The sequence below is a fragment of the Trichosurus vulpecula genome, chromosome 6, assembly GCF_011100635.1.
Source record: "Trichosurus vulpecula isolate mTriVul1 chromosome 6, mTriVul1.pri, whole genome shotgun sequence".
NCBI lineage: Eukaryota > Metazoa > Chordata > Mammalia > Diprotodontia > Phalangeridae > Trichosurus > Trichosurus vulpecula.
Genome location: NC_050578.1, coordinates 282,977,104 through 283,032,825, shown reverse-complemented (window position 1 = coordinate 283,032,825; position 55,722 = coordinate 282,977,104). Strand labels below are relative to the sequence as shown.

General features: G+C 54.6%; 1 protein-coding gene across 2 annotated transcripts; it reads right to left on the bottom strand.

The window, feature by feature from the left end:
- Positions 1-6,523: 6,523 nt before the first annotated feature.
- On the bottom strand, positions 6,524-30,633 carry DUSP8 (dual specificity phosphatase 8). Of its 2 annotated transcripts, none has more exons than XM_036762230.1 (7): positions 30,569-30,633; positions 19,383-19,676; positions 17,371-17,509; positions 11,165-11,331; positions 10,287-10,446; positions 9,894-10,017; positions 6,524-9,470 (listed from the first exon to the last, which is right to left on the bottom strand). In XM_036762230.1, exons 2-7 carry the CDS (start codon positions 19,611-19,613, stop codon positions 8,453-8,455), a joined length of 1,839 nt encoding a protein of 612 aa, XP_036618125.1. In that variant the 5' UTR covers positions 19,614-19,676; positions 30,569-30,633; the 3' UTR covers positions 6,524-8,452. The 2 variants fall into 2 exon arrangements, with proteins under 2 accessions (XP_036618125.1, XP_036618126.1); XM_036762231.1 differs by lacking the exon at positions 30,569-30,633 and adding an exon at positions 30,224-30,403.
- Between the last annotated feature and the right edge of the window lie 25,089 nt (positions 30,634-55,722).

The window sequence follows — 55,722 nt, the reverse complement described above, 5'->3', positions numbered from 1 at the left end:
CTAGCCCTGGGCTTTCCTGACCTCCGGGTGCCCTGTGCCCACAGCTTCAGTCTGATCCTGCAGCCCACCTCCTCCACCTAGGACAGGAGTGAGGCCATGGCCCCCCTGGGCCAGGGAGTAGGAGAGCATCCCAAAGGTGGAGGGAGGCCCACGCCTTAGCCAGCCTGTGTGGAGGAGCCTGCCATCAGGAGGTACCAGCCTACATGGCTTCAACCCCTGCTAGGGAGTCCCCAGTGGTGCCTGTGGAGGGAAGGCCACAGGTGGGGGGCCTGGGCTCTCTCTCCCACTAATAAATGATGCTGTTACTGGATGTGGGGCCAGCTGGTGCTGTTTGCCTGGGGACAGAGACATGCTATCTGTCTCTGGGCTGGCATCTCCACCACCTCAAGTTCCAGCCTCCCTGAGAAGTCATGGCTGAGCTCAGGCCTCAGGGCTGGGTCTCCTTGGCTGGGAAGGGCACTGTCAGTGACTGCCAGGGAGTCACTTGGGGGTCCCAGAGTCTAGCCTCCTGTGGGAAGCCTTTCCTGAGTTTCCACAAGGGGGCCCTGGGTCCAGGTACAGCAGCCTCAGTGTCACTACCTTAGACCCAGGGAGCACCAGCTGATTGTTAGAACGTTCCTTCTTATGTCAAGCCCAGAACTGTGGCCCGAGGATTGCTACCCAGTACTCTTAGCTCTGTCCTATCTGACCCTGTGGCTCGGTCCCTTCCCCAAGAGAACCCTTCACATACACCTAAAAACCCACCACCAAAAAGACTGAGGTGGTGGCAGATGAAAAGAGGCCCTAAAGGCCAGGCTGAAGAGGCTAGTGTTAGCTGAGACATCATCCCCAAGGGCCCCTTTCCCTAGTCCTCACAAGATATCACCTCTGTTCTCCTGCACACCAGTCTGACTATGGCAGAGGACAGAGAGACTATCACCTCCCTAGTTCTGGACCCTTGGCCCCCTTAATGAGACCCCTCTTGGCTGCTACATCCCACAGATGACATACTGAGCTTGTGGCCCACCTAGATCTCTGGCTCTTTTTCAGATGAACTGACATCTAGCCACATGTCCCTATAAGGGGTTGGTGCTGACCCCGGGGTTGTTGGGACCACTAGCACTTGGCCTGTTTCCTGGGTAAACAAGACAGGCTTAGTAGGAGTGGAACAGCAGGCACCCGGAGGAAGGGCCTCCGCCCTTGGGAAGCCCCTGTAGTCGTCCTACACATGCAGGCAGAGCCTGTCCACGAGGGACACACAAGCCCAGAAGGAGAGTCCCAGATGGCCATTACCTCATGCTCTTGAACCCTTGCCTAACGCAGTGCTTTGTCGCTTTACTTACTGGAACATCTTTGATACTTTACGGGGACATCCTGCCTCGTGTCTCACGTAGCTCACGTAGCTCTGACACCATCTCGCAACATGCCCGAGCATTCCCATCCCTTCATAGATACTGTAGTGCAACATCCCCCCTCGTTCCCATACCCCTACAGATACCGCCTTGCAACAGTCCTGGTCCTTCCCATGCCCTTGCAGATCCGATAGTGCCACATTCCCGATTATTCCCGTGCCCACACTGAAACATTTCTGATCTTTCCCATGCCGTCGTCATCACACTCATTGGCCACTTGCTTATGCAGACCCTATAAAAATGGATAATTTCTCCCAATAAATTGGAGTTACTTCCAACTTGACTCCCGCCTCATTCATTGCGTGCCGAGACAAGTCCTTGGTGGACAAGGACCCTCAGAGGAGATTGTAACAGTCCCCATCATGTACTTGTGAAATTGAATCTTTGAGCCCAAGTGTAAGACTTGACATTTTCCCCATTAAGTGTCCTCTTGCTCAGCATAGCCCATCATTCTGGCCTGCTGAGACCTTGAGGGATCCCGACTTTGTCGTCCAGGGTGTCCATGTGACACCTCTACCTTTGGTCAGGTCACTGATAAAACTGAAGAGCAAAGAGGCTGGCAGACATGCCCAGGCATGTCCCTGGAAATGTCTTCTGCAGTGACATCACACCATCACTGACTGGCCACAAATGCGCCTCATGCTGCCTGGCACACCCATCGTCAATATATTATCACTAGGTGTTTGTTGACTGATTGGCTGTGGCCACTTCTGCCTGACAGTCCTCCGTTGGGTCTAGAAGGAAGCCTGCGATCTTTGTGAAGAGCTTTGTGAAGACCAAAGTTGGACATGGCCAGAGACTCAGGAGCTTCCCTGCTTATCAGGCATCCCCTCTGTCCGCAGCCCTGCCCTTGGGGAGCTCCCACTGGGTGAGCCAATAAATACAGGAGAATCTGAGAGAGGCAAGGGGCCTCTGGCCTGGGGGACCCAAGGCACAAGGCTGGAAGGCCAGGCCGACAGGATGTGCAGCTCTTCTGGAAGGGTCCTCTCTGTGACCATCTCCCCCCCCCCCACAGTGAAATGCCTTTGTATCGACCTGCCGGGAGGGAGGGGAGACTCCACAGCCTCCCCGATAGAGAGGGAGCTTCTGGAGGCTAAGGACATTCCTTTCTGTCTCTGTGTCCACAGTACACGGCGCAGAGTAGGTGATTCACAAATGCTTCTTGATTGTGTAACATTTGCCTAGGAATCTGCACGTGCCCTTGTGATCTGTGAGTGTGTCTGTGTATGTGACCCAAGCTGCCAGAGAGGAGGTATGGCCTTCACTGACTCTGAGGCGCTGCCAAGGCTATAAATAGATGTTCTCTGACGAAATGGAGCAGCCAAGCTACAGCACATGCCCCCCCCCCTCCCCCGCAAGCTGCCCTGGCCTAGTCCAGCCCAGGGTCCAGTCCAGCTCAACCTAGGGTCTAACCCAGCCCAGCCCAGCCCAGCCCAACCCAGCCCAGCCCTACCTAGCCCAGCCCAACTTAGTGTCTACCCCAACCTGGCCCAGCCCAGCCCAACCCAGCCCTGCCCTGCCCAGCCTAGCCCAGCCCTACCCAGCCCAGCTCAGCTCATGGTTTCTGGGGCAGTGTTCCCTGCCACAAGGTTGCCTGCTCCCTCAGGCCCCCACAGCTGCTAGGGATTGCAGCCTGGCTCAGCCCCTGACTCCCCTTGTACCTGGGCATGTCCCGGGGCTTTTCACCTCAGCTTTGTGAGGTATCTGTACTTCCTTCAACTATTCCCTCCCCTCTCTGACTCCATTATTCTGTGACCACATCTAGTGGTCTCTCCTCAGTGCTTGTTGTCCTTGACCCCTGTGGCCTGGGACACGGTGGCCATGCCTTTCCTGGATCCCCTCTTCCCTCTGGGTTTTCAGGACATTCTCTCCTGGTTCTCCTCCTCCCTCTCTGGCCGTTCCTTCTCCATCTCCTTGGCTGGAGCCTCCTTCAGATCCCACACAACCTTTGGGGTCCCTCAGGCTCTGTCCTGGGCCCTCTCCTCTCTCCTCACAATTTCACTTGGGGAGTGAATTCAAGGATCAGCTTTCCATCAATGGCTCTCTGAGCTACATGTCCAGCCCTAACGTCTCTCCTGACCTCCCAGGCTCCTAGTTCCCACTTCCTCCTGGACATCTCAAGTGGGATGTTGGCCTATCCACCATTGAATTCATGATCTTCCCTCCCCAGGCCTCTGTCTCCTCACTGCCCAGCCCCGCCAGGACACTGCATGCTCCCTGTCACCTAGGGGCAGCATCCTCAGCTCCATCCACACTGGATCTGGAGCCAAGGTCTCCCCACGTGTCTGTGTCTCCTCTGATGCAGTTCCCCTTGTCCCCCACCCCCCTGTAGGCCCTTGTCATCTGACACCCAGACCACTGTACTAGGGGCCCACTCCAGTCTGTCCTCCACTCAGCTGCCAAACAGTATATTCACTCTCAGTATATTCCAAAGCTCCCTATGACCTCTGGGAGCAAACCCAAACTGTCTGGCATTCAGAGCCCCACATAAGCAGGCCCCGCCTCCTCCCCTTCCAGTCTTCATCTGCCTTACACTGCCGCCTCCATTAAAATCCCTCCACAGCAAGCCTTCTTACCCCCGGGGCCTTTCCTCATTGACTTCCTATTTATTCTATATACAGCCTGATCGTACCTGCTTGCTTGTATGTTGTCCCCCCTATTACACTGTGAGCTTCTTGAGGGCAGACTTTTTGTCTCTTTATACGCCCAATGCTTATCACGGTGCTTGGCACATAGGAGGTGCCTGCCTGACTGCCTGGCAAGTAAGAGGTGGGGGTGGCCCAGGGGAGGAAAGCCAGGGCAGCACCTCCTTCCTCTCTTCTTCTTCCTTCCCAGAGGCTCATCTACAGGCAGTGCTGGAGCACGAGATGTACCTCCTTTACAGGTGGGGAAACTGAAGTCAACATTACTTGGGTGGCCCAGCGGGCTCTTCTCTCTCCATGAAACTGGGTGTCCAAGGAGAGGACCCCTCCTCACTGGAGGGAGGATGGTCTTTGGTTCCAGGAAGGAAGTGTGCAGGGTGGGGAGGGGCTGCCCACCCCAGCTCTCCAAGTTCCTCATCGTCAATGGGCCATCAACTTTATTCAGTCAGATGACCACAAAGGCAGGGGAAGGAAAGTGATACACTTTCAGTCTTAGGCATCCCCAGAGTGGAAGCTGGAGACCTCCGTAGGGATGGTAAGCCATGGCCCAGTGAGAGTCCTTACGGCCAGTTTGTTCCTAGAGGGCCCCATTGCCGCCAACCCCACCCTGGCAGGCTGCATGCAGACTCACTCTTCCAATGTAATAATATCTATGTTTTACTGTATTTTTATTTTTTGTGTTAAAGATTGGCCAAGTGCATTTGAATCTTGCTCTGGCCACCCTGGGCACTGCTATGGGCCTGTCGGGCCAGGTTTAGGCCTCTGCTCTGCCTTCCAGCCGCCAGCCCCTTCAAATCCACATGTATTGCTCTTCCTTGTCCCAAGTCCCAGCTGACCCTCTAGAGGTCAATCCTAGCCCTTTCCCTCCCCAGCTTTTGCAAAGCCACTGTAGACCCCAAATGCAGGAGAGCTAATGAAGAGTTTGAACCTCCACTGGACAAGACATGAGGTAGCGATGCTTAGCGTGAATGTACAGACCCTTCTGAATAGGCGCCCACAGGCTGGGAAGCCTTATTCTGGATCTGTACAGCCCCTACAAGGGGCCTGGAGAGGAAAAGCGATCTGCCCAGGGCTTCTGACCCTTAGTGTGTGAGCCTTGCCCACTCAGTACTAGACCAAACCTGCCTGTGGCCAGCCCCAAGCTTCCCCTGCCCCTCAGCACCTATATGGCCTCCTGAGGTAGGCCACCTGCACGTGAAGGAGACTGGGATCTGGACAGCCCCCCACCTGGCTGCCCTAGGGCCAGGTCTGAAAAGTGAGGCAGCCCCAGGAGATGGGCCACAAGGGCCCTGTGCTCTGTTCCTTAGGATCATATCATTTTTAGAGCAAGTGGGAAGTCAGCTCAGAGCTCCTTGTTTCTCTGACCCTGGGATTTCGTTTCCCTGAGGGCAGATCCTGGGTCTGCTCCCGCCCCCCCCAGCCCCGCCATCGCTCAGACCAGGAGCACCCAAAGGACAGATCCCAGGTCTGCTCCCCTCGCCCTGCCATTGCTCAGACTGGGAGCACCCCAAGGACAGATCCTGGGCCCGCTCTTCCTGTCTTCCCTCCAGGTCATGCTGATTTCAGTGACAATCTTTCTGAACCTATACTCCCCTGCCCTCCCCTTCTCAGCCACTGTCATCCACCCACAGAGAAAAGAGCCCAGGTGAGGCCACGAGGAAACATCTATAGGAGTCTTTATTACAACACGTTGTTTCCAAATACAAAAGAAAGGAAAAGAAAGTGGGGAGGGAAGGCCGGCCGCCGCCGGTCACTAATAAATAACTCCACCAGGTAGGGGGGCAGCCGGGCCCCTCCCAATCAGCTGTGACCTGGGGGGGAGAAAGAGCATGGGATGGGGGCCAGTAGGGGAGGCCTGGGCAGGCAGGAAGTGCTGTCCGACCCTTGGCCTAAGAGTATGGGGCCAAGCTGGACTGGCTATGGCAGGGAGGAGGGGGGCAGGGAGCAGAGTCTCCAGAGAGGGAGTCTAGAAGGGGATTTGCTGTGGCCTGGCTGGGGGGATGGTTCTGAGGAGGAGGGCCTAGCCCGGAGCCCCCCAGAACAACTCGATACAAACTGAACCAATCCATAGCCCCCTTCTCTCCCCACCACTGGTCTCATGGAGCGGGTGGATGCTACCTCTCACCACTAGGCCCCATGGGAGCCAAGGAGCCAGGATAAGTCAGGAGGCCTTACTCCTCACTTCCCTCTGCTCTGGGATTCCCCATGTATCCCCAAGTCCCCCTGCCCCTGCCAGGCAGGACTGCTTGGCCCTTAGGCTTGGCGGCCTCCTGATACTGGGAAGAAGGAACAACTTGGGATCTCAAAGCATGAGTCCAAGAGAGGATCCTGGGGACCCTAGTCACAAGTTAGTGAGTCAGTGACTCTGGTGGGGGAGGGGAGAAGGAAGAGGGAAGAAAGGAACCCCTATCCCCCGACACCCCCTTGTGTGACCCAAGGCAGAGGAAAGCCTCACTCAGCCATCTCCCAGATAACTGGGGGGGGGGGGGGGCAGGGGGTGGGGGAGGGCGACCAGCATGGAATTCACGCCAAGTCACTGAGAAACTCAAAGCAACAAAGACCAGGAGGCAAATTTACATCATAATTAATAATAATTAATAATAATAAATACTTAATTCTCTAATCCGTGGATTGCAAATACAACCCTGATAGCTTATCTTCTTACCTGGGAGCAAGAAAGAGGGGTGGGGGCAGGGCAGGGACAGTGACAAGGGGGAATGGAGGAAAGGAGGAGGATGGAGGGGAGGGATGAGCAGGAGAGCTGGGGCTGGCCCTCTGGGCTTCCCCACCCAACCTGACACTGCCCTCGCCACTGCCTGGGACCTAGGGAAGAAAGGGCTGGAGGAGGCCAGGCACTGGGAGCCTGGAGCCTGGCACCTCCGATGCCTCCTCAGCACAGCCCTGGCAATGAGAGAGCGAGGGAGGGAGGCAGGGTCGGGGGCCCAAGGCTGGAAGCCTCCTTGGAAGGGCACCATGAACCTTTGTTCCTTCCATGGTCTCAGGAGCCACCGAGGCCCCCAACCCCGAGGGACGCTGATTCAAACACAACAGCTGGAGAGGACACAGTTGGAGTTCAATCCACTCATTTTAGAGAGCAGGAAAACGGCTCGAGAGAGGAAGGGCCTTCCTTAAGGCCACACAGGGGGGTGGGGGCTGTCCCATACACTCCAATAGGGTGAGGGCAGATTTGGGGATGGGGCAAAGGCCAGAGCAGAGGGGACTGGAGAGGAGCAGAGAGACTGGGTGGGGAGATACAGACACCTACTGGCCCAGGAGGGAAGGAGGAATGGGTGAAACAGCCCAGAAGGCTGGGAAATTCCACAAGGGCTCCAGTCAGTGCGAGAACAGCTCTGCCCCCCAGCCCCGCCCCCCACTGTAACCCTGAGATCAGCCTTTCCTAAAGGCTGCTGGGGGGGGGGGGCAGCAGGGGCAGGGGGTGGGAGCTCACACACTCACCCCACACTCACTCATTCAGACAGATTCATTCACATTCACATACACACATACTAACAGCCCTGGTGACTCCAGGCTTCATGCAGGAAGGACCCTGGGGGGGCTCAGAAGTTACTCAATATGCTGGCTCTGTCTCTACCCCCCAAAGCCCTGTCACCTGGGCCCAGGGTTAATGCTCTGCCCAGGGCACCTGTGCGAGGGGATCAAGCCCCAGCACGCCGCCTTCCCACCCCAGAGCAAGAAGGGGTTGTGGCCCAGGGGCAGCCATCACCCCCTTCTCTTTCGTGCTGCCCCCTGGGACTCCTAAGAGCCCACTCGTCTCAGCCACAGGCCTTATCTCTGCTATAGCCTGACTGCAGAAAAGAAGAGGCCAGGAGGATTTAGGGGAGGGGGAGGGGGACCATAGGGGGAGGGCGGGAGGTTCCGCGGCTCAGTTTGTGGCAAAGATTTTTTTTCCTTTTTCCTTTTTTCTATGTAAAAAGTGCATGAAAGCAGTCTCTGTGGGTTGGGGGGGGCTGGGTCCCGTGTGCCTTCTGCCCCCAGGGTGCTACCAAAGGGAACCAGGTGGCGGCCTCATATTGCTTAGAAACGTGTGTTTCGATTTAAATACCGTATAGTAAAAACAGAGCTTCAAGAAGGCCCTGCGAGGGTGAGTCATTGCCAGAATGAACAGCTTCGATAAATAAAAAAGCCCCGGTTACACGTCCTGCCAGACTGGAGCAGGTGGCTGCTGTGGGGGAGGAGCAGCACAGCCAGGCCCCCTCCCACCCAGAGGCAGGGCACAGACACCTGACCAAGGGCGCCCAGGACCATCCAGGTGGGGGTTCAGGGGCCACAACAGAGGCTGTGACTCACTCCTCCAGGGGACGGGGTGCTCCGGGCACAGCCCGCCTGTCTCATAAATAACCCCTCCCCCCATGCCCACCCCCACCCCCTGGCTCCCCAGTCCCCCCCTGCCTGCAGCTGTCAGGACACCTCGATGATCTCCATGCTTCCCGAGAAGCTGGCCTGCTTGCTGATGTTGCCGAGCTCCTCCCTCGCCCGGCCCTCCACCATGCCCTCCTCAAACTCCATCTGACAGCTTCTCCGTTTAAAGGACTTCTCTGGCCCAGGGTCTTCATGCCAACTGTGCCTGGTGTCCCGGGGCTCTGCTCGGGGCTTGTTCCTCAGTCTCAGGTCCACACTGCCACTGCCCTGAAGGCCAGCCCGGCCAAAGGAGGCCGCTGGGAAGAGGGCCGGGGATGCCCCGCTGCCCCCAGCGCCCTCTGGGTTCAAGTACCAGGGCCCCTCGGGAGAAGGCGTCCCAGGGGAGTCCAGGGGCAAGGCCCAGCCTCCTGGACCAGGGCCAGGAAGGCCATGGACAGAGAGGCCCAGCCGGCTGTCCTCCCCTCCACTGGACACGGGCCCTGACTTAGGGGCAGCGCCAAAGTTCAGGCTGAGGCTGTGGCCTGGGGATGTGGCAGGATGCCTGTGTTTCCTCCTCAGCCGAGGCTTGACCTCGAGGGGCAGGTCGGCCCCGGGCCCCGGCCAGTCGGGACTCTCGGGGCTGGAGGACACTCCAGAGGGGCTGTCTAGCTTGCAGAGTTTGGGAGCCTCCCCAGGGTCGGGGGGGCCTGGGGCATCAGGCCGCCTGCTGGGGGCGTAAGCTGACTTAATGTCCAGGGAGAAGGAACGCTTGAGACGGTTGGTGTCCTGGATGCGCTCGGAGGACAAGTGGAGCCCGCGGAGGCCCTGTTGGAGGGCGCTGGCACACAGGGGCTTGGTGGGGGGTGCCAGGGGGCTGCCCTCCCCACCGGGCTCTGAGGTAGACGGTGGCGGCAGCAGCGGCTGGGTGGGGGGAGGCAGGGGCTCAGTCGGCCCCAGGGCTTCGGGCTCACCCTCAGCCTTCAGGGCCTTCAGCAGCTTCAGGCTGCGTTCATACTCCAGCAGCTGGCCCAGGAAGTTGAAGTTGGGTGAGATAGATGGGCGCCGATCCTTCACGAACCTGGGGAGGGCCATGCGGGATTGGCAAGGGCTTCCCCTGTGCTACACTGTGCCAGCCCCCCACCCCAGGGAGGTTCTGCAGGGCCCCTAAAGGAGCCCTGACCTCCCCCCCAGCCTGGGGCTGGATGGAGGAAGCTCAACTAAGCCAAGTCCACTTTACAGATAGAGAGACTGAGCCCCTGAAGGGATTCAGAACAGAGCCCAGATCTGAACCCTACCAGGGGCCCGGCTGGAGCAGATGTCCTGACTCCCAGCCACAAAGAAGGCTTATCGTCAGCATCAGGGTTAGGGCCGGGGCTCAAGTCAGGCCCTGGGGGGGTCAGCTGGGCACCAGGCCTCAGCCCTAGGAGGAACAGCGGCTCTGGGGCACCGACTACACTCCCCCCACCCAGTCCAGGTCCACTCGAGGAGCAGCAGGGGTCACCTGTAGGCGTCGTCCGAGGACATGCCCATGGTCTTCATGATGTAGGCAATGGCGATGGTGGCTGAACGGGAGATGCCCGCCAGGCAGTGTACGATCACTTGGCAGCTGGACAGCTTGGCCTTGTCTGGGGATGCCAGGGGAGAGAATGGCCCTCAGGGGGTGGGCCTAGAGCCCTCAGTCTCACCCTGGCCACCCCCCCCCGTCTCCCCCATCTCCCCTTCCTGTCCTGGATGTCCTGCCCCCCTCCTTTATCCCTCCCAGAGGCCCTGGCTGCCTCCCCTGCCCATTCCAGATGCCCTGCCCCCCCTCCCCACCCCCTTCCTGGACACCCTGGCCATCCCTCTCCCCTCCAAGCCCAAGCCCAGGATCCTCAGCCTCCCCCCACCCCCTTACCTATGAACTCAATGGACTTGTCCAGCCAAGGCAGCAGCTTTTCGCAGTAACTGTCATTCACAGGAATGCGCATGAAACGACTCTCACAGATGAAGTCTGGCTTCGGACAGGAGTTACTTGCATTAAGGACGTAGCTTATCCCATTTCGGGTCATCAGGTCCTGCACGGGCAGAGCTAAGGCTGAGGGGGGTCCAGAGACATCCCAGGAAGGGCTAGGGGAGAGGGCCCCTCGGAAGACCACAGCAACGCTCGGAGAGCATCGGCCCCTTGACTTACAGATGAGGAAACTGAGGCCCACAGTGGGGAATGGATGTGTCCAGTGCCATAGAGGAGGCACAAGGGGGTGGAAGCTGGGCTTCCTGGGAGCCAGGGCTCCAGAGGAACCCCCCCCCCCACCCCACCGCCCCCATCAGCAGGCAGCCTTGGAGGAGAGTGTGCCAGCTCCTCCTGGAGTCCCAGCAGCTGGCTTCAGCCCTCAATCACGCCACCCTGTGGGGGATAGGGGGGGACCTCACTGAATCCTCCCAGAAATGTCACTTTCCTGGGGCTGCTAGTCTGGGGGGCCAACACACCCCACTCTAATCCTGCTAGGGCACAGCACACAGATGACCAGGCTTGGAATCGAGCCTCAGGCACTGCATACTCTGGGCAAATTGCTCTGCCTCAGTTCATCGTCTGTAAAACGGGGATATTAATAGCACGCATCTCCCAGGGTTGTCATAAAAATCAGAGATAAACACGTCCACAGCTTCGAAAACCCCAAAGAGCTACAGGAATCCCAGCTATTGTTACTATCTATAACGATGATGACAGGCCACTGGCGGGCGGGGGTCCTGGCCTCTCTCCCACCCCCTGCAGTGGGAGGGGCCCATACCCACCTGGTTAAGAACATCCTTCTGGGAGCCCAGGTAAAGGTGAGGGAGGATTCGGGTCAGGGCCACACTGGCCACAGGCAGGCAGGGCTGGGAGAGGCTCATGGGCAGACTGGCTGCTGGTTTCCCCTCGCAGAGGCCAGGGAAGCAGGAGGAGAAGGTGGCAAAGCCTCCTGTGGATGGAAGGGCCGAGCAGTTAGTGGGGGTGGATGATGGGTGATGCCCTTTTCTGAGCCAGGGGCCCCTGTGCCAGTGGTGCCTGCCACTCTTCCCCCTAAGCTAACCCAGAACTTCCAGCTACTCTGGACAGGGCAGATTTATGGGCCTCACCCCACCCCGCCCACATCCCAGCCTGGCTAATTAGGGGGCAGCAGCATGCTTCAGAGTCTTGCCTAACAGAGCAGAAGTCACAGCAGCCAGGATGGCCAGGGCAGGATGAGGTACCGCTCACTAGCTAGTGCTGCTCTAGGGCTGGCTATGCCCTTGTCCCGGCCACCCCAGGGAGAAGGAATTGGGGGAGGCACAGAGAGAAACTCCTCCTCTCCCTTGCTCCCAGCCCTTTTCCCCGCCCCAATCTATTCTGGCTTTCCCTCCCTGTCTGAGGGCCTTTGCCAGGGCTGTGAGGGTCAGATGCCTAGGAGTACCCCCAGAGAATCACATCCCTGGCTGCAACTGGCCCTCCAGCACAGGTGTGTGTGGGCTCTGGTTACCCAGTCCCTGCCCCCCCATCCAGCCCTGGAGCCAGCTTAGGGCACGCAGCCCCGGGCCCAGGGAAGGGCATGCACACCAGGGTGACGAGGCCAGTCAGCATCTCCTTTCCATGTGTGTAGAGAGCACGTTAATGGAGACACCTCCTGAACTGGAAGCCCAGGGGGCTCTTCTCCTGGTCAGGTCCAGCCAACATTGAAGATAAGTCTGTGACCTGTCAGGGCCTCTGTGTGTGTGTGCACGTGCATGCGTGCATGCGCGCGTGTTGGGGGGGAGTCTGACAAGGGCACAAGGAGGGAGACACAAAGTCACAGACACAAAGTCTATAAAAATTCTGACCTAGCAGGCAGCCTCCTGCCCACTGTGGGCCTATTTCATTTTCTGTAAAAGGTCAGCCCACCCATCCCCAGGGGGCCCACAAACAACGGTGCACATGCCTGGCACCCCCCACATTGGAGCCTCACATCAGCCCGGAGGTGAGGGCACTGATGAGTCCCCATCCCACAGCCAAGGGCCTCCGACCGACAGAGTGAGAAGCCACAGCTAAGAGGCTGCTTGTGGGGCTGGGGGGACAGGGGGAGTCAAGGGCCTGAAGGGGCACATGGTTCTGTGCACAGCCAGTGTGGAAGTTTGCTTTGCCAGAGTTACGTACACTGGCTACAAGACTTTTCTTCTTTCTCTCTTTCTCTGGGGAGGATGAGAGGGAAAGAGAACAAACTCTTGTTCACTGAAAATGAATAAGGAAATGCATTGTATCGAAACACGGGCTGTAGAATAATTCTTTTCCTGGACCCCATCAAAAGAACCAGCACCCAAGCAGAGCAGGCCTTGGAGGAAGGAAGGGCAGGTAGGCTGTCCCAAGCCCAGGCTTTGTGAGACACGGGAAGGGCTGGTCCAGGGCAATACCTGGACAGGGGGGCCGATGTGGGACCCAGTGGGGTGGACGCTGGACGAGAAGTATAGGGGGAGGGAAAGGCAAGGACAACTCTGAGGTTGCCAGCCCGGGGGGACTGGAAGTAGGGGGTGCCCCCAACAGACAAGGGAGTTGGCACAGCCAACATTGAGCTCATTCTCTCCCCAGCTTCCCAAAGGGCAGGGGTGGGGGGGCATGGCACTTGGCTGGGACAGCCCCCAGCCAATGAGGCATATGGGGGAAGCAGACATCATGGTCTCTGGGGGGCTTTCCCCAGGCTGCAGTGGGAGGCAGGACACTCTGGGGAGGAAGAAGAAGGAAGAGGAAATATTTTCAATTCCTGACGGCCTCAGCCTGGAAGGAAGGGATCCAGCCCTGGTGGAAGCCAGGAAGTCAGTCCCTTACTCAGAGCCTTCCTGGGATCCTGGCTCAAGGCTTGACTCTCAACAGGAGGGGCCGGGAGAGGGTCTAACACTTAGGAGGGTGTGAGAGCTGTCTTGGAAGGACTGTCATAAGGAAGGGCTGACTTGGGCTTAGTGTCAGGGGCCAAATTGGGCACAGTGAGCAAGAGTTTCAAGAGAAAGCTTTAGGCCAGACAGGCATCTCTAACCCTAGAGGTGTGTGGCAGAAGCAGGACCCCCGCTTGACAAGCACAGGGGATGGGGCAGGTGGAGGCCTGGAAACTCTCCTGAAGGCCTGAGACCAGATTCCCTCCTCCTGGGAGCTGACCCCTGATCTGCACCTTGTGGGGCTAGTGGGGCTCCCAGAGCTGTAGGGCAGCCCAGGATCATGGGGGCCCAGCTGCCCGGGCCAGAAGAATCCTGCAAAAGCAGATTTGATCCCACAATCCTCCTGGCCCCAGGGAAAAGCCAGCAGCAACGCCCCACCTTCTAAAGCATAGGGCAGCCTGACCTTCAAGGCTCCATTGCCTCCCAGAGGCCCTTCCTTCTCACCCTACTGGACAGCTCCATTTCCTGAGGCCTCCCCAATGCCTTTCCACTTGCAGAGCTTTGCTCATGGGCCTGGAATGCCCCAGCCTGCCACCATCCAGTCCCTCGACCCCAGCCAGCTGGGAGCTGAGCTTATGGCTCAGGCTTCCCTTCCCTCTTCCCTGGGAAGCCTGCCTTGACTCCCCTCTGCAAACCTCACGGCCCTGTCTGAGGTCCACCCTCAGACCTGGGCTATCCTCAGGCTCTCTTAGGAAGAAGGGGTATGTGTATGGTGTGGCGTGGGGTGCATGTATGGTGTGGGGGTATGGGTGCCTCTGTGTGTGTGTGTGTGTGTTCTCATACACATACCCCACACCACAACACACACACACACACACACACACACACACACACACACACACACACACTCCTGGGGACAAGAGGACACGTTCTAAGTAAAGAGAGGCGTGTCATACTGGCAGCTGCCAGGCACTGACCACAGCAGGAAGCTATGCAGGTCAGAGCCCTGGCCCACTCCCTTCCCCTTCCCACAGCTAGCCTCCGCCAGAGCCCCAGCAGCACCCCCAGTCATGCTGTGTATGTGTGGGCACATGTGTGCCCACCCATGCCCAGGGACTCAGAGATGTCTTCCTGAGGAAAGGGGGCTGAGGAGATTGCCTTGGAACTGGGCAAGCTGGAAGTGTTCCCTTCTCAGCTCCTGAGAAGGCACTGCCTGCCTATGCCCCCCCTGCTTCGGGCCTCTGGCAGGCAGGCCCACATCGCCCCCTCCCCTGTGTGCAACCCGCCCCACACCCACCTCCTCGGTGCTCCCTACGTTCCTTCTGCCTCCAAGGGCCCTGGCCCACCTCCAGCAGCGGGGGGCTTTGGGTGGGTGCTAGCACGGTCCCAGGGCACCCAGGTATTGACCTTTCCGGCAGCCACCTCCCACCTGCCTGCCATGGGCTAAGCCGAACAGGAGCCTGGCAGGTCCCAGGATGTCCACCAGCACCACACTGGCCAGCCCCAGTGAGCTCAAGGCTGCCTGGGCAGCGGAGAGGAAAGAAGTCTGCCTAGCTAACGTGTCAGGCATGCAGCCCCACATTCCTTACTCAGCACACAGACTGCAGCAGGGCCTCCCATGGTCCTGGGACCCTGAGCCAGCTTAAAGGGACAGAGCCTCCTTTGCTGCTGGCATTTCTAGAACCACGGAGGCTCAGGGCTGATCCCCTGGGTGCCGGGGGCTGTGGAGCCCAAGCCCCCGTAATGGCTCTCCCTCTCCCCTCTGCCTTACAGCTCTGAGGCTCCCAGCTGCCCCCAATGGCCCTTGCTTTACAGTTTTCCCTGAAACCCATCAAGAACGGTCCTGTTGGACCACACTCCCTCCCTCCCTCGCTGGGCAGGGAGAAGCCGCATCTCCCACGCTGGGCAAAGGCTGCCCTGCATGTCAGGGGCTCTCCTGCTGGCTGTGGGCTAGGCAGGAGGACTGAGCTGCCCCTCATGCTCTGGGGTCATTCTGCATGGTCTCGGGACCTATCCTTCTAGGCTGTGTCTGGCACACCACCATCGAGTCCTGTCTGACTCTGTGACCCCACTGGGGGTTTTCTTGGCAGACATACTGGAGCGGTTTGCCATTTCCTTCTCCAGCTCACTTGACAGATGATGAAACTGAGGCCAGCAGGGCGAAGTGACTTGTCCAGGGTTACCCAGCTACTAAGTGTCTGAGGCTGGATTTGAACTCACGAGATTGAAGTCAGCCTGACTCCAGGCCAGATGCTCTGTGCACTATGGCGCCACCTTGTGGCCTCACCTGGCATAGAGGAAGTACTTAACAAATGCTAGTTAAGGTTAAGTGGATTCAGCCTTGGAACCAATCAATCCAGTGGCACCCTGTCACCTCCTCTGTTTCCTGACTCCAGGCATTTGTCCTGGCTTCCTTCAGGACTCGCGCCCAAGAACACTTTCTCTGGGGGCCTTTCTGAGTCTTCCCCCCCACCCCCGCCCCAAATGCTTTCCCTTTTCCCCTCTACATGGTGTGTCCCTCATTTCTGGAGTTGTCTTGCCTGGTGGACTGGGAGCTCCTGGAGGCCAGGACCCATGATGCTGCCCACTTTGTATCCCGGTGCCTGGCACACAATAGGTGATTAATAAATGCCTGTGAACTGACTGGTCAATGGCAGCCCTAGAGGAGGTCTCCAGCAGAGTGCCCCAGGGCTCTGGGCTCGGCCCTGGGCTACTTTTTTCAATGACTAGTTTGATGACCTAGACAGTATCCCAGCTCTCCAAGGGCCAGGGCTCCAAAAGGTTAGAACAGATATCTCCCGTGGGCCCACTCAAGTGAGGTGTCTATACTGGGGATAAACATGAAGGCTCCAACTTGGACTCATGAGTCCAAGGCTGGGGGGGAGAGGCAGGGGAGGGGCATGGCAGGGTGCCTGTGGCGGGGGAGGGGCATGGCAGGGTGCCTGTGGGGGGGGAGGGGCATGGCGGGGGCATGGCAGGTGCCTGGGCGGGGGGAGACACAGCAACCCCTAGCCTTAACCCTGGAAACTGTCCTCAAGTATCTGAAGGGGTACTGTCTCATGAAGGGCTTCCCAACAACCCTGGGGGGATGGGTACTATTATCCCCATTTTACAAAGGAGGAAACTGAGGCAAACAGAGGTCAGGGTCATACAGCTAGGAAAGACTGGAGGTGGATCTTCCTGACTCCAGGCCCAGCACTCCATTCACTGGGCCACCAAGCTGCCTCTTAGACACAAGAGGGTTGTGCCCCTCCAAGGCCCACTGCCCCCCTCCCTTCCCCAGGCTTCCAGGCCTGACCCCAAGCTGAGCCTGCAGGCTGCTTCCCCTGGGATCCCGGGTTCAGATGATGCAGGCAAGGATGATTCCGTAGCCCCAGGCCAATGCTGGCTCCATTCGACTCCAAGGAGCCTGGCATGTTGGGTACGGCAGTATGGGCTGCTCCCACAGCCTGCCAGGGCTATTTACACCAAGGGGTGGAAAGGGGGGGGTGAGGCATCGGGAGGGGGCTGCAGTCCCCTCTGCCCTTCAGCAGCCCCAGGGAAGTGCTGGGCTCAGAACAAGAGGACACGATGCACCCGACTCTAGGGATTGAGGTGGGGGTGTTGCCAAGCTGTGGCACAAGGTACCCCTCTTCCCCAAGACTTGCCACCTCAAATGGCCCTGAGGCAGAAGGACCAGGACGACAGGGAAACAGATGAGAAGGGCCTGGCAGCTGCTCCCCTACTCTTGTGCACACAATAGGTGTCCAATAAATGTTTGTTAAGTGAACAAAGTAATCTCTGGTGGCGGGAGACAAGATCACACCTGCTGACACCCATCTGCCTGGGCTTCTAGCTTCCTGGGTGGAGTTCCAGGGCTCCCCTCACTCACTTCCAGGCACACAGGCCCAGGGCTTCTTTTCTCTTCTGCCCCTAAATGACAGAGGCCCCTCACAGGCAGAGAATGTGCCTCCCCACTCTGGGCCTCAGTTTCCTCCCTGGAAAGCCATCACAAAAGAGCTTTGGAGGAAAGTGACCCACTGGGCCCAAGAAACAAGAGCCAGGACCCCAGTCAGGGTCTGCTGACCCCTCAGGCTGAGCCAAGGCTCTGAGGGCGGGCAGAGACTTAGCATGGCAACAGACACCCTCCCACTCCCTCTTACCTGTGAGGATGGAGACGCTGTGGAAGCAGCCATCCAGCTTGCTGAGCAGGATGGAGAGGAAACTGTCAGCGGCCAGGACGCTGGCATCACGGGTGCTCTGGTCATAAACTACCACGTCCTGCCTCTCCTCGGCTTCCACCTGAGGGTGGAGAAAGGAGCTGCAGTGAGGGCCCAATGCCCTCGGGTCCCCTGCCTGCCCCCACAGAGCTCCTCTTCCCCCAAGATGTGAAGGTACCTCTGGCCTGGGGGAGGCCCCCATGGCCAGAAGCCTGGAAACCTGGCTTTGGTACAGCACAGTCTGCCCCTGGGCCCCAGGATTCTCCACTCCTATTCAGTCACCAGTGGGAGAATGAGCTGGCCCAGCCTATCTATGTCAAGAGGGAGAAGGCCCAGGCAGGACAATGCAGGGCTGACGTCGCCATTCCAGCCATCTGGTCCTTTGGAGTCCCTCCCCAAAGCAGCCCTCTCTTTCTTTTGGGTGGACTATGCACATACAGATTTATGTGTGGGTACAAACGTGTATATACAGATCACCCAGCTGGTATCTGGGTGCCTGGGGCTGAGGAGCCAGGGGGATCTACAGCGGAGGAAGCCTAGGGGCCAGATTCTAGCTTCTCTCCTCCCTCAGATTTCCCCTAACCACTCCCCTTTCCCCCACAAACATAGGACCTCACGCCTAGGCTCCTTGGGGTTGGAATTGGACAAGGTATGACCTTTGCTGGCTCTCAACTGACAAATAGGGAGGCTCAGGATGTGCCTGAGGCCCTCCCTCTTGGGTAGCCTTTGGCTGGCTCTGGCTCCAGTGCTGCCTGACTCTCAGACCTAAGGAGCAAGGCCCCTGTGGCCAGAGAGGCTCTGCTAATAGAGAGAGCTGTGCGCCAGCCCCCATGGGGCTGAGGAGAGCTCAGCTGGGTGATTTCTTCATGGGTATAACCCTCTGAAGGCAGGAGAAACTGTAGGACATAGAGGGAGAGGACCTGCTACACCTGCAGCTGGGTCTGAGGCCCCTAAGGCAGGTGTGCCCCACCCCCCTGGGCTGACCTCAAGGCAGAAGGTTACTCCAGGACAGAGCCAGGGCTATGGGACAGGACCCCTCCCCAAAGCAGGGTGAGGTCATTGGAAGCCAATGAAAGCCCACTGCAAGGGTAGGAGGCGGGAGGTGGCAGATGGCCCCAGCTGGTGGCTGGTGGATCAGGAATGGTTCCCTAGCTTTTCCAGGCCATAGGCCTCTCCTCTGGTCTCAGCCCAGTCTTGGGTCCTGCCCTATCCCTGATCCACCACTGAGACTCCATTCCTGCCCTCTCTGGTGCCTCCCTTCCAGTACATAGGCTGTATGCCCCCAGGCTCAGGGCTATCCCAGCTTTCCCCCTGAGCTGCCCAGTCTCAGCAGAAACGGAAAGGGGACAGGGCTTCTAAGGACTACTCTAAGGGGCCAGGGAGGACAAGGCCTCTGGGGGAAGGGTGCTTCCGGGCTAGCCCTGGCCAACAGCTCCTCCTTACTGAGAGGCTCAGGCTTCTAGGGTAGGGGTGGGGGGTGGGTTTCAGGTAGAGGCAGGCCTTCCTCAAGTCTAGCAGAACTGTCTGCCTCCAGAGGCCTGCCCTGCAGGCATCAGCCCTTCCTGAGAGTGGCATCAGAAGGAAGGACAGAGGCCTCTGTACACAGAGCTGTGGCTCTTGGAGGAGCTGAAGCCGAGGCCAAACCTCAAGTCCAAGGTCACCCAGTGAACTCTGAGGACCAAGCCAGGAGGCGTGGCGCGAATACATAGGACTGAGGAGCCCATGGCCCAGGTTTTCCGCTAACTGAGGAGCTGGGGGATGTCACTCAGGCTCGGTTTCCCCACCTGTCAAATGGATGGTTGGACCCCCCATTCACATCCTGTGACCTGGCCGCGGCTCACTGTCCCTTGCCCCCTCTGAGCAAGTTTCCCCCTGTGTCACATGCTTAATGGTCAAGGCCGGCTGCTTCTGACATTTCGGGCCTGGTGAGAAGCCTAGCAGGGAGAGCCACCTACCTTCATCCTGGACGCTGGCTGGATGAGCTCCGCGATGGACACTTTGTCTTGCTGAAGCCTCCTCTTAACCAGCTTGGAGCAGCAGATGTTGACAGAGCTGAGGACGTGTCCACTGTTGTACTCCACAAAGGAGCGGCTATCGATGACCAGGGGCCCCCCAGCTCCCCGGCGCAGGAGGCTAGCCAGCTTCTTGGCATCCATGACTTTCCGAGGGAGCCGGTCCCCAGCCATGCTGCTGCTGGGGTGTGGGCGAGGGGTGGCTAGAGGCCAGGGTGGCTGCGCATGGTGCCAGACCTGCAGAGAGGGGCAAGAGGGAGCCGTCAGCAGCTGGCTTTGGGGCTCGTGCTGGGGCCAGAGGCGGCTCTTATCTCCACCACAGCACCCTGGGGAGCTGCCTGCAGGATTTCGGAGGATTTCCTGAGCCAGAGACCAGGGGGAGGAGGCTGATGGCAGTGTGGAGAGGACTGGCTAATCACCTGGTGAGGTGGGGAGACTGATCTCTGACCAGAGGCCTGGGAAGAGCCCAAGTTGCTCCTGTGGGGAGGGGATAAGCTGTCCTGTCTCTCCACCCCTCAGTTCCGCCCATAAACCTGGGGGTAGGGGCAGGAAACGAGGTCAACCTGCCCCCCCCCCCCCCAAGCCCAGGCCTTTGACTCGGGAGATCTACAGTCTGCTGGCAATTTAATCTGTAATCTTCCTAGGGGGGCCAGGCTTGGGGCATTAGCATAAACCTCTAATACTCAATCCTCAACCTGGATGGCCAGGAGCAGACCCAGGGAGGTTTCTGCCTGGGAGAAGGGCCAGTGGGCGTGCCCCAAGGTACCCGTCCATGCTGATCCAGGAGACTTCTTCCCCAAAGCTCAGCAAGGTTGGTGGGCCTTGGAGAGTCCAGGAATGCCTGCGGTTCCTCTGCCTGATTCACCCACTGAGACTGTGGCCAAGATCAGCACAGCCACCTGGCTCACCACGCAGACCATCAGAGCCAGTGTGTGTATGAGCGCCACGCTGAGTCGGCTATCTTTGGGGCTTGTGCCCAGCAAACGTGCATCTGATCTCACTTGCTCTCTGTCTGTCTCTCTCTATCCACCCCCCCCCCCCACTCTCTCTGTCTCACACACACAGACACACACAATTGTCGGGGGGCGGGGGTGGGGGGTGGGCGGGCATGCAGGCAGCACCCAAAGCCAGGACACTCTTGCAGGAGGCCATCCTGCCATACCCCAAAGAAAGGCAAAGGTTTTAGAAGCAGAAGGGAGGGGAAAGGGCACCCCGGGCCTAGAAGAGCCAGCACCAAGGCATGGAGATGGAAGCTGGAGCTGGAGACAAGGTGAGAGAAGGCACCAAAGGGCAGCCGGGTAGTGGGTGGGGCCAGGCCTGCACAGCCGCCCCCGTGGCACAGAAACTGCCTTGGGACTGGTTTCCTCATCTGTAAAGTAGAGGCCATATGCACCTCTGACATTAGCACTTGTGTGGTCGAGGCCAAGGCACTCCAGTGATCTCTGCCTCAGCTCCTTCATTTATAAACTGGGGAGACAGACAATGGGCAGAAGATGGCAGGGAAGTAGAGAATGGCATGGCTGAGCACAACAGGGGTGACAAGGCAGCCCGACAAGGCCAGGTGGTGCTTTAGGAAGGTCACTCTGAGTGTGAGATGGCCTGTAGAGGGCAAGCAGCTCCCCCTTCCCCCAGCAGCTCTGTCCAGGTGTGAGGTGATGAGGACATGGAGAGGGGGAAGGAGGGGAAGAGCATAGGGCGCAGGAGATAAAGACACGTGCCACATAAATGCTCATTCTCTTCCTCTTCCCTACAGAGACAAACAGACAGACAGAGACAGAGAGAGAGATTTGGCAAATTAATGGATATGGGCTGGGAGGCATTCACTCAACAAACATTTATTAAGCACCTGACCAGACAGTTCCTGCCCTCAAGGGGCTTCTCTTCCACTATTCACAGAAAGGTCAATGCAAAACTTAGATTGTCTCCTCCCAAGACTGGCGGAGAAATGAGAGAAAATGCTGGATTGGTGGCATCAGGGATTGGCTCAGAAGAGCAGGTAGCATTCTGGGAAGTGCAGGCATGGAGCACAGGCTATACAGAAGGTCAGGTGGTGTCTAAGGGGCCTTCCAGATCTCCCTTCAACATCACCGTAAAAGTGCACATTTATATGGTGTCTACTATGTGCCAAGAACTGTGCTGCTAAGTGCCTTACAAATATTTTAGTGGATCCTCAGAGATGGGAGCAGATGTGGGCTCACTCCCCTCCCCCCTCCCCAGGAATCATAAATTCTCAGAGCTGGGCAAGGCCAGTGCGCCCACTACAGGATGGAGAGCTCACTTATCACAAGGCAGCTCATTCTGGGGTGTGGATAGTTCTGGCACTGAGGTCTCTTCCCCATGAAGCCCGACCAGTGGGGAGTCCCGGGATCCTCTGAGAGGGCTCTCCTCCGAGATCACTTGGTCTAATCACCCCATTTTAGAGAGGAAGAAAGGGAGGCCCAAAAGGAGACAGACAGGATTCTGGCAAGACAACAGAGTAGAAGGAGATGGGCACCGGGAAACAGGAGAGCCCTGAGTTCACATTCTAGCTCTGACTCTTCCTGGCTTAGCTAGGACCCTGGGATAAGCAAGTCAATCAGAAAACGTCTTAAATACCTACTGAGGGCCAGGCACGGTGCCAAGCCCTTCGGACACAAAGAGAAGCCCTCAAGGAGCTCACAAAGTAATGGGGGTGGGAGAGAGAGAAAGTAGATCTTCATTTGGAAACCAAAAGAAAATTTAAAAACCAAAACAACAAACACCTCTGCCTTCAGGCTTGGTTAATCTCAACTCTCAAACACCTTCTCTCCACCCCAGCCCCCTCCCCCCCCAGGAAGTGCTAGCTCTTAGCACTTCTGGATCATTTTCATGCCAATGATTCCCAGATCAATACAGCCAGCCCTCCATGACCTCCTGAACCTGGGCAGCCCCAACAACTCCCAGCTGGCCATTCCACCTGGAGGGCCCATATTATGGCCCAAATCAGACTGCCACCTATCCAGACCCTCTCAGTACTGGCACCACCAGCCCTCCAGGAACTCGACCTCGGAACTACCTGGGTCCTTCCCTCAGCTTCACCCAACACCCCAGCAGGTGCCAGACTGGTCGAGTCACCACGCTCTCTGGCTCCTTTCATGGCCACCCTCCTAGGTCAGACATCTATTCCCTCTTCCCTGCATGAGAGGGAAGAGCCTCCTCACTGGTCTGCACCTTACACACAGCTGCCCCAAGTATCTACCGTGGCTCCCTCCGGCCTCTTAGTTTTATTCAAACACCTCGCCTTGGCCTGTGAAGCCTGTCATAATCTTGCACACACTGATGTTGCCAAGTTGATTTCATAGCCCTCCTTTCCACAGACCATGATCCACCTAAACAGGTCTGCTTCTGGTCCCCCAAACCTAGTTCCCTCATGCTAGGGATGCACTCTCTCCTGACCCACTGGGCCTCAGAGAACCCTGGCCGTCTTTCCTTAGCTGTACTCAGGTTTAGCATCTCCCAGAGGCCTCTGGGTGGGGTTAGCACTCTCCCCCACCCTACCCCCAGGCCCTTACCTCCCACTTTCTTGCAGGTTTACTAGCAAAATGCAGCAAGAGAATGAAGACCCTGGAGGGCAGGGGCCATTGTCCCTCCTCCAAGAGGATGGTAATCCTCCCCCTCCCCTCCCATTACCCATTCCCCCTTCCAGTAAGTCAAGTGCTTTACAAAACCTAGAACTCCTGTAGATTCCCACAGTTTTGAGGAGTCAGCACCCCTGGGATTGGAATCGGGAGTCTCTGACCAGGAGCCTAACTGGGGACTGTCCCTCTGAGCCTGCTCAGTCCTTGAAACCTCCAAGATGGCAGCCGTGCATCATGGAGTGCCCACCTTCGGACCTTGGTGCTATGAAAAGCTGGAGGTGACTTCTCTCAGTTTTCAGGCCTCTCCTGGTCTGTCATTAGTAAAGTGGAACACACAAGATCTGGAAGCAAAGGGTCTGGATTCAAATTCAGAATCTGTGACCCCTAAGGAAGTTCTGTAAAAAGAGGGGGCTCTAGGGCCCCTGAAGGTCCTGACCCCAAGTGACCCTGGGCTTGGGCCTTTAGGAGAGAGGGGAAAGCAGGCCCCCCTTCCCCCAAGCCCATGCTCCGCATCCCTCCGGCCCTCCAGTCTAGTCCCAAAGAACCTTTCCTGAGCCTATTAACCAGGATATAATTGTTATTTGCGGCCCAAGGGGACTCATTAGCAAGTTAGCACCTCAGTGGTTGCCATAGCAACAACAGCCGCAGAAACCTCCTCGTGACAGCGGGCTGGGGCTGCAGGGTGAGGCAGTACAGGGTCGAGATGGCAGATGCCTCCTCCACAGCCTCCTGCTGGACAGCTCCAGGGGGGGGGAGGCCCAGAGGCAAATCTTCTATCTCCAGCCCTCCCCTAAGCGACCTTCCAGATTCTGCCAAGGGCACCGGCCTCCTTCCAGGCACTGGGGTCTCCACTTCCCTCCCTCACCTATTGGGTTTCCACCCCAACGACCCATCTTGAATCTGTCTCTCTCCCCACAGCTACCGCTGGCACTGCAGCCTCCACATGGGCCTCCCTCCTAAAAGACCTTCGTTATTACCTTAGAGAATCCACCCTCCACCTGGCTGAAATGTAGATACTCCCAAATCACTGCCAGGACTAACCCTCTGCCTCCCCTGCTCAAGCTTCTCCAGGATCAAATCCAGATTCCTCTGGTTGCTGATGAGAGCCCTTTGGGATCCCGGCTGATGACTGGGATCTCTCCTCTTTCCATGTTCTCCATTGGGCCTGTGCGTTCCTTTCCTATCTGTACCAGAACCTTGGTCCCCACTCCCCCAATCTTGACTCTACAAAGCCCTGGCTCTAGAGGGCACTGCATTTCCTTCAGGAAGCCCTTCCTCATTCTCCAAGTCAGAAGCCGGCTTGTGTCTCCCATGGAGACACATGAATGTATGTGTAATTCTATGTCTCTCACCTGCATTTACTCATTAGTAGCATGTTGAGGGCAGGAGCAGGCTTCCTTTCCTATGTGAATGACCTGGTGCCCTGAAGGAGGACAGGAAGCCTAGAGCTCAGCCAAGCCTCCAACGCTTGAGACCTCCAGGGAGGAGAGCTCCCCACCTCTTCTGGCTGCCTCTTGGGCACAATTCTTGTGGTTAGGACAAGTTTTCTGACCTCAAGCCTAAATGGTCCTGTCTGGTACAACTCGGATAGCTCTGCCCATTGGAGCCAAGTACAGCCAGGCAGCCTGGGAGATGTCTGAGCCACAGCTTGACAGGCCAAGAGGGGCTGCACCTGATGACACTTGCCTAGAGTCTTGCAATGAGGGGGAAGGGAGAGAGATGCTGACACCCATGGACCTGCTCAAGCCACACCACAGAGGAGCCAGTTTGAAGGCCCAATCATTCAGAAGAGACATTTAAAAGTTTCACCGAGTCTCTGCTTAAGAACGTTCCATGGCTCCCCACTGCCTGGCTCCTCAGCCTGTCATTCAATTTGCTCCACTATTATGAGTGTTGATCAAGCACCTTGTGCTCCATGCTGGGGGTGCAAAGACAAAGTGCAGAAGAGCTCCAGACCTTGGGAAGTGACCGGAAACTTGGAGAGGAAGGAGGCACAGCCACAATGGCCATCACTGAGACTGGGGTTCGGGTCTGCCTCTGGCTGTGTGGCCCAGGGCACCTCTCCTAGAGCAAACTGTAGACTAACCCTGCATTGGTGGTGGAAGCCTCTTTACCCAGGAGGTTCTGGGGACAGTGAGGTCACCAAGCTGGTCCAAGGAAAGTCAATTCAGTAACTTGGGGAGGGGAGGGAGGGCTGGAGAAAACCAGGCCCCCGAGCTGAGGCTGGTGGGGAGCTCAGGGTGACAAGGAAGGGAATGGCCAGAGATGACTAATGTCAAGGCATGGGCAGGATGCGGAGGGAACGTCAAGGGGTGCTTTTCCCCCGCCTGTCCGTTCCATCATTCACCACTCCATCACCCAATGCCAGCAGCCTCCCAAACTGACTTCCCTGCCCCCAGCATCTTCTCAACCACAACCCATCCTGGATAGCCCTGAGTCCCAGCTCTAACAACCGCTAGCTGTAAGGCCCTGGATAAGCCAGGCACTGAACCATGCCGAGCCTGTTTCCTCTTCTGAAAAACAAGAAAAATCCTAGCTCCCTTTGCTTCTCACGGCTCTTTTGAGAAAAGTGCTCTGAAATCCTTGGCCTACCAGACCTTAGGGTCACTACTCTTGAGGGGAGCCCTCTGAAGGGGAAAAGCCACCCCACCCCAACCTGGACTGCTTACAAGGCCCACCCTCAGCAGTCTTGCCAGCCCCTCTTTCTCCACCTTTCAAGGGTGGGGGTCTCCTCCAGCCTCTTTCCTGGGCCTGTCCTGACCCTAGCCAGCCTTTGCTCCAGCCCTGCCTCCTCCAGGTAACCTTCTTCGATTGGGCCAATCCCTGCAGGGGCCCAGAGGACAGGGATTATTGGTGAGCAGAGGTCTTAGAGGTTTTGCCCTAAACAAAGGACTGAAGAGAAATGACTTGGCCAAGGTTACAAGCTGGAGACGCTACCACACCTCCCACTCTAACCACAAAATAGTGACTGATCCACCACACAGAAGGTGTCTCCTGGGAGGGGCCAAAGCCCCACACACCTCTCGGCCACAGAGGGCCTGGGAACAGTAACAGCAGTGCTTAAGTGCAAAGGCCCCAAGGCCCCTGGGGCAGAGATGCTGGGGACCAAGAATCAGCCCAAGAGGCCTTCCCCAGATGCCTGAGGCAGACAACAAAAGGGTAGCTGCCTCCTGATCTCTTTCCCAAGCACACAGACTCCTCCTTGACCCTCAGTCTGGATCCTGCCCTTGCAGGCAGGCATCCTGGGTGATGAGAGCACGCCCACTGTTCCCAGCCAGCCCCTCTCCCACTGCCTGCTTCCCGGTCAGAGCTAGGTGGCATCTTAGAGTTGGCTCATCTCTCACTTAAGAGAAGGGGAACCCGAGATCCAGAAAATATTTGTCCCTTGTCCAAGGTCAGTCACACAGTCATGAAGCCACAAAGCCACAATTCAACCTTATCCGGCGACCCCCAGGCCCAGGTGAAGGCTCACAAACACACTGTATGCGATAGCACCGTCTCCTGTGGGGCCAACCCAGCACTAACTGGAGATCAGACATCCACACAAATATGCATACACAAACACACACCTAGCATCTTTGCACACCTGGGGCCCTGCAGCCAAGGTCACAGTGAAGGGTGGGGCAGTGGCCAGAGCTGGGGGAGGGGGAACAGAAGGAAGGAAAGTGCCCTCCCCACTAATGCCCTGACTTTACACAGACCTTGACCTCACTAGGATACAGGAAGTCAGCCCAGGCCAGCCTTTCTCCTCCAAAGATGTGTTTAGCCTGGAAAAAGCTTTGTGGGGTGGGGTATGAAGATCATCTCCCAGTATCTAAAAGGCTCTAAAGGGGAGAAATGTGGGTGGGCTTGTCCTGCTCTGTTGAAGCCAGAACCAAGTTGCAGAAGGCAAATTTGGGGGTTTACTGTAAGGAGGAAGTTTCCCCCCTAAACAGAGCCATCTCCCTCCATAAATATATATGGGCAGGGATGGGTCTCACTTATATCTGTATCCAGCAAGCTACCTGGCACACAGTGGGTCCTTAGTAAGTCCTTGGTGAAATAAATTGTTCTCCAAAGATTTTGCTAGTGGGGTGAGGATGGAAGGTTGGGAGAGATGGGCCAAGATTCCATGATTCTTTAGTGGAATGTAGAGAGGAGGGCCAGCATGCCAGCAGGTTGGATTTAGGGAGCCGCTCAGGGATGGGACTTAGGAAAAGAGCCGCTTAGCTAGGCCAAAGGTACCTGGGATGCAGGCTAATTGGGGCAGTACTAGGAATGCTTGGAGATCTTCAGGAAGCAAGGACCCTCACCCCACCCTGACCCATTCATTTCTACAGCCCGTCCTTAGAAGGACAGAATTCAATCACTGGGAGAAGCAGAGAAAGAAGAAAGGCCCCCAGGATCCTCTTGTCCAATTTCTTCACTTTAGAGATGGGGAAACAGGCCCAAGGAGAAGGCACCTGGCCAAGATGAGCCAGCAATCTCCCTTGCCCCCTCTCCTAGGCAGGTCACCCCGGCTCTTCTTGCTCAGGTCCACCTCAAACCCCTCACCATGAAGGTGAAGCCAAGGTCTGTTAAGATGGACAATGACCTGGCATTGGTGACTCGATGACAAGCCCGGTCTCCTCATCTTCCTTCTGCTGCCTCCCATCCCTCTTCGGAGCAGCAGCCCCTCTTATCCCACAGGACCAGGGGAGGAGGCCAAGGTGTCTCTGCTCAAACTCTGCTCTTTACCCCAAAGGCCACTGGGAGCTGGAGAATCAAACTCAACTGAGTTCTAGCTGGGCTCCTTCCAAAGCTTATGACCCTGGGGCAAGGCATGAACAACTCCGGCTTCCTCTCCTCTAGAAGGGGCACCTTCCCAGATCCAGCAGGATAATGGGGGCCGTCACTGGGGCCTAGTTCTCCCATGAGCTAGATGGCAAATATTTATTCCCATTTTAATGATGTTATGATGACAATTATGTTATTTAATGGTATGAGAAGTCCCATTTTCCAGGTGGACCTCAGAAGTGAGATGACTTGCCAAGGTCACAGGGCTTCCAGACGTCAGAGTCTAGCCTCAAAGTGGTCCCTGGACCAGCCTGTCCAGCATTCTTGATGGCCCATGATGCCGCTGGGATGGAGGCAGCAATGAGCTGCCCAGAGGCCCCAAACCACTGCTTCCCACTATAGCCAAGCTAGTTTTACCTGGAAGGACGGAGGCCTGGGAGGCAGATGGTTTTCATTTTTGAAAGTGCCTAGCACATAGTAGGCATTTAATAAAGCTTATCGACTCAGCTCAGCTCCAAGCTGACTCAGCCAGATGCTCCCTCCCTCCTTTGCAGGCCCTTTAGGGGGCACCTGGTGGAGGCTGGGGCAGGACACCCTCCATCCTTCCACCTCTTTCCCTGGGCCCACTGCAGCCAGACCCAAAGATGGCCTTGCTCACTTCTGCAGGACAGGAAATCTGAGTGTAGGGCCAGGGCCCCTTCTCTGGAAAGCCTCTCACTGAGCCTTCCCTCTGCAGTTACCCCCAGTGGACCTGCCTAGCGCTTCTTTGCACATATGTGCCTGCATGTTGTCTCCCTCATTAGGCCAGCAGAGACCAGCTTTTGCCTAGGCTTCCTCTGCCTCTTCTCTGCTGAGGATTTCCCCTACCTTACCATCCTTATCCCAAAGAATCCTGGGTAGAAAGGAACCAAGCAGCAGCAGCCACTCAGTATTCAATCCTTTATTTCGACAGTAAATGTTTATGGAACACCTCTGGTCAGTGACTGGAGGGCCTTCCTGGAGCACTAGGCATGCTGAGGCTGCAGGTCCCAGCCTGGGATCCCTTAGCTTTCAGGGGCCTAGTACAGCAGAACCTAAACTCATTCCCTCCTGGAGGGACAATGGGAGGTGGGGGTGGGCAACAGGGGTGATGCTCTTCCCTCCTCTAGTCTCCTACTGCAAAGAGGAGGGGAGGCACCTATTGCCACTCTCCTTGTGGCTGGAGTTAGGAGATGCTCAGCCTCAGGAGGAGGGTCCTTGTGTGCTGGACATAAGCAAAGGCAGGGCATTGTGGGGGTCAGAGCACAGAGAGGGACCTGAAGAATATGGATACTTCTTGGGCCTGCCACCTAGGCGCCAGCCAGTGCAGGAAGAGAAAGAAAAGGAGGGAAGAGGAGAGGAGGGGAAGAGAGGGAAGGGGAGAAGGTGGGATGTGCAGCTTCCTTTCCCTTCCCCTCCTAGATGGGCCAGGCAGTTCTACAAGAAGGCTTTAGTGGTCTCCAGTCCGAAGGTCCCTTGTAGTAGGCTATGTATGTAGGGGTGGGGGGGGGGGGGGGGGGACTCTGTCCCTGCTTCCCTAGCCCCAAACCTCCCAAAGCTAATGGACACAGTCCAAGTTGGGTCCAGCCAGGCCTTCCCAGACTCACCCCACCCAACCTTCTGCATCGCCCAGCTCCCTTCCTCTTCTCCCCCACAGCTCATGGGAGCCCAGTAGACCGGCCAAGGGACTCAGGCTGCAGGGCCAGATTGAAATCTCCATCTCCCCACACTCCATCCTAGGTGGCTACAAGCATCGATCTACCTGGGGGCACCCAGCCAAGGCTCAGGAGGGGAGAAAGAGAGTGCCAAGGCAGGGAGATGATGCCCGCTGACTGACAGTGCCACCCCCAGCCCATCAAGAAGAGGACAGATATGGGAAAAAGGAAGGCTGGGCCGCAGCCCCCTCCCTGGTGCCAAGCTTAGACTGGCGCAGACAGGAAACCCAACGTGGGGGTGTGGGGGGGGAGGGGGCTCTGCGAACACAAAGGTGCGCTCCACTCCCTATACCCACATCACTGTCGCCGCCCGGGGAGGGGGGAGGGCGCTGGCCGTCTGGGTGGGCCAGAAGACCCTCCTCTCAGCCCCCCTACTGAATCCTCCTCCCTTGGCGGGCCTGTCGGGTGCACAGCCAAAGCTCGGGCCCGGGCCCCGGGGGAAGTGGGGGAAGGCAGCAGGGAAGGGGGACTGCACCTGGAGCCCCGCCCTGCTCTTGATCTTCAGCCCGCGGCGCCCCCTCCCCCCAGCCGAGCAGCTCACCTGCCCGGAGGCGCTACAGGGGGGGCCTGGGTGCAGAAAGACCGGCCAGTTTAGCCCCAGTTCTCAGCCCGGGCCCCGTCCGCGCGTCCTTCAGTCAGCCTAGGCTCGGCTGTCCCCCCGGCTAGCGCGAGTGGCTGCGGGAGGGATCCCCGCACTCACCTAGTGCGGCGGCCCCCGGGCCAGGCCCGGCTGCTCAGCCTCCGCTGCTGCTGCCGCCGCCGGGACAGGCCGGCCAAGGTCAAAAGGAGACCTGGGCGGCCGGGCAGCTCGGTGCGCAGCCCGCCCCGCCCCGCACCGCCCCGCACAGCCGCCGCGAGCGCCCCGGCCCCGTTCCTCTCCGCGCGCGCACCCCCGCCCCAGTCCAGCCTGGCGCTCACCGGCGCGCACCCACGCGCCCCCCGCCACGCACAGCCACGCGCCGCCCCTTCCCCCGCACCCCCGGGTGCCCACGGACCCACGGACGGACGGATGAGGCCGGGCCCCGACGGGCGTGCTTAGTCTTACCCGGGCTGCGGGGCTCCGGCTCTGGCTTGGGAAAGCTAGGACTGCGGCGGCCGCGGGGGGAGGGGGGACACAGGGGGAGGGGGGACGGGGAGGGAGGGGGAGAGCTTGGAGGATGAGGTCATGCCTAGAGAAAAAGGGCCCTGACGTCACCCGCAGCCAATCAGCGCGGGCGGCTCAGGGGCAGGTGACGTCAGCCTGCGAGCCAGCAAGAGAAAGAGAGGGAGAGAGTGAAGCAGCGAGCGAGGGAGAGAGCGAGCCGGGCACCCGGGAGTGAGGGGAGGGCTCGGGGTGCGAAGGGGAGGGGGGTGGGCAGCGGGGTGGAGGAGGCCGTGGGGGCTGCTGTGGGGCCCGGGCCCCTCCGGCCGCCAGCTCGGGCCTCACGGCGAGGCCGCCGGGGGGAGGGGGGGGCGGGCCCGCGGCGATTGGGTGTTTATTGTGAGCCGGGGAGGCTGGCCCTTCCCTCCGCTGACAAAGAGGGAATTAGGCTGCGGACCAGGCCGGCCCAGAGAGAGAGACCGAGCAGCGGAGATCCGGCCTGGGGGCGGCGGTGGGCGCTCCATCCTGGGCCGACCGGGTCTGCCACCCCGTCCCCCCAATCCTTCCGCGGGCCCCCTCAGGCCCCTGAAGTTTCATTGTAATAGCTGGACATTCATTCGTTCATTCAACGAGCATTTAAGCGTCAGCCTTGTGCCAGGCCTGGGAGGGTACAAGGGGTACAAATACAAACATGAGTCAAGGGGCTGCCCGGAGCGGGAGGAGGCGGGGGAGACAACCGAGAAAATGAGACACAAGGTGGCTACAATGTATCTGCAATGTAGATACCGAGGAATTTCCCCAGCCGGCCCTGGCCTCAGCCTGTTGGCGGGGCTAAGTCGCCTATGGAGGGTGATGCTGCCGCCCTTGGCTACTCACTGACCATCGCAAAGGCCCTAGTCAAGCCGAACTCACCATCTCTGATTGGGCTCTCAGCCCCTCCCCATTTCTGTCTCCAGCACCACCATCCCCCCCAGCCCCTCCCCATTGCTATCTCCAGCACCACCATCCCCCCAGCCCCTCCCCATTGCTGTCTCTAGCACCACCATCCCCCCCAGCCCCTCCCCATTTCCGTCTCCAGCACCACCATCCCCCCAACCCCTCCCCATTTCTGTCTCCAAAACCACCATCCCCCCAGCTCCTCCCCATTTCTGTCTCCAGCACCACCATCCCCCCCAGCCCCTCCCCATTGCTGTCTCCAGCACCACCATCCCCCCCAGCCCCTCCCCATTGCTGTCTCCAGCACCACCATCCCCCCAGCCCCTCCCCATTGCTATCTCCAGCACCACCATCCCCCCCATCCCCCCCAGCCCCTCCCCATTGCTGTCTCTAGCACCACCATCCCCCCCAGACCCTCCCCATTTCCGTCTCCAGCACCACCATCCCCCCAACCCCTCCCCATTTCTGTCTCCAGAACCACCATCCCCCCAGGGCTCCTCCCCATTTCTGTCTCCAGCACCACCATCCCCCCCCAGCCCCTCCCCATTGCTGTCTCCAGCACCACCATCCCCCCCTAGCCCCTCCCCCATTTCTATCTCCAGCACCACCATCCCCCCCAGCCCAGTCCGTTGCCAAATCTCCCTTCAGAACACATCTCCCAGAAGACCCCTTCTCTCCAATGGGTCACTCAGGCAACAGTCACTAAGCTCTGACTTGTGGCTTTTTGTCCTTCGTTCTCGAAGAGAATTGGGGAGGTGATATCATGACATACAAAGTGAATTGGCTTCAAGTGAGGAAGGGCTGTGCAAATGACTTAAGTGCTAAAACTCTGGGGTACAAAAACAAAGGCAACTCTTGTCTTCAAAGAGCATCCATTCGAATGGGCAAGGCCACACTCCTGTGAGGACAGAGCACCGGGCCTGCAGCCTTGAAGAGTGATTCCTCTTCAAGAGTTGGAATCCAGCTTCAGGCACTTAGCAAGTCTCTTCACCCTGTTTGCCTCAGTTTCCACACCTGTCAGATGAAAGGAAATGGCAAGCCACTCCAGTATCTTTGCCAAGAAAACCGACCCGAAGAGTTGGACATGATTAAACTCGACTCAACACCAGATACATCCACGGGAAGCCAAAGCTGAGAGGGGTTGGGGGTGGGCAGGCTCAATGAAGAGGTTCGGATTGCAGCCAGCCTGGGTGCCCTCGTTAAATGGAGGTTTGGGGGAGAAGAAGCTCTCTGATCAGAGGAAGGGGCCAAAGGGCCGAAGGTTCTTCTAAGCTGTGAAGTCCGGGGCTGCCATGATCTTCAGAATGAGTAGGGTTCTGGGCATGATGCAGCCTGGACTCCATTCACAGGTCGCTAGGTGGCGCCACAGTGGAGAGAGACCTGAGCCTGGAGCCGGGAAGACCTTCATTCAAATGTAGCCTCAGACAGTGTAACTGTTCGACCCTGGTCAGCTCTTTTCACTTCTGCCTCATGGGGATAACGATAGCATCTTTCTTCCAGGACTGTTGTAAAGCACTTGGCACGATGCCTGGCACATAGTAGGTGCCCAGTAGGTGCTTATTTCCCTCTTTTCCACTGGTTACCCTAGTTCTGGCTCCCATCCCCCCTCCCCTGGCCCACTCATCTCCGCTCAATCCACTCCAGTGTCTTCTCTCCCCAGCTGCCAGGCTGGCCCACATCACCCCCTGCTCGGGGGCCCTAGGGTTGCCATTTCCAGAATCGGCTCTGAGCCCTCACTAGGCCTATCTTTACAGGCCTTTCCTAAGCTGGATCCAACTACACTTTCCTCCCCTCCAGGGACTCCCCAGTCCAGCCACCTGGACCTCCTGGAAGCTCTTCTTCCCCCTCCCCCCTCCATTCAGGATGACTGTGCCGGGAGGCCTGGCACACTCTTCCTCCCCACCATCATTTAGAATCCTGGCACCTCCAATCCCACCTGGGGCAGGAGGCCTCACCTGCGGCCCCTCTGTGCAGGGGATGGAGATCCATGGCCCAGCTCCATCCACGTTGGCTCCCCTTGGAAGGTTTCTTCATGCCCAGCGTCTGGCACATAGTGATCTCCTGAATTCCCCGAGGGAGACCTGAGTCTGCATCTTCACCTGAAGCACAAGCCCCACCAGCTCAGCTGGCCTTTTGGCCCTTCCTTCAAGACCCTCCACCTCCCACACCCAGCATTGGCGCTAGCTGGGCCCCATGCCAGTAGTGTTAATCCCAGCTAAAAGCCTACTTTCTACTGGAAGCCTTTGCCAACTGCCGTTAATGCTGGCACTTGTCCTTCATCGATTCTCTCTGGAATATTTCTCCTGAATCAATCGAGTTTGCCCATAACTTGCCACCACCATCAGCCATCTGGTTTGGGGTTCAGGGTTTGGGGGTTGCCCTTTCTTTGTATCCCCAGGGCTCTGGGCCGGTGTTAGGTACCTAATTGGCTTGTTGATACATTCCAAAGGTCTCTGGATGAACCATGACCCCCACTGTCAGATACAGTTGACTGGATTCTGAGGGCAGACCCAAGCAGATTCCCCGCCCCACCCCACCCCCACTTGTTTTCCACGACCCCACCTATTTGTGGGCAGTGAGGTGGTGCAGTAGATAGAGTGCCAGGCCTGGAGTTCAAATCCAGCCTCACACACTATCTGTTTGACCCTGGGCAAGTCACTTTACCCTATTTGCCTCAGTTTCCTCATCTGACCAATGAACTGGAGAAGGAAAGGGCAAACCCCTCCAGTGGCCAAGAAAACACAAATGAGGCTATGAAGAGTCAGGCCGACTAAACCACCACAGATGCAGATTGGTGAGAGGTTTTGTTTTTCTTGGTTTTCAATTGGTGGGGGAGGGGAAGGGGAAGGAGGAGCTTTTGGAATTGAAAATAAAATAAAAATGGAATTTCAAAAATGCTTATTGACTTGCCCCTCATCTCCCTCTTGGTTGGGGATATTCCAGAGAAGGCCCAGGCTGGGCTGCTCATGCCCCCAGGGCTCATCTGAAGGGGAAAGGGCTCTTCTTTCTAGGTAGGGGTGCATTCCTATTCCTGCCTCTCCCAGGCCATGAAAGTCTGCGGGGGCAGGGCTGGGCAGCTCCTGCTGTTCTGGGACCTTAGCACACAGAAGAGGGGCTCCATTGGGCTTGGGTGAGTTGAATGTCCCTGGCATGGGCCTCTATTCAGAGAGAGCAGACCTGCCTGGCAGCCTAGGAGCTGACAGCCTCCAATTTGTAGTGAATAAATCAAGAGAGTAAACAAACACAGGGAGGAGGAGAGGTTTCCCCATAGGGGCCCCAGGGGCTCTGAGAGACTGTGAGGTGCTTGAGGGACAACTCCAAGCCCTTCTGGGAGCTGAGGATAGGTGCTCTGGGGGAAGCTGGGAGCTGCTAGTATTCCCCAAAAAGAGGCCTCTAAAGGAAGACTTGAGGAAGGAGCAGAAACCCCTATGGGAGGGAGCAGCAGTGGTCCAAAGGTCTGGACTGGGCTTCTTCCTTTGTGACTGGGAGGCTGCTTCCTAGTCCCTCCATCAGGGCCTTAGGTAAGCTTGACCCCTCTCTGGAGGTGGGGAACCCAGCAGCTTCTCCCTCCTCCTGCCTTCTGCCTCCTGAGTCCTGAGTCCTGCCTCCTCCATCCCTCCCGCCTCCTCTCCCCTCCCTCCTCCCCTTTCCCTCCTCCCTCCCTCCTCCTGCCACCTCCATCCTCCATCCCCCTCCTCCCTTTTCCCTCCTCCCTTCTGCCTTCTTCCTATTCCCTCCTCCTGCCTCCTCCCTCCCTCTCTCCTGCTTCTTCCCTCCTGCCTACTCCCTCCTCTTCCCTTCTTCCTGCCTTCTCCCTCCTCCCTCCCCCCCTGCCTTTTCCCTCCTTCCTCCCTCTTTCTGCCTCCTCCTTCCTCCCTCTTCTGCCTTCTCCTTCCTCCATCTTGCCTCCTTCCTCTTCCCTCCCTCCTCCTCCCTCCCTCCTACCTTCTCCCTCCCTCCTGCCTTCTCCCTCCTCCCTCCTCCTTCCTCCCTTCTGCCTCTTCCCTCCAACCTCTCTCCTGCCTCCTCCCTCTTGCCTTCTCTCTCCTGCCTCCTGAAGGGCCCTCAGGGAGAGCCTGGGGCCTGGATGCCTGGCTTCTCCTCTTGGCTCTGCCACAGCCCCACCCTGTGACTGACTGGGCAGGCTGGGCTGGGCTGATGGAGCAGGCATGCTCTGGTACTTTGACGGGCTGCTGCCCTGGGTGGTGCCTCATAGTCTGTTGGCCCTCAGTCAAATTCAGTGAGTCAGTCAGTGTCTTTGAGTGCTCAGAGCTCCTCTGGCTAGGACCCAACATGGGGAGAGCAGCCCACAAGACTGCTGGGGCTGGGTGGGAGCCTAGAGTCAATAGGGATGTGAGCAAAAGCAGGGGCAGTTGAGCCCTCTCCCCCACCCCCAGGCAGCAGATACAACCCCGAGGGCTTCCTCCTGCCCTATCCAGGCCATCTTAGATTTCACTGCTGAGATTTGGTTAAGCCTGGTTCCTAAAGAAGGCCACTCCTGTTTGGGTCACTCTGGCTCTTCCAAAGGGACCATCCTTTGTCATGCTGGAAATTGGAAACTGAGGGGGGTGGGGACCAAGAGGTGGGAGGGCAAGGGGACATTTGGCTGCACTTCTGGTCCCCTGAGCCTCCAGGTAGGTGTAGACTAGCTCAGGGTACTAGACTTTCATGGGCAGAGGAGGTATTTATATCAAGGAGCCACACAAGAACATCAGTCATCAACATCGATCCAGCAGCTACTACGTGCCAGGCAATGGTGGCTAGGTGGCACGGCGTATAGCATGCCAGTCCTGTAGTCAGGAAGACTCCTCTTCTTGAGTTCAAATCCAGCCACACACACTTAATAGCTATGTGACTCTAGGTAAGTCACTTCACCCTGTTTGCCTCAGTTTCCTCATCTGCAAAATGAGCTGGAAAAGGAAATGGTGAACCACTTCAGATTCTTTGCCAAGAAAACCTTAAATAGTTTCATGAAGTCAGACATGACTAGAAGGACGGACAATTTGTGCCTGGTCCTGTGCTGAGGGCTGGATCATCAGAAATCACTGAGGGGTCCCTCCAGTCCCACTAGGTCACGGAGATGGTCATGAAAGGTCTGAGCAGGGACACCCTGAGTTCACCTCAGGCCTACAAGCCTTCCTGCAGGGGTTGCCAGGGTTCTCATATGTTGGGCCAACTTCTATGTGGCAAAGACAGCCCATCTCCTCAGGTGCTCCTTGTCCTGAGGCTCGGAGCTTGACTGCCAGGCCCTAGCCCCGGGCTGGACACCAACAAAGAGATCTGCATCCCCACCACAGGAGGAAATCAGCTCCCTCTTTGTCCCGGATTTCTGGCCCTTTCCTGGGCTCAGACACCTGTGTATGGCCCCAGCACACCTGGCACAGTGACAACAGGGAGGGATTGGGCAATGAGCAGGGAAGGCTGGGTGGGGGCAGCAGGCAGCTGCCCTTGGCCTAAATGCCTGTGGAGGGTGGGGCCAGTCCAGACTTCAGTTTGCCAGGTCCAGCTTTTCTCTCCAGAAACAGGTGTTCAGTGCCTGACTGGCTTAAATAAATGGGTCAAGGTTCCCCTCTGCTGTCTGAACATGGAACTTCAAGGGGGTTTGCCCCCGAAGGCATTACTGGGCGTGGGGCACTAGCCCAAGACCAAACCATGAGAACATTTGAACAGAGAATGTTGGGAACTAGCCAGGGGTGAGGGCACCAGGCGAAACCAGAGTCAGGAGTCAGAAGACCTAGCCTGAGTTCAAGTGCACTCACTCACTGGCATTGTCAAGAGGCATTTAAGAAGCACCCACAACACACTAGACATTCTCTGAAAGAAAAGGGATACAGAATAGCAAGGCCAGTCCAGGCCGTCAAGGACCTCCCAGTCTAATAATGGCGCCAACAGGCAAACAACCTTGGACCAACGAGACCAGGTGAACAGGAGGTGATCTAAGAATGGAGGGACAAGGAGTCGGGAAGGGGTTTCTGTAGAAGGGGGGATTTTAGCTGAGACTTCCAAAACAAAACCCAGAAAGGCCAGGAGGCAAAGGGTGAAGAGGAATAGAGTTCCAGACCTCGGAGGAAGGGGCTGCAGGGGGAGTGCCTTGTTCAAGGAACCACAAGGAGATCACAGGATCCAAGAGGAGCTGGGGGAATCAGGTGTAAGAAGACTGGAAAGGAAAGAGGCTTGGAGGGGCTTTGAACAGTAACCAGAGGATTTTGTATTTAATACTGGAAGGGATGGGATCCAATCGCTTTTCACTGAACAGCATTTCAACTCTTGGGAAATTGGCTGTATTAAATATTCATCCCAGGAAGGACTTGAGACTGGTTTCCACCATTTCATAGACCCTGGTAGGACTTCCATTTTCCCTGGGAGACTCCAAGGGAGGCCAGTAATGAGAGCCCCATTTCTAATGTTCACTCATGAAATTATGTTGTGAAACTTTTATCGATGTTTTCCTCCAAAGCAAGGCAGCAAACTACCAGTGTATGAAAAGTCTTAAACTAGGAATAGTCAGTGAAAGTTGGAAGTGGATGGCAAGGAGACTGGAAAGCAGAAAGAGCTATGAGAGACAGTGACAGAGAGAGACAGTCTCTCCTACTTGGAGAGGATGGGAAGTTCATAAGAAACCACTGAAGACCTGGACACAGAGATTCTAACCATGGTGAAGGAAGCCAGGAGTACTTGAGGACTGCAAGGGCTTCTGTTGATCCCTGAAATGGAATTACTGCTTAATTGTCTTTCTTGGGGTGGGGTTGACAGAGTGTTTGTCATTAGTCCCTTGGGGGGTGAGTTTCTGTTTTCCCGGCTCTCCCACTGAAGCTGTGACTTGTCTCCATTAATGTCTTTATTGATCCAAGACCATGGCCTAGGATTGCCAGTGCAGCCTCCTCTGGAGAGATGACTGTACCTCCCATTTGCCTATGCCTCTTTCCTACATTTCTCTCCCTTGTCTTGTGTTGCTATGGCTGGCTTTTTTAGAGGTCTGTCACAGGAAAGCAGGAGGAAAGGCCCTGAGCTGATAGGGGACTTCTGCTAGATATCCCCGTTACCCATGGTGCTGGTACTTGGACTGAGGTGGGAACTGTTATAACATCCAGGAAAGGAGCTTTCTTTGCTCCCCTTTTGCGGACTTTACAAAACATCAGAAATGGGTGGCACATATTGGTCAAGGCTCTTTTCCCCTATATTTCTGTATATTCTCTGTGTCTATTCTCCTCCCAAGGGACAGTTATTCCACAGGGATTTTCTGTCTTCCCATATGATGGAAAAATGTTCAGGGAACCATCCTTGCACTCTCCACAGCATATCTCACTGAATGTTTAAAAAAAAATGATGCCTTCTTTTCACTTTCATTTTGTTAAAGCTTTTTGTCACTAAAGTCCATTCTGCTGGTTTTCAATACTTTTCTCTGCCTGGTTTGTTTCTCCCAGGTATTGGGAGACAATCATTGTCTCAGTGAATGAGTTTGATGAAGTGCTCACCCATTTCTCTCTCTCTGTTTCTCTGTCTCTCTTTCCACACTCTTCTCTCTCTGTCTCTGTCTCTCTGTCTCTCTCTTTCTCTCTCTTTTTCTCTCTCCTTTTCCACTCTGACTCATCATGAATGCACATTTTTCAACATGGTACATAGGGCCATATTCTGATAACATCACACAAGACAGCCCAATTTCTCCACTAAGACAATCTCAGTTAGACTGCTCTCCCACAGATTTGAAGCCAACACCGGGATGGATATAGGCAGTTCAACCTCAATAGGGATGAATACAGAGTGGTGACCTAACTGAGGTCCCAAGCATCAAGAGCATGGCTCCACGATGGAGGAGGCATGCTTCCTTTGTGATAGGTCTGAATCTTTTACTGGAAAGCAAGGTCCTTTGGAATCAGCTGAGGAATGGGGAAGCCTTGCCGGTATAAGCTTCCTTATGAACCACTGGCTACCTGGAGAGGGGCAATAAAGAGGTACTGAGGCAGAATTTTGACACGTTCCCACTGAGTGATTTACCTGGGATTAATGGAGGCCCTAATAGCTCTACTGCCAAGTGCTGTGTAGCCAGAATGGTCTCTAAAATCATGAGCTCTTCACATTGTGATCATCAAACTGCAAAAGTCACACACAAAAGTTAGTGGAACGCAAGAAGAAGGTGCAGAAGGGGTCAGGTCTGGGCCAACGTCCCACAATGTCCCAATATCCGAATGTCCCAATACCCCAAGACCCCAGAATGTCCCTGCCTGCAAGCCGCTGAATAGGTACTCAGGGAACAGGATGCAGATCACCCCAAGGCATTTGTCAAGACAAGGGAGACATTTTCAGGTTTAAGGGCAGATTTAATTAAAAGGAAATGATTGTGCAGGTTCCCAGGGATGGGAAATGATGCCCAAGAAAGGCAAGGAGACACTTTGTAGGAGAAAGTGGAGGAGTCAGGGAATGAGGGCTGTTGATGGGCAGCTCAGGAACCTCCAGCCATGGCCCAGCATCTGGTGGCAGAGCAGAAGATCCTTCGGAGACGACCCAGAGGTTTTCCAGGGGGTCTGGGTGGTGTGCTAGGCTAGTCCATGGGTGTGTTCCTTTGCGGTGTGATGTCCCCTTGGCCAAGGAGGAGGGGTAACATGGAAGGATGGGGGATTGGGAGAGCTGCTGTCTCAGGGCAGCTTCCTGAGTAACAGTAGAGAGCAGGCAAAGCAGAAATGATGGTTCCCTGATGGACCAGTGGCCTGGAGATCAGCAAGAATGCTGAGAAAGGAGCAGTGCTGCTGGGAGCTGGGAGTGGATGGTGGGTCTTGTAAAGTGGTGTGTTATCCTAGGGGTCTCATGGGAAGTCCAAGGGGTGGGCTTCAGATCTTACACTGGCAGCAAACAGGGACACAGCAGTTGGACTGCTGGCAGCAGGGCTTGCAGCAGCTGGACTGGCAACAGCCTCCACCACAGCCGGAGCAGGAGCAAGCTGGCACACAGCAGCAGACAGGCTTGCAACACTTGGATTGAGAGCAGCCGCCACAGCCTCCACCACAGCCGGAGCAGGAGCAAGCTGGCACACAACAGCAGGCAGGCTTGCAACAGCTGGACTGACAGCAGCCCCCACAGCCAGAGCCACAGCTGGACTGACAGCAGCCCCCACAGCCAGAGCCACAGCTGGCCTGGCAGCAGCCCCCACAACTGGAGCCACAGCCTCCCTTGCAGCTTCCACCACAGCTGGAGCCACAGCCTCCCTTGCAGCCTCCACCACAGCTGGAGCCACAGCCTCCCTTGCAGCCTCTACAAGAGCTGGAGCCACAGCCTCCCTTGCTGCCTCCACCACAGCTGGAGCAGGAGCAGGCTGGCACACAGCAGCAGACAGGCTTGCAGCAGCAAACTGGCACACAGCAACTGGAGCCACAGCCTCCACAGCTGGAGCCACAGCCTCCTGAACAGCCAGAGCAGCCCATGGTGCTGGGAGCTTGGAGGAACTTGGTGTACACAGGGGTGGAATGTGTCGAGAGAGAGAGAGAGGAGTCAGTGGGTTGTGGCGGCCCCTCTCAGCACCCAGCTTTTATACTGCGAGCAGCAACAGGGACGGGACTGGGCACATGCTCACTTGCCGCTCACTCTGAAGCCCTGCAGAAGCAGGAGAAGCCCCTGTAGGCTTGGTAGGTTGTTGTTGGACACTGGGCCCCTGGCTGCCATTGGCTCAGTCTTTGGATCGTGTTGGGACGGGCCTTGTGGCCATGACTCACCTGGAAGCCGCAGGCTGCCTTGATTGGCCAACAGGGCTGTTTGGCACTGCCCATAGGGACATTGGGATCTGCCAGCTCCACGCAGGAGCCTCCAGGCTCCCCCAGTTCAGCCCCAGATGACAAGGAGATGCAGAGAGCCCAGAAGCCAGGGAAGAAGCAGAAGATTCCTGGAGATGTGTGGGCAGGTTGGAGCAGGCATGTGCGTGGCACAACGTGTTTGGCTCTTCAGCCCCATGAACATGCCCCAAGTCTACAGGCTGAGAGAAGAGTCATGGCCAAGGCAGGGCTGACAAAGCTGCTGGCAGACACTGCAAAGCACCGATGACCTTGCTTCAAGGAGGAAAAAGGGAAGACCACCGGTGGGTGTCAAGTGAGCATGTCCTGTGCCGTATCAGGTGAGAGGGGGCCAGCTCTTGCCTCCCCTCAAGAAGGAAGAGAGGAAGAAGGAAGCCCAGGCAAAACAGGCAGTCAGGGAAGGTGTCCCAGGTCCAGTAGACCTGATGGGGCTAGGTTGGGGAAGGGCCTGCCACAGGGGATAAAGCCAGAGGAGGCAGAATCTTGTGAGCTGAGCAAGGAGGCTTCAGCCTCATTGTTGCCACCATGTGGGCAGAGAGGTCCTGTCATGCCCCATCAGAGTCAAGAGAGCAGCACTGGAGGGGTCAGGGGCAAGGCTTCTGCATGTCTGCTGGAGGCAGGGGGAAAAATGGGGAGCATTGTGACCCTGAGTCCTGGCCCTCATGGCGGCTGGGGAAAAGAAGGGAAGGCTTGGGGTCAGCAGTGATGGGGAAAGGAGCTGGATGGTGGAGGAAGACTGTGGTCATCTGATCAGGAAAGGCTCTGGAGACCAGGAACTCTCTCACTTTGGTCCATGGATCCTCCTGGCCCTAACCAGTGGCTGGCAAGGGTGAGGTGATTCATTGTGCCTGTTTTTAAAATAATATTTTATTTTTTTCCAATTCCATGTGAAACAAATTTTCACATTTCCTGCTTTAAATTAGGAGAGCAAGGAATAGATTACCTGTCAGACCTGTGGAGAAAGGAAGAATTTATGACCAAACACGAGGTGGAGAATGTTATCAAATGCAAAATGCAAAATTAAATAAAATAGTTTTTGGGCCAACAAAGCCAATGCATCCTTGGGTAGAATGGAAACAGAAAGCTGGGAAACATTTTGGACAACCAAATTCTCTGATGAAGGCCTCAGTTCTAAAATATACAGAGAACAGGCAGACTTCAGAAAAGCCTGGAAAGACTTACATGAACTGGTGCCGTGTGAAGGGAGCAGAACCAAGACAACATTGTCCACAGTAACAGCAACACTGTGAGATGCCCAACTTTGATAGACTTAGCTCTTCTTAGCAATGCAAGGATCTAAGACAACTCCAAGGTGCTCATGATGGACAATGCTCTCCACCTCCAGAGATGCAGTCCAGAGACTGGAGTCTGAATGCTAATCGGAGCATAGTATTTTTTCTTCTTGCTTTCCTTTCTCTTGGTTTTTCCTTTTAGTTTTGATTCTTCTCTCACTGTATGACTAATATGGAAATATGTCTAATCGGACTGTACATGTATAGCTTATATCAGATGGCATGCCCTCTTGTGGAATGGGGAGTGGAGGGAGGAAGAAATAATTTGGAGTTCAAACCCTTGTAAAAGTGAATATTGAAAGCTATCTTTACTTGTAATGGGAAGAAACAAAATACTATTAAGTGGGGGGAAACATTTCCTGCTTTAAGTTTCGAGTTTCAAATACTATTCATCCTTTATTTCCATCTCCCCTCCCTGAGAAGGTGAGCAATCTCCTTTAGGATACATCTGTGCAATCACATAAAACATTTCCATGTTAATCATCTTGTGCAAGAAAACTTGAACAAGAAAGAATGAATGAAAGAAATAGAGAAAAGAAAGGGAAGAGAACGAAGGAAAGAGAAAAAGGAAGAGAGAAAGAGAATGAAGAAGAAAAATTAGAAAAAAGAGGAAAGATTAAAGGAAAAGATAAAAATGAAGGAGAGAAAAAGAAAGAAAAAGGAGAAAAATAGAGAAAGACAGAAAGAAAGAAAGAAAGAAAGAAAGAAAGAAAGAAAGAAAGAAAGAAAGAAAGAAAGAAAAGAAGGAAGAAAGAAAGAAGGAAGAAAGGAAGGAAAAAGGAAGGAAGGAAAGAAATAAGGCAAATTAAAAATAATATGCTTCAGTTTTCCATCTGATGTCACCAGTTCTTGCTCTTGAAGCAGACTGCATTTTTCATCATGAGTCCTTTTGGATTGTGTCTAGGGTTGTTATATTACTGAGAAGAGCTAAGTCATTCCCAGTCGTTTCAGCTTTTTATCAGTATTCCTTTCTGATGGTTTTCAATACTTTCCTCTGCCTGGTTTGACTCTCCCCAACAGTCATTTTCTTTTTTTTTTAATTCCATATTTTATTATTTAATACTTTTTAGTTTTCAGCATTGATTTTCACAAGATTTTGAGGTACAAATTTTCTCCCCATTTCTACCCTCCCCCCCACTCCAAGATAGCATACATTCTGATTGCCCCATTCCCCAGTCAGCCCTCCCTTCTGTCACCCCACTCCCTCCCAATCCCCTTTCCCCTTTCTTTCTTGTAGGGCAGGATAGATTTCTATGTCCCATTCCCTATATATCTTATTTCCCAGTTGCATGCAGAAACAACTTTTTCTGAGCATCTGTTTTTAAAACTTTGAGTTCCAAATTGTCTCCCCTCTTCCCTCCCCAGCCACCCTGCCTAAGAAGGCAAGCAATTCAACATAGGCCACACATGTATCATTATGTAAAACACTTCCACAATACTCATGTTGTGAAAGACTAACTACATTTCCCTCCATCCTATCCTGTCCCCCTTTATTCGGTTTTGTCCCTTGACCCTGTCCCTTTTCAAAAGTCATTGCTTTGGATTATTTCTTTCCCTCTATCTGCCCTCTCTTCTATCGTCCATCCCTTGTTATCCCCTTCTCCCTAGTTTCCTCTGGGGTAAGATATCCAATTGAGTGTGTATGTTATTCCCTCCTCCAGTCAAATCTGATGACAGCAAGATGCTCTCATTCCCCCTCACCTGCCCCCTCTTCCCTTCCAACAAACTGCTTTTTCTTGCCACTTTTATGTGAGATAATTTACCCCATTCTGTCTCTCCCTTTCTCCCTCTCTCAATATATTCCTCTCTCATCCCTTAGTTTTAGTTTAGTTTTTTAGATATCGTCCCTTCATGTTCAACTCACCCTGTGCCCTCTGTCTATATATATGTATATTCAACTACCTTCAACTACCCTAATACTGAGAAAGGTCTCATGAATTACACACATCATCATTCAGTGCATGAATGTAAACCAAACAGTTCAAATTTAGTAAGTCCCTTATGATTTCTCTTTCTGGTTTACCTTTTCATGCTTCTCTTGATTCTTGTGTTTGAAAGTCATATTTTCAATTCAGCTCTGGTCTTTTCACTGAGAAAGCTTGAAAGTCCTCGATTTTATTGAAAATCCATATTTTGCCTTGGAGCATGATACTCAGTTTTGCTGGGTAGGTGTTTCTTGGTTTTAATCCTAACTCCTTTGACCTCCGGAATATCATATTCCAAGCCCTACGATCCCTTAATGTAGAAGCTGCTAGATCTTGTGTTATCCTGATTGTGTTTCCACAGTACTTAAATTGTTTGTTCCTGGCTGCTTACAGTATTTTCTCCTTGACCTGGAAAGTCTGGAATTTAGTGACAATATCCCTAGGAGTTTTCTTTTTTTCATCTTTTTCAGGAGGTGATGGGTGGATTCTTTCAATTTCTATTTTCCCCTCTGGCTCGAGAATATCAGGGCAGTTCTGCTTGATGATTTCTTGAAAGATGATGTCTAGGCTCTTTTTCTGATCATTGCTTGCAGGTAGTCCAATAATTTTTAAATTATCTCTCCTGCATCTATTTTTCAGGTCAGTGGTTTGTCCAGTGAGATAGTTCACATTGTCTTCCATTTTTTTCATTCCTTTGCTTCTATTTTATAGTATCTTGATTTCTCATGAAGTTACTAGCTTCCACTTGCTCCAATCTAATTGTTTACATAGTATTTTCTTCAGTGGTCTTTTGGGCCTCCTTTTCCATTTGCCTAATTCTGCCTTTCAAGGCATTCTTCTCCTCATTGGCTTTTTGGAGCTCTTTTGCCATTTGGATTAGTCTCTTTTTTAAGCTGCTGTTTCCTTCAGTATTTTTTGGGTCTCCTTTAGCAAGTCGTTGACTTCTTTTCATGGTTTTCTCACATCACTCTCATTTCTTTTCCCATTTTTTCCTTACTTGCTTTTCCAAATCCTTTTTGAGCTTTTCCATGGACTGAGACGAATTCATATTTTTCTTGGGGGCTTTTGATGTAGGCTCTTTGACTTTGTTGACTTCTTCCGGCTGTATGTTTTGATCTTCTTTGTCACCCAAAAAAAAGATTCTCAAGTCTGAGTCTGAATCTGAGTCCTCTTTCGCTGTCTGGCCAAGTTCCCAGACAACTACTTGACCCTTGAGCTTTTTGTCAGGGTATGAGTGCTTGTAGAATAGAGAGTACTTTGTCCCAAGCTTGAGGGGCTGCACTGCTGTTTCCAAAGCTACTTCTACACAGCAAGCTCTGCCACAGCAGCTCTCCTCCTCCCCCAAGAACCGCCAACCAGGATGGTGAGCCAGATCCCAGCAGGGCAAGGAAGGCTCTGCACTCCCGCTCTGATCCACCACTTAATCCCTCCCACCGGCTAGGCCTGGCACCAGAAGCAACTGCAGCTGGAGCTCTGGAAGCAGCCTCAGAGCTGAACCACCTCCACCACCCCATGGGGCTGGGGCCGACCGTGCCCTCCTCTCACTCTGATCTAGCAGTTTGTCCACAAACCTGCTCTGTTGTCTTTGGTGTTTGTGGGTTGAGAAGTCTGGTAACTACCACAGCTCAAAGATTCAGGACCCCACGGCCAGTTGCGCCTGGCTCTCGATCTGGTTGGTCCTGGCATGGCCCACGCTGGGCTGTGCACATTCATTTACTTGATGAAAAGAATTGGTGAAATGCTAAATGCTAACCCCCTGACCTCTCTCTCTGTCTCTGTCTCTCTGTCTCTGTCTCTCTCTCTCTTTCTCTCTCTCTCTCCCCTCTGTCTCTTTCTCTCTCTTCTGTGTCTTTCTCTCTGCTTTTCCTTCTGACTTTTCCTCAGTGCACTTCATTCAACATGGTAGGCAGGCCCATTTTATGATAACACCACACAGGGCAGCCCCGTTTCTCCACCAATAGAGTCTCCAGCAAGAGACTGTTCCCCAACAGATGTGGAGACAACACCTGAATGGATATAAGCAGATCACGTTCAGTAGGATGAATACAGAGTGGTGACCTAACTGAGACCTTAAGTATCAAGAGCACTGCTCCATGGTTCCTTTGTTGTAGGTGAGGGTGTTTTGATGGAAGGCAATGTCATTTGGAATCAGCTGAGGAATGGGGCAGCCATGCGTGCACATGCATCCTTATGAAGCCCTGGCTGGCTGGAGAGGGGCAGGAATGAGGCATTGAGGCTGTCCCATGAGCACTTGACACTGATCTTGGGGTAAATGGAGGCCCTAATCCATCTATTGCCAAGTGCTATGTGCCCAGAATGGGCTCTAAAAGCATGAGCTCTTGGCATTGTGTCCATCACCCTGGAGAAGTCACTCAGCATTGGTGGAACCCAAGAGGAGGATGCAAAATGCATCAGGTCTGGGTCAATGTCCCAAAATGTCCCAAGACCCCAGAATGTCCCTGCCTGCAAGCTGCTGACTAGGTACTCAGGGAACAGGATGCAGATCACCCCAAGGCATTTGTCAAGACAAGGGAGACATTTTCAGGTTTAAGGGCAGATTTAATTAAAAGGAAATGATTGTGCAGGTTCCCAGGGATGGGAAATGATGCCCAAGAAAGGCAAGGAGACACTTTGTAGGAGAAAGTGGAGGAGTCAGGGAATGAGGGCTGTTGATGGGCAGCTCAGGAACCTCCAGCCATGGCCCAGCATCTGGTGGCAGAGCAGAAGATCCTTCGGAGACGACCCAGAGGTTTTCCAGGGAGTCTGGGTGGTGTGCTAGGCTAGTCCATGGGTGTGTTCCTTTGCGGTGTGATGTCCCCTTGGCCAAGGAGGAGGGGTAGCATGGAAGGATGGGGGATTGGGAGAGCTGCTGTCTCAGGGCAGCTTCCTGAGTAACAGTAGAGAACAGGCAAAGCAGAAATGATGGTTCCCTGATGGACCAGTGGCCTGGAGATCAGCAAGAATGCTGAGAAAGGAGCAGTGCTGCTGGGAGCTGGGAGTGGATGGTGGGTGTGGTAAAGTGGTGTGTTTTCCTAGGGGTCTCATGGGAAGTTCAAGGGGTGGGCTTCAGATCTTACACTGGCAGCAAACAGGGACACAGCAGTTGGACTGCTGGCAGCAGGGCTTGCAGCAGCTGGACTGGCAACAGCCTCCACCACAGCTGGAGCCACAGCCTCCACCACAGCCGGAGCAGGAGCAAGCTGGCACACAGCAGCAGACAGGCTTGCAACACTTGGATTGAGAGCAGCCCCCACAGCCTCCACCACAGCCGGAGCAGGAGCAAGCTGGCACACAACAGCAGACAGGCTTGCAACAGCTGGACTGACAGCAGCCCCCACAGCCAGAGCCACAGCTGGACTGACAGCAGCCCCCACAGCCAGAGCCACAGCTGGCCTGGCAGCAGCCCCCACAGCTGGAGCCACAGCCTCCCTTGCAGCTTCCACCACAGCTGGAGCCACAGCCTCCTTTGCAGCCCCCACAACTGGAGCCACAGCCTCCCTTGCAGCCTCCACCACAGCTGGAGCCACAGCCTCCCTTGCAGCCTCCACCACAGCTGGAGCCACAGCCTCCCTTGCAGCCTCCACCACAGCTGGAGCCACAGCCTCCCTTGCAGCCTCCACCACAGCTGGAGCCACAGCCTCCCTTGCTGCCTCCACCACAGCTGGAGCAGGAGCAGGCTGGCACACAGCAGCAGACAGGCTTGCAGCAGCAAACTGGCACACAGCAACTGGAGCCACAGCCTCCACAGCTGGAGCCACAGCCTCCTGAACAGCCAGAGCAGCCCATGGTGCTGGGAGCTTGGAGGAACTTGGTGTACACAGGGGTGGAATGTGTCGAGAGAGAGAGAGGAGTCAGTGGGTTGTGGCGGCCCCTCTCAGCACCCAGCTTTTATACTGCGAGCAGCAACAGGGACGGGACTGGGCACATGCTCACTTGCCGCTCACTCTGAAGCCCTGCAGAAGCAGGAGAAGCCCCTGTAGGCTTGGTAGGTTGTTGTTGGACACTGGGCCCCTGGCTGCCATTGGCTCAGTCTTTGGATCGTGTTGGGACGGGCCTTGTGGCCATGACTCACCTGGAAGCCGCAGGCTGCCTTGATTGGCCAACAGGGCTGTTTGGCACTGCCCATAGGGACATTGGGATCTGCCAGCTCCACGCAGGAGCCTCCAGGCTCCCCCAGTTCAGCCCCAGATGACAAGGAGATGCAGAGAGCCCAGAAGCCAGGGAAGAAGCAGAAGATTCCTGGAGATGTGTGGGCAGGTTGGAGCAGGCATGTGCGTGGCACAACGTGTTTGGCTCTTCAGCCCCATGAACATGCCCCAAGTCTACAGGCTGAGAGAAGAGTCATGGCCAAGGCAGGGCTGACAAAGCTGCTGGCAGACACTGCAAAACACCGATGACCTTGCTTCAAGGAGGAAAAAGGGAAGACCACCGGTGGGTGTCAAGTGAGCATGTCCTGTGCCGTATCAGGTGAGAGGGGGCCAGCTCTTGCCTCCCCTCAAGAAGGAAGAGAGGAAGAAGGAAGCACAGGCAAAACAGGCAGTCAGGGAAGGTGTCCCAGGTCCAGTAGACCTGATGGGGCTAGGTTGGGGAAGGGCCTGCCACAGGGGATAAAGCCAGAGGAGGCAGTGTCTTTTGAGCTGAGCAAGGAGGCTTCAGCCTCATTGCTGCCACCATGTGGGCAGAGAGGTCCTGTCATGCCCCATCAGAGTCAAGAGAGCAGCACTGGAGGGGTCAGGGGCAAGGCTTCTGCATGTCTGCTGGAGGCAGGGGGAAAAATGGGGAGCATTGTGACCCTGAGTCCTGGCCCTCATGGCAACTGGGGAAAAGAAGGGAAGGCTTGGGGTCAGCAGTGATGAGGAAAGGAGCTGGATGGTGGAGGAAGACTGTGGTCATCTGATCAGGAAAGGCTCTGGAGACCAGGAACTCTCTCACTTTGGTCCATGGATCCTCCTGGCCCTAACCAGTGGCTGGCAAGGGTGAGGTGATTCATTGTGCCTGTTTTTAAAATAATATTTCATTTTTCTCCAATTCCATGTGAAACAAATTTTCACATTTCCTGCTTTAAATTAGGAGAGCAAGGAATAGATTACCTGTCAGACCTGTGGAGAAAGGAAGAATTTATGACCAAACATGAGGTGGAGAATGTTATCAAATGCAAAATGCAAAATTAAATAAAATAGTTTTTGGGCCAACAAAGCCAATGCATCCTTGGGTAGAATGGAAACAGAAAGCTGGGAAACATTTTGGACAACCAAATTCTCTGATGAAGGCCTCAGTTCTAAAATATACAGAGAACAGGCAGACTTCAGAAAAGCCTGGAAAGACTTACATGAACTGGTGCCGTGTGAAGGGAGCAGAACCAAGACAACATTGTCCACAGTAACAGCAACACTGTGAGATGCCCAACTTTGATAGACTTAGCTCTTCTTAGCAATGCAAGGATCTAAGACAACTCCAAGGTGCTCATGATGGACAATGCTCTCCACCTCCAGAGATGCAGTCCAGAGACTGGAGTCTGAATGCTAATCGGAGCATAGTATTTTTTCTTCTTGCTTTCCTTTCTCTTGGTTTTTCCTTTTAGTTTTGATTCTTCTCTCACAGTATGACTAATATGGAAATATGTCTAATCGGACTGTACACGTATAGCCTATATCAGATGGCATGCCCTCTTGTGGAGTGGGGAGTGGAGGGAGGAAGAAATAATTTGGAGTTCAAACCCTTGTAAAAGTGAATATTGAAAGCTATCTTTACTTGTAATGGGAAGAAACAAAATACTATTAAGTGGGGGGAAACATTTCCTGCTTTAAATTTCGAGTTTCAAATACTCTTCATCCTTTATTTCCATCTCCCCTCCCTGAGAAGGTGAGCAATCTCCTTTAGGATACATCTGTGCAATCACATAAAACATTTCCATGTTAATCATCTTGTGCAAGAAAACTTGAACAAGAAAGAATGAATGAAAGAAATAGAGAAAAGAAAGGGAAGAGAATGAAGGAAAGGGAAAATGGAAGAGAGAAAGAGAATGAAGAAGAAAAATTAGAAAAAAGAGGAAAGATTAAAGGAAAAGATAAAAATGAAGGAGAGAAAAAGAAAGAAAAAGGAGAAAAATAGAGAAAGACAGAAAGAAAGAAAGAAAGAAAGAAAGAAAGAAAGAAAGAAAGAAAGAAAGAAAGAAAGAAAGAAAGAAAGGAAGGAAGGAAGGAAGGAAGGAAGGAAGGAAGAAAGAAAGAAGGAAGAAAGGAAGGAAAAAGGAAGGAAGGAAAGAAATAAGGCAAATTAAAAATAATATGCTTCAGTCTTCAATCTGATGTCACCAGTTCTTGTTCTTGAAGCAGATTGCACTTTTGATCATGAGTCCTTTTGGATTGTATCTAGGGTTGTAATATTACTGAGAAGAGCTAAGTCATTCCCAGTCATTTCAGCTTTTTATCAGTATTCCTTTGTGATGGTTTTCAATACTTTCCTCTGCCTGGTTTGACTCTCCCCAACAGTCATTTTCTTTTTCTTAATTCCATATTTTATTATTTAATACTTTTTAGTTTTCAGCATTGATTATCACAAGATTTTGAGGTACAAATTTTCTCCCCCTTTCTACCCTCCCCCCAACTCCAAGATAGCATACATTCTGATTGCCCCATTCCCCAGTCAGCCCTCCCTTCTGTCACCCCACTCCCTCCCAATCCCCTTTCCCCTTTCTTTCTTGTAGGGCAGGATAGATTTCTATGTCCCATTCCCTATATATCTTATTTCCCAGTTGCATGCAGAAACAACTTTTTCTGAGCATCTGTTTTTAAAACTTTGAGTTCCAAATTGTCTCCCCTCTTCCCTCCCCAGCCACCCTGCCTAAGAAGGCAAGCAATTCAACATAGGCCACACATGTATCATTATGTAAAACACTTCCACAATACTCATGTTGTGAAAGACTAACTACATTTCCCTCCATCCTATCCTGTCCCCCTTTATTCGGTTTTGTCCCTTGACCCTGTCCCTTTTCAAAAGTCATTGCTTTGGATTATTTCTTTCCCTCTATCTGCCCTGTCTTCTATCGTCCATCCTTTGTTATCCCCTTCTCCCTAGTTTCCTCTGGGGTAAGATATCCAATTGAGTGTGTATGTTATTCCCTCCTCGAGTCAAATCTGATGACAGCAAGATGCTCTCATTCCCCCTCACCTGCCCCCTCTTCCCTTCCAACAAACTGCTTTTTCTTGCCACTTTTATGTGAGATAATTTACCCCATTCTGTCTCTCCCTTTCTCCCTCTCTCAATATATTGCTCTCTCATCCCTTAGTTTTAGTTTAGTTTTTTAGATATCGTCCCTTCATGTTCAACTCACCCTGTGCCCTCTGTCTATATATATGTATATTCAACTACCTTCAACTACCCTAATACTGAGAAAGGTCTCATGAATTACACACATCATCATTCAGTGCATGAATGTAAACCAAACAGTTCAAATTTAGTAAGTCCCTTATGATTTCTCTTTTTGGTTTACCTTTTCATGCTTCTCTTGATTCTTGTGTTTGAAAGTCATATTTTCAATTCAGCTCTGGTCTTTTCACTGAGAAAGCTTGAAAGTCCTCGATTTTATTGAAAATCCATATTTTGCCTTGGAGCATGATACTCAGTTTTGCTGGGTAGGTGTTTCTTGGTTTTAATCCTAACTCCTTTGACCTCCGGAATATCATATTCCAAGCCCTACGATCCCTTAATGTAGAAGGTGCTAGATCATGTGTTATCCTGATTCTGTTTCCACAGTACTTAAATTTTTTCTTTCTGGCTGCTTGCAGTATTTTCTCCTTGACCTGGAAAGTCTGGAATTTGGTGACAATATCCCTAGGAGTTTTCTTTTTTTCATCTTTTTCAGGAGGTGATGGGTGTATTCTTTCAATTTCTATTTTCCCCTCTGGCTCGAGAATATCAGAGCGGTTCTCCCTGATAATTTCTTGAAAGATGATGTCTAGGCTCTTTTTCTGATCATTGCTTGCAGGTAGTCCAATAATTTTTAAATTATCGCTCCTGCATCTATTTTTCAGGTCAGTGGTTTTTCCAGTGAGATAGTTCACATTGTCTTCCATTTTTTTCATTCCTTTGGTTGTATTTTATAGTATCTTGATTTCTCATGAAGTTACTAGCTTCCACTCGCTCCAATCTAATTGTTTACGTAGTATTTTCTTCAGTGGTCTTTTGGGCCTCCTTTTCCATTTGCCTAATTCTGCCTTTCAAGGCATTCTTCTCCTCATTGGCTTTTTGGAGCTCTTTTGCCATTTGGATTAGTCTCTTTTTTAAGCTGCTGTTTCCTTCAGTATTTTTTGGGTCTCCTTTAGCAAGTCGTTGACTTCTTTTCATGGTTTTCTCACATCACTCTCATTTCTTTTCCCATTTTTTCCTTACTTGCTTTTCCAAATCCTTTTTGAGCTTTTGCATGGCCTGAGACCAATCCATATTTTTCTTGGGGGCTTTTGATGTAGGCTCTTTGACTTTGTTGACTTCCTCCGGCTGTATGTTTTGATCTTCTTTGTCACCCAAAAAAAAGATTCTCAAGTCTGAGTCTGAATCTGAGTCCTCTTTCGCTGCCTGGCCAAGTTCCCAGACAACTACTTGACCCTTGAGCTTTTTGTCAGGGTATGAGTGCTTGTAGAATAGAGAGTACTTTGTCCCAAGCTTGAGGGGCTGCACTGCTGTTTCCAAAGCTACTTCTACACAGCAAGCCTGCCACAGCAGCTCTCCTCCTCCCCCAAGAACCGCCGACCAGGATGGTGAGCCAGATCCCAGCAGGGCAAGGAAGGCTCTGCACTCCCGCTCTGATCCGCCACTTAATTCCTCCCACCGGCTAGGCCTGGCACCAGAAGCAACTGCAGCTGGAGCTCTGGAAGCAGCCTCAGAGCTGAACCACCTCCACCACCCCATGGGGCTGGGGCCGACCGTGCCCTCCTCTCACTCTGATCTAGCAGTTTGTCCACAAACCTGCTCTGTTGTCTTTGGTGTTTGTGGATTGAGAAGTCTGGTAACTACCACAGCTCAAAGATTCAGGACCCCACGGCCAGTTGCGCCTGGCTCTCGATCTGGTTGGTCCTGGCATGGCCCACGCTGGGCTGTGCACATTCATTTACTTGATGAAAAGAATTGGTGAAATGCTAAATGCTAACCCCCTGACCTCTCTCTCTGTCTCTGTCTCTCTGTCTCTGTCTCTCTCTCTCTCTTTCTCTCTCTCTCTCCCCTCTGTCTCTTTCTCTCTCTTCTGTGTCTTTCTCTCTGCTTTTCCTTCTGACTTTTCCTCAGTGCACTTCATTCAACATGGTAGGCAGGCCCATTTTATGATAACACCACACAGGGCAGCCCCGTTTCTCCACCAATAGAGTCTCCAGCAAGAGACTGTTCCCCAACATATGTGGAGACAACACCTGAATGGATATAAGCAGATCACGTTCAGTAGGATGAATACAGAGTGGTGACCTAACTGAGACCTTAAGTATCAAGAGCACTGCTCCATGGTTCCTTTGTTGTAGGTGAGGGTGTTTTGATGGAAGGCAATGTCATTTGGAATCAGCTGAGGAATGGGGCAGCCATGCGTGCACATGCATCCTTATGAAGCCCTGGCTGGCTGGAGAGGGGCAGGAATGAGGCATTGAGGCTGTCCCTTGAGCACTTGACACTGATCTTGGGGTAAATGGAGGCCCTAATCCATCTATTGCCAAGTGCTATGTGCCCAGAATGGGCTCTAAAAGCATGAGCTCTTGGCATTGTGTCCATCACCCTGGAGAAGTCACTCAGTATTGGTGGAACCCAAGAGGAGGATGCAAAATGCATCAGGTCTGGGTCAATGTCCCAAAATGTCCCAAGACCCCAGAATGTCCCTGCCTGCAAGCTGCTGACTAGGTACTCAGGGAACAGGATGCAGATCACCCCAAGGCATTTGTCAAGACAAGGGAGACATTTTCAGGTTTAAGGGCAGATTTAATTAAAAGGAAATGATTGTGCAGGTTCCCAGGGATGGGAAATGATGCCCAAGAAAGGCAAGGAGACACTTTGTAGGAGAAAGTGGAGGAGTCAGGGAATGAGGGCTGTTGATGGGCAGCTCAGGAACCTCCAGCCATGGCCCAGCATCTGGTGGCAGAGCAGAAGATCCTTCGGAGACGACCCAGAGGTTTTCCAGGGGGTCTGGGTGGTGTGCTAGGCTAGTCCATGGGTGTGTTCCTTTGCGGTGTGATGTCCCCTTGGCCAAGGAGGAGGGGTAACATGGAAGGATGGGGGATTGGGAGAGCTGCTGTCTCAGGGCAGCTTCCTGAGTAACAGTAGAGAGCAGGCAAAGCAGAAATGATGGTTCCCTGATGGACCAGTGGCCTGGAGATCAGCAAGAATGCTGAGAAAGGAGCAGTGCTGCTGGGAGCTGGGAGTGGATGGTGGGTCTTGTAAAGTGGTGTGTTTTCCTAGGGGTCTCATGGGAAGTTCAAGGGGTGGGCTTCAGATCTTACACTGGCAGCAAACAGGGACACAGCAGTTGGACTGCTGGCAGCAGGGCTTGCAGCAGCTGGACTGGCAACAGCCTCCACCACAGCTGGAGCCACAGCCTCCACCACAGCCGGAGCAGGAGCAAGCTGGCACACAGCAGCAGACAGGCTTGCAACACTTGGATTGAGAGCAGGCCCCACAGCCTCCACCACAGTTGGAGCAGGAGCAAGCTGGCACACAGCAGCAGACAGGCTTGCAACACTTAGATTGAGAGCAGCCCCCACAGCCTCCACCACAGCCGGAGCAGGAGCAAGCTGGCACACAACAGCAGACAGGCTTGCAACAGCTGGACTGACAGCAGCCCCCACAGCCAGAGCCACAGCTGGACTGACAGCAGCCCCCACAGCCAGAGCCACAGCTGGCCTGGCAGCAGCCCCCACAGCTGGAGCCACAGCCTCCCTTGCAGCTTCCACCACAGCTGGAGCCACAGCCTCCCTTGCAGCCCCCACAACTGGAGCCACAGCCTCCCTTGCAGCCTCCACCACAGCTGGAGCCACAGCCTCCCTTGCAGCCTCCACCACAGCTGGAGCCACAGCCTCCCTTGCAGCCTCCACCACAGCTGGAGCCACAGCCTCCCTTGCAGCCTCCACCACAGCTGGAGCAGGAGCAGGCTGGCACACAGCAGCAGACAGGCTTGCAGCAGCAAACTGGCACACAGCAACTGGAGCCACAGCCTC

Excerpts from the sequence above, each read along its gene's own strand:
- DUSP8 (XM_036762230.1), bottom strand. The coding sequence starts at position 19,613 with ATGGCTGGGGACCGGCTCCCTCGGAAAGTCATGGATGCCAAGAAGCTG. Across the intron at positions 11,332-17,370 it reads CAGCGTCTCCATCCTCACAG|GAGGCTTTGCCACCTTCTCC; the intron begins GTAAGAGGGAGT and ends TTCCATCCACAG. Across the intron at positions 9,471-9,893 it reads TCCTCGGACGACGCCTACAG|GTTCGTGAAGGATCGGCGCC; the intron begins GTGACCCCTGCT and ends GGCCCTCCCCAG.